Below are 64,024 nucleotides of genomic sequence, written 5' to 3'. Positions count from 1 at the left end.
TCGACAGCATAATTAAAAGATCAGTGAATCACACATTGACAAACATGTGAAAAATAAAGCGCGTTTTTTTAAAAAAAGTACACGTTGAAGCAAAAAAATGTTTTTTCCAAAATTTTCAACATTTTTATATCCTTAAATAAAACATATAATAAAAGCAAAAATCATATATGTATGTAAATGGGAGAAATAGAATGTCAAATATCATCCTTCTTAAATAACAATAATAAATATCCTATTCAATGCAAGACATAAATAAAACAATTTCAATAATGTTTAAATCTATTCTGAGGAATTTAAAAGGGTCATGTTCACGAAATCTTCTTAAAAGCTGAAGGTATCACGATTTCCTAACAAATTTCTGTTAATATGTTTATTTGGGTATACGCATTTTCATTGGAAAAATTGCATTTCAAAAAAATATAAAATAGCGCGAATATAGAAGTCTCTTTAAGCAATGAAACTGAACTAGCATAAAGTACATACAATCGCTGTCATCTCACAGATTACAACTGTAGTTCATGCGGTTGCGCACTCACTTTATGAAACATGGGGCACGCGGTTCAAACCCGGTTGGCGATTTTTACCTAATTTTTTTTATTTTTTTTTATAAAAAGGGAAGGCTAATTTTTATTGGTGTGGGTATTTCTTTACAAAATTTTAGACACATTTATTGCGATTTATGAATGCAAACAGAAAAAGTCATAAAAATATCTTCATTCGAAAAATTCTTTGACATTTTATTGCAAAGTATTGTAAAACTCATAATGTGTCAATAGTACACCAAAAAACAGGTACCAAAAACGTTCTGTGGATTTGAATGACTTCTGAAGATAAAATGATACAATTTTTACCTGTTTTACAGAAATTTTACAATATAAATAAAATAAAAAAATATACGAAACTGATTTCGGATATAAATTATACATATTCAGAAAAAAAATTGGAAAAATTTTCAATATCCGAAATTGATTTCGGATATAAACTATATATACTCTGAAAGCCCATGGACTGACCTTTCCATCGTGTGTATTCGCTTAGTCCCAGGTTTTGAAATTTTCGGACAGTGGGCCTAACAGTTAGACCATATCAATTACCAGAAAATTTACAATTTAAATAAAGTCAAACAATTTATTATATCCGAAATTGATTTCGGATACAAACTATATATTTTCTGAAAGCCCAAGGAGTGATCTTTCAATCGCGGGTACTCGCTTAGTCCCAGGTTTTGGAATTTCGGAACAGTGGGCCTAATAGTTGGACCATATCAATTACCAGAGCTACGGTTAAATTGTACAATTTTAAAAAAAGTCGAAAAATTTATTATATCCGAAATTGATTTCGGATATAAACTATATATATTCTGAAAGCCCATGGACTGACCTTTCCATCGTGGGTATTCGCTTAGTCCCAGGTTTTGAAATTTTCGGACAGTGGGCCTAACACTTGGACCATATCAATTACCAGAAAAATTACAATTTAAATAAAGTCAAACAATTTATTATATCCGAAATTGATTTCGGATACAAACTATATATTTTCTGAAAGCCCAAGGAGTGATCTTTCAATCGCGGGTACTCGCTTAGTCCCAGGTTTTGGAATTTCGGGACAGTGGGCCTAATAGTTGGACCATATCAATTACCAGTGCTATGGTTAAATTGTACCATTTTAAAAAAAGTCGAAAAATTATTATATCCGAAATTGATTTCGGATATAAACTATATATATTCTGAAAGCCCATGGACTGACCTTTCCATCGTGGGTATTCGCTTAGTCCCAGGTTTTGAAATTTTCGGACAGTGGGCCTAACAGTTGGACCATATCAGATATCAAAAAATTTACAATTTAAATAAAGTCAAACAATTTATTATATCCGAAATTGATTTCGGATACAAACTATATATTTTCTGAAAGCCCAAGAAGTGATCTTTCAATCGCGGGTACTCGCTTAGTCCCAGGTTTTGGAATTTCGGGACAGTGGGCCTAATAGTTGGACCATATCAATTACCAGAGCTACGGTTAAATTGTACAATTTTAAAAAAAGTCGAAAAATTTATTATATCCGAAATTGATTTCGAATATAAACTATATATATTCTGAAAGCCCATGGACTGACCTTTCCATCGTGGGTATTCGCTTAGTCCCAGGTTTTGAAATTTTCGGACAGTGGGCCTAATTGCAAATACCTACAGTGTTGCTGCATGTGCAGTAATTTTTATGTTTTATTTGAATTGGGGTAGCACATTTGGTAATTTTGTCCTAATCCTACTTATTTTTATTAATTTTAAATAAAAATAATCGTAAAATCTATTAAATTTGATTATTTTTCAATTCTGTTAACCTTTTAAAAGAGCTCTGTTAATGGCTTAACAGAGCTCTGTTAATAACATTACAATTTAACTTTCAACAATTTATCTTCACGCTCATCATACAAACAACATTCATAATCATCATCGACACCCATTAACAATTCTCTCAGTAGGAAGGGAGAGAGGGAGGGAGGCGGAACTGAGGAAAGATGTCAGGCCTCCAATACGAGGGAATTTTTCAACCGCAATGTCAACGAAGTTTTTTTTTTGCTCTATGGCTACTGTCTCGAATATCTGTTTTTTTTTATTTGTACAGTAGTAGTTATAGTGTCAGATACTGAAAGACAGACAGCCAGCCAGTCCGCTGTTGTTGTTGTTGCTAAGGCAACAACAAAAGCCTATCATATGAAATAAGTGCAAAATACGGGCTTAACTGAATTGTAGACAAATGTAAAAAAAAAAATTGAAATAGAAAAAAAAACAACTGTCAACTAAGACTTGACATCTTTACGTCGACTAGACAGACGCTGCGACGCACTTTGTAGACAGCCAGAGTTCAGTTTTTTTATTTTTTTATTTCTCATTCATTTGTAATACAATTAGGCATTTGTATTTGTTGTACATGACATATTTAACACTTTCGTTTAGTGTTTGTTTTTTATTGTTGTTGTGAAATTCTTCAATTATTTATGGAAATTGTGAAATAAAAATGTAAAAACATTTTTTCAAGGCCTCGATTTTTTTAAAAAATATTCTTCTGGAAGGGCCGAAAAGAACTGCGGCTTAAAAAAATATGCCTTTCAAAGGGAAACAGTAGCCTGGATTTTTACAACCTATTTGTAGAGGTAAGTAGGTTGAGGATTTCTAAAAGATATTCGAACCATAATTATGAAAATGTTTTTAATTGCCTTTAAAGAAACTTGGGTTTTATTATTTTTATGGAGTCCTAATAAATATATATATTTTTTGCCTTTTTGCAGGGATTTTTAAAGGAGATTTTTTTCACAACTGTATGAGCCATGAATTAAATAAATACATTTTATTGGGTATACACAATAGTTTCTATTAAAAAACATTTTTTCAGAAACCTACACACACTAGAATCTGTTTTCTTTTATATGAACCTCACAACATTAGATTTTTTAAAAATACTTTTATAAGCTACCTCAACAAATTACATTTAAGAAAATCCTTATTCAGAAATTTCGATTATAAATTGAATATCCAGGGGAGCGTATTCATGACGACAATAGTCATACGCACCAGTGTGCAAAAAAATATTTTACGGATTGAAATGAATGCTCAATTATATATTTAAAAGGGATTATTTTGTTAGGTATTGAAAAAAAATATATTTTGAGGAGACTTTATAAAAGCATGGATTTTTTAAAAAATGTTTTAAGGGCTGCTACTGATTGCACGGATTTTTTGTGAATATTTTTTATGCAGTCACCGAAGGCAAATATTTGTTAAAGAATATAGATCAGACATGAATAAATGCAGGGATTTTTAAAATAATATTTTTTGTTCACGACTGTGTGGGCGAAGAAATGCAAATTATTTTTTAAAAGAAATCCACAGTAGTTTCTATTAAAAAAAATTCAGAAACCCACATAAACTTATATTTGTTTTTAATTTTTTGATGTGCACCTCAAAAAATTAAATTTTGTAAAAATGTTTTCATAAGCTACCTCATCAAATTGTATTTCAGAACAGCCCATTTCAGTACTGGGGTCTAGTACTAGTAGAAAAAAACATGGAGCTGTTAGAAAATAATTTAAAAATATTCATTTCTGAGATGGCAATTATAAATTGGTTTGTTTGGGAACGTATACGTGGCGACAATAGTTATACGCACCAGTGGACAAAGAATGATATTAAAAAAAAACTTGAATCTATTCTACCCTGAATCCCAGGATTGGTAATATGTTCTATAGGAAAAAATCTCAGAATTACTAATGGAGAAATACTAAAGGAAGTGGCACAGGACTGTAAGAACAATAAACCCAGACTAATTAGATGCATCAATGTACAAATGCTACTAATTAATTAAAACACATTTAAGGGTACCAAGTCAATTAATATTTTTTGTATAGAAACAAATTAGCAGTACCCAAAAAATTGCTCATATTTTTATAAAAAATGCGAATCCCAAGAACTGTTAGCCAAAATCCTCAGAACTGTAAGAAAATAATTAAAAAAAAATATATTTCAGAAATTTTAATTATAAATTGATTTTTTAGGTAGCGTATACGTGACGACAATATTTATACGCACCAGTGGACAAAATAATTTTTATCCAACAAATTATATTGAAACTTTATTACTGATAAAAAAAAGTTCCCAGACACTATTTATTCATACTTTCTTGTAGAAATAAAACGAATGAATCCAAAATATTAATCTATTCTACCCTGAATACTAGGATTGGTAACTCACCAAAAGGTCTGGATCTCAAAATTTCTAAAGAGGAATACAAGAGGAAGTGTGACTGTGAGTACAATAAACCCAGACTATAAATCTTTTCTATAGAAAAATGTGTTTCGCCCCAGAACTCATATTTTGTCTACAGACAAAATATGAATATACACCTTTGAATTGCTACTTTTTAAATTAAATATATTTATATATCATTTTTATGAACAACTTTGAGCCTCCATTTATGCCAGAAACATTTCCTTTAAAAATCTACGTCTATTTTGGTTTTTTAACATATTTTTCCATATATCGACGCCTCCGAACCATGGTATGCTAAGTAGACTTAGCATGTTTTAAAATTCTTTATGTTTTTAGATACTACGGTCCTTAATTTAAATTCTCTGAAATTTTGGTAATAATCGGCCAATCCAAACCAAAGTTATAAGCAAAAATGTACTTAGCGTAAAATTTAAGAAATTTCCATACTTTGAGAGCTTCTACTGAAAAACTCAGACTTAGCATACTATGGTTCGAAGGCGTCGATATGGCTTTTGATTTTTTTTTTAAATATTCTGTTGTTGCCTAAAAATATTCTTTGAAAAATCTATGCCTCTATTGAGGCCTCAAAAATATTCTATTAAGCATCCAGGCTTCTATTGACGCCTGAAAAATATTCCTTAATAGTCTATGCCTTGTTAAGTCTTAAAAATATTTTGTAAAAGTATTGCAATTTGTTTCTAATGACAAATATTATTTCACATAAACAATATGAATGAAATCTCCATGGCGTATACGTGACGACCATAGTCATACGCACCAGTGAACAAAAAAGAGTAATACCGCTTTTGGTCTTTGAAAAAATAATCTTTTAACACCCATGCCTTTTTTGGGTTTTTAGAAAATTACTACTTGTATAGCCTTTGAAAAAATATTCTTTAAAAAATCTACGCCTTGTATAGCCTTTGAAAAAATATTCTTTAAAAAATCTACGCCTTGTATAGCCTTTGAAAAAATATTCTTTAAAAAATCTACGCCTTGTATAGCCTTTGAAAAAATATTCTTTAAAAAATCTACGCCTTGTATAGCCTTTGAAAAAATATTCTTTAAAAAATCTACGCCTTGTATAGCCTTTGAAAAAATATTCTTTAAAAAATCTACGCCTTGTATAGCCTTTGAAAAAATATTCTTTAAAAAATCTACGCCTTGTATAGCCTTTGAAAAAATATTCTTTAAAAAATCTACGCCTTGTATAGCCTTTGAAAAAATATTCTTTAAAAAATCTACGCCTTGTATAGCCTTTGAAAAAATATTCTTTAAAAAATCTACGCCTTGTATAGCCTTTGAAAAAATATTCTTTAAAAAATCTACGCCTTGTATAGCCTTTGAAAAAATATTCTTTAAAAAATCTACGCCTTGTATAGCCTTTGAAAAAATATTCTTTAAAAAATCTACGCCTTGTATAGCCTTTGAAAAAATATTCTTTAAAAAATCTACGCCTTGTATAGCCTTTGAAAAAATATTCTTTAAAAAATCTACGCCTTGTATAGCCTTTGAAAAAATATTCTTTAAAAAATCTACGCCTTGTATAGCCTTTGAAAAAATATTCTTTAAAAAATCTACGCCTTGTATAGCCTTTGAAAAAATATTCTTTAAAAAATCTACGCCTTGTATAGCCTTTGAAAAAATATTCTTTAAAAAATCTACGCCTTGTATAGCCTTTGAAAAAATATTCTTAAAAATTCCAAGCCTTGTAAGGCCTTTAACATTTTTTTTTAAATCCACACCTTGTGTAGCCTTTGAAAATCAAATCCATAGGGTGCATAAGTAACGGCAATAGTAATACGCTCTAGTGTACCGGAACACTTTTCTAGTAATTTTTACAGATTATTTATTTGCGTGAAAATCTAAACTCCTCAAACACATCTTTAGTTATGGAGCCCTTGATGATATTATCCCTTAGATATTATGAATTCATTCAATTATAAATCAAATCCTTAGGGCGTATACGTAGCAACAATGGTCATACGCCCAAGTGTTTCAAAATGTTATACTAATTTTCAGTGACTTTTTTTGTATTTAAAAAGTAGATCTCCGAAAAGAAAATGCCTATTTTCTCTAAAGCACTTCTTTAATTATAGAGTTCTTCATGAAATATAAATCAAATCCCTAGGGGCGTATACGTAGTGACAATAGTCATACGCTCAAGGAAACCAAAATACTTGTTTAGTTATTTTTAACGATTATTCGTTTTAATAAAAATCGGATATTCCTATTATTTGACATATAACATTCTAAATTTCCCAAGTTAAAAATAGTAAAGCTAAATAAACGTTCCAACTTACCTTTCTTTTTAAATAATTAATCTCCTGCTGGGCTTTCTGCTGTTCCTTGATCTCCACCTCCTTTAGTTCATCCAAGATTTTTTGATATTTCTCGCGATTCTCGACATCCAATGCCACATGCAAATAGTCATGCCAATTACGCGAATCAAAACCCCAATGGCAAGTGCGATTCTCCACTTTACGATGGACATGGCCAACAAATTTCTGTGGGGAAAACCAACCCTTACACTCGAGACACATAATGCAGGTCGGCTTCTGATATGAATACATATCCGGAGTACAGATACCTTCACATTTACCAAAACAACGATGATAGACCTTAAATGAAATAGCACCCTTGGGTATATCCTCAACATTGATATAACTATTACGATCGGAACGATGGAGGAGAACGGCACAAAGACGTTCAGCATCGGTGCGGGTTATGAGGCCACTAGATTTTACATCGGATGGTAAGATTTTGGCAGCCTTAAATTCCATTAACTGTTCGGGAGTACATTGGGAACAGAAGATGCCGAGATCATCGAAACTGCGATTGATTTGTTCGAGGGTAAATTCGGCCAAGACATTGTTGAGGAATTGTGGCAAACAGAGACGCATTTCCCCACCCATGGAAAAGCAGCCAATGGTTTTACCCTCTAAACGGGTTTCGTACAACTCTCCGGAGCCCGTATCGGCTGAGGAGAGTATGGGCTGGGATACCTCCGGCGGTGGTGGTGGCATAATTTTTATGGAAGGTGTCTGCTGCACTGATGAGGGTGGTGGTGGTGGGCCGACTGCAGTTGCTGTCGCTCCTGATCCCGGCCTCTGGCCAACCAGGGGATTTTCATTTTGGAGATCATGTGATGCTGGTGGTGGTTCAGGTGATGTCATTATTTCTTTTTTTATAAGTGGCAGGGCAGGATTTGCTGCTGTCGCTGTCGTTGTTGTTCCAGTGTGATTCGAATTTTGTTGTTGCTGTTTGCTTGATGCTTTACTAAGCTCACAAGGACTGGTACGCATTGCCACCAATCCATGAATATCTGCTGCAGCTGCTGCGGAAGCTGTTGATAAATTGGCCACACCGCCATTATTATTTAGACTAACATCTAGGGGGCAATGACCGGCGGCTACTATGGGGTTACCTGCTCCTCCAACGACTCCGACTACTGGAGAACACAAATTATTGTTGTTATTGGCAGTTATGGGATGGGTTGGTGGTGCGGCCGCCGTCGACGATGTGGATGTCAGGGGTAGGGCACTGCTACTGTTATTGGCTGTTGCGGCAATATTGGCTAATGAATGACCAGGACCTTGTAGACTTTTGGGAGCACTTGTCTGATATTTTTTCAACACTGTGTGTATGTTGGGTGTAACGTATTCGGTCATGTTGTGAGGGCAACAACACTTTTGTTGGGGAAAATCAAATTTTTTTTCGGTTTTTTGTTCGGCGAGAAATTTTATTTTGTTCGTTTTTTTTTTCTTCAAATTTGGAAGAATTTTAGATTGTTCCTGCAAAAACTTCCGATTTTCCCCAAAGTTTTGTTTGAATTTCTGTTTTTTTATTAATTTGTTTGGTTTAGCAAATTTCCACAAAATTTGTCATATTTTTCTGCTCGATTTTTATTTTCACAAAATATTTTTATTATTGTTGTTGTTTTTTTTTTTTTTTAATTTGGCACTTTTATTTGTTTGGTTTGACTACCCGTCGGCATTTCACAATTTATGATTATTTTTCATTTCAAATTTTTTAGCACCAAATACCACAATTTATTTTTGGCTATTTTGCATTTATTTTTATTTCACAAAATTATTTTTCAATATTTATTTGAAAATTATTTTTCTAGATATTTTTGGCAGAGCACTTTGTTTCAAATATTTTTATTTTCGTTTAAAAATATTTTTTTCTTTTATTTGAAAATTTATTTTATTTCCTCAAAATATTTTTTTATTCACTTTTCTTTAAAAAATATTTTTTTCCTTTAAGAATTACTTTTATTTTTTTTTTCTTATCTCTTTGTCACACTCCGTTTTTCAGCTTTTATCAAATATCATTGCCCATTACACCCATCATAATATAAAGATCGGCTTTATCCATTATTTCATCAGTTGTTATTATTGATTTTTGCAACATTTTTTCTATGAAATACGGCAATTCAGTCATAACTTTCAAATAATTAGGCGTCATACGCGGACGCTTACGTTTTCATTGTAGTTTATTTGTTGTGTTTGATGATTATTGATTGATTTGTTCAATGACAGATTAACTCTTACACTCCTCTCCCTCTCTCTCTGGTTCTTGAATGAATCTAAAAATAAAAGACCATTTTTTATTGTTTAATTAGTTTGTTGTTGTTATTATTATTTGTTGATGATGACGTTGATAAGCATCATATGTCTGTATTCTTCTTCTTCTTTTTCAATTGCTAGGGTATTATGATTTGTTGTTGTTATGATTACTGTTTCTCTCACCACCAACATAAAAAACTATGAAGAGAAAGAGAGCACGAGCCGATAAATAAAGGGCCAATAACGGTTGCCTGCATGCATACGCTTGACGGCTGCTGTGTGTTGGAGTGATGCCAAGTTGTTGTTATTTGGGGGAATAATCACAGCTCTCTCTCTATGATGAAGAGAGGCTTTTATAAAGGGAGTTTAATTTGAATGACAAAATAAATTAAAATTTTGCTTAATTAACATATTAATTTGTTTTTGTTGTTGCTGTTATTAGTTGATGACGTTGAGAAGCATCTTATGTCTCCCGTTTGCTTCTTCTTTTCTAATTGATGGGTCATTCATGATTAGTTGTTGATGCTTCTCTCATCAACATCAAAAAAGTATAGAGAGCACGATATGACAAAAATAAAGACGGTATGTGAATAACGGTTGCCTTGCATAGTGATGCTAACTTTAGAAACATGAAAAAAATCGCCGATATGGATATAAAGGGAGTCTTTTTAAAGGAAGTTTAATTGCCAAGAAAGACGAAGTGGAATATTTTAAATAAACAGATACATTTGTATTTCGATGATGTACTGGCGATGTACTGAAGAAGTACAAAGCCGATATTATTGCCTTACAGGAAATGCGATGGAAAGGAACTGGCGTAAGTAAATCAGACGATTACGCACTGTATTACAGCTGCCATGAAACGAGACATGAATTTGGCTGCGGTTTATGGTTAACAGGAGAATAAAAGACCTTGTCTCCAGATTCACTCCAGTAGATGAGCGATGTGCTATAATCCGCATAAAAGCGAAGTTCTTCTATATCAGTCTTATTTGTGGCAATGCTCCGACGGAAGCCAAAGATGAGCAAACCAAAGACATATTTTACGAGCCCCTAGAAACAGCATACGACCGCTGCCCTGGCTATGGCATTAAAATTCTGCTAAGAGATTAAAATCTCAGAAGGGAAAAATTGGAAGGGAAATTTGTTTGGCCCTTCCAAAGGTAAATTCAGCCTCTATGAAGAAACATGAGACAACGGCTTGAGGTTGACTGACATCGCGGCAGTAAAAAATATGGTAGTGAGCAGCACCAGATTCAAGCATCTCAATATACACAAGGCAACCTGGATTTCTCCCGGTCAAACAACGATAAATCAATTCGATCATTTTGAGATAGACGGAAAGCATTCATCCAGTGTTTTAGATGTTCGATCAATCTGAGGAGCGAAAATCGATTCAAACCATTATCTTGTAGCAGCCAAGGTTCGCACTCGTCTTAATGTAGCAGCAAAGGTGCGATATAATGTAACACGGAACTTCGACGTCGAAAAGCTGCAAACACAACAGGTAGCAAAGGCCTACTCCGCTCAACTTTCCCACCTGCTTGACGAAAGCACTTCTTGTCTCGATAATAGTATAGAAGCACAATGGCAAAGAATTGCCCAAACTGCAGCAAAAGCAACACCTGGGTACCAAAAACCACCACCAAGGAACCCATGATACGATCAGGAGTGTCGTAATGCTACTGATGTAAAAAAACCCAACGTATAGGGCAATCCTGCAGACAGTAGCAACACGTAATGCAATGGAGAATTATCGGGAGAAGAGGAGAGAGGAGAAACGTTCAGAGGTGTTTAGAGCCATGTCTACGTTCGGCATTCCTGCAAAATTAATACGCCTATGCAGGATAACTTTAAGTGGCACAATGCAGTTAAAGTAGGAAAGGACCTATCGGAACCCTTCAATACCGAAAGAGGATTTAGACAAGGTGACAGTTTGTCATGTGACCTGTTTAACACCCTGCTGGAATAGGAGAGGCAAATGTGAACAAAAATGGCCCTCTGTACACCAAACAACACATATAACACGCATACGCCGATGACATCGATATAATGGGTCGAACATTGCGAGCGGTAACATCCACCAAATTGCCAAAATGGTTCTGGCAGTAAATGGCGTGAAGACCAAGCTGATGGTATCAACGAACAAGACGTCCAGTAGACTCGAACCAACTGTGGAACTTGAGCTTCGTGGTAGTTAATGATTTTATATACCTTGGTACCACCCTAAATAAAACTAATGATATCAATTTTGAAATTCGAAGAAGGATAGTATTGGCCAGCAGATGCTACTGTGGTCTAAGAAGCAGTTTACCTCCCGCCACCTCCCGCCAGACTAAACACACACTCTACAAGATGCTGATACTACCCGTGCTGTTATATGGATCTGAAGCATGGATACTTGCGCAGCTCTTGGGTTGTTTGAGAGAAAAATTCTCCGAAAGATCTACGGGCCGATCTGCGTCGACGGTGAATATCGACAATTTATACGAGGACTACCATGGCTAGGCCATGTTGTGCGAATGAATGAGAATGCCCCAGCAAGCCTACTGATAGTTCACTCAGAAGGGAAAGGCCACGTATCAGATGGAAAGACCAAGTAGAAGACATCTTGAAACGTGGTCTTTCAAATTGGAGGAGATGCGCACAAGACCGACGCGCTTGGAAATTTTTTTCAAGCCAGCTAAGTAAGTAAGTAAAGTGTCCCCAAAAGTCTGTAATGCTGCGAAATATTGGTCCTTTTAGTCATCTCGGCTAGCTGAGTCGATCTAGACATGTGTGTCGGTCTGTCCATTATACATGGACCAACCACCACAACATTTTGTATTTAAATGGACCAAAAACTTTATTTTTGTCTATTTTCTGGACGCACTAGAGGCCAAATCAAAACGAATTGTCGATGATGATCAGATAATATTTATTTACGGAATGTCTGATGCTCTAGAACCCACAACTACAAATCCAAACATCACAAATTTTTCTGACGATCTGACCAATCAATTTAAATGGTTGTCATTATTATGAACGGTCAACATTTAGCAAGCCAAATGAGCCGAAACATTTTTTGTGTAAATTAACAAAATTTGAATTTTGTGGAGTAACTTCGAAAAAAAAAAATCGTAAAAGATGACGTAAAGGATCTGTCGACCTCGACTATACTTCTCCGCTCATTGCTTTTTAATAATTTTCATAGGGTTGAATATCGAAATATCCGGAATATATAATTGCCAAGAAATTCTCATTTATCAAGTCTAACTTTACTTGAGCCTTTTTAACATCTTTAATAACATCTAAAACAAAATCGTTCTCCACTAAATGTCATCAAATTAAAAAAAACATCGCAACATTTCCCAAACAACTAATCATTTTTAACTCTTGAGATTTTTTTAACTTTATAAATATGTTTGCTTGTTTTTTTTTTAACACTGTATTTGTATTCACAATTGCCATTAAATATCAAAATTTCCATTTTAAAACAAATTCAATTAAGTTTTGTGCGTATTTTTTCAAATTTATATGCATACGAAAATTCCGGTTATTTAAATGAAATTCCAATGAAAATAAAAAAAATTTAATTCACCAAAAAATTCAACTAAACTTCGGCGATTATTGACCCTGAAAAAATTGGCAACACCGGCGGTATTTTTCATGTGCATGATAAAATGAGAGGGAGATAAATCTTCCTGATGTTACGGTTTTTTTATTTTTGCATGGCCGACAAACCCCTCAACAACATGAATGTGTTATTATTTTTCGATGCTTCGTTTGGGGGATGTTGTTACACAAATGAGAGCAGAGAGTAATGGACACACACCAAAGAAAAAAATTAAATAGAGATTTATGACCCGCTAATGTTTTGTACACCAGAAAACAACAAAAAAACATGAATACACTTGTCTGTCTATTAATATTGATTATTATTTATATTAATTATGATGGGATGCTGCTGCTGTTGTGTTTGGTTGGGATGCTGCTGCTGTCGCCGTTGTTACGGCTGCTGCAGCAGCGGTGTCTGATGTTTATATTATGGCGCGTGTTTTAACTCCCCCTTACTGTAATGCGCTCTCTCTGTGTTATGGCGGCTCTCATTAATTGCATATGGTTTAGTTGTTTTTGTTTCTTTTACTTGTTCTTCATAATGACAATAAACGTCATATTTTTTTTCTTTTGATTGGGGATTTTGTTGTTGTTTCGTTTGTTCCCATTTGCATCTCTTCAATTGATTAGTTGTTGTTTTTTTTTCTTTAGACAACAACAAAAAACTCTCCTAGACAATATGCGAGACATTTTAGAAAAAAAATACCCTCGATGTCAAACACAAACAAAACCCAACAAGAACACAGTATGTCTGCGTGTTCATAAGAACGAAAAAAAACAAATATTCAACTAGCTCAAATCGTTAGCTTTTTTTGTATAAAAATAAATAAAAATAGTCAAATCTGTTGACAAGTATGTACGTAGATATGTATTGTTGTTTGTGTTTTCTGTTTTTTATCAAGCACATGCATGTACGCGTACACACAAACACACACTCTGTGAACAATTTACTGTTGATGGGGATGTCTGGCAGTGTTCGTTGTTGTTGTTGTTGCTGTTCTTGTTTTTTTTATTATATTTAATAATAAAACTCTCACTCGGTGACTGGATGTTTTGGTCGGGTCGGTCGGTCGGGTGGCTCGCTCGCACGTTCATCGGTTTGTTCATGGGGAGACAGACACAGAGCACCGCAAAATAATTACACAAAAATGACGACGACGGCACAACAACGATGTTGTAAAGGAGAGGAGAAGAGACAACTACGCGGCCACCATTGTCTCTTCCTTTTTTTTAGTGGCTGGCTGGCAGACTGGGGCTCTCTCTTGTTGATGTGTGGTGCTTGAACTAAGGCCGCCTTGTCGCCGTCGTCGTCGGCCGTCGTTGGATGTCAAAGTAAATCAGAATGAAAATCCCAACCCATCCACCGAGCACACACACACAAACACTCGCTCATTCACTTCGGTACACAAAACATTAAGAGATGCGACATTGTTGTTAGTTGTTTTTATATTGTGTGCTGGGTTCTTATTGTTGTTGTTATAGCTGTACTCTGGTGCTTTTTTGTAATAGACGTCGGAGAAGAAGAAAATAGTCTCTAGCAGAAAACCACGAAAAATAACTCGGGGGAAAAATCCCAACGCAAAGAATTTTTTTAGATTTGCTGCTATTTATTTTTTGGCTAAATTTAAAACGCACACAAACACACACTCAGCGATGAAATTAAAAAAGGGGTGGGCAAGGGGTTAACAAATTTGTTTTTCAAAAAGAGATGTCGAATGCCGCCACTTAGCAATTTTTTTGCAAATTGCAGCAATCTTCCCCCATTTACTTTTTGTTGTTATTTTTCATTTCAATTTTTTTTTTGTTAATAATAAACTCCCTCTCTTTTTGCTCTCACAACACAGCAGTCGGACAAACACACACAGCGATTTTTTGGCACTCATATTTTTTTTTTTATTATTGTTGTGGATTTTGCTCAATGAATAAATTTTTTGTTGTTGTTTTGTCATATAACAATCTCACAGATACTTTGTATGCAATTTTAGAATATTTCACATATGCTCGTCGCTCTTGTTCTACTTTGACTTTTTATGTTGGTAATACTATTTGTTATTAATTTATTTTAGATTTTGTAATTGTTTTTTTTTTGCAAAAACAACATTTATTTTGCTTATCACCGAAAAACAACACTAAATTATTATTTTTTTTTGTTATCAATAATAGATTTGCACCTACGTTATGTGGTATTGAAACCGCCGCCGCCACTGCTGCTTTACACTTGTTTCGAATATAAAACCAAAAAAAGAGATCAACTCTTCATTTTACACATTATTTGTATTATTTAAGAATTATTTCACTTATTTTACATATAATTTTTTTTATTTTGTTTTATTTTTCAATTCTCACTCTCTCACAAAATGATTTTCATTTTATTAATTTTTTTATTATTTCCATTAATTTCCTTTTTATTACCTTAAAATTATTTAATATTTTTCTTTTATTTTTATTTATATTATTTGTTTTGTTATTATTCAGATATTCTTTTACACAAACACACTCACTTCATTATCATTTCTTATTTATTTTTCTACATTATTTCGCTTTGTTGTTGTTGCTTGTATCTATTCACATCATTCATTCATTCTTTTTCTATTATTTTCATATAGATTCTATTTCTTTTTTTATTTTTGCGTTATTCCTCTCTTGTATTATTTACTATTTCACATAATTTTATTTTTTTTCTATTCTTCTTCTTTTTGTTATGGTGTTGTTGTATTATTTCATTCTTTATTTATTTTTTTCTATAAACACACGCGCTGCGACTTCCGCACGTTGCTTCTTTTATCACGACGGCGTTCGATTAACTATAAATATTGCAAAGCTAAATTTTGCCACTTGCTCCAACAAGCACGATTGGGGAGAGCCGCAGTGTTGGCATAGCAAAAGTACTCTCTCACGAGTATTAAGTACCAAAGGCAAAACAAGAAGAAGGAATGATATTGAAATAATATTTATATATAATATCGTTATAAATAATATTTATTTTATTAAGTTTATTAAAATATTATTTTTTTAATATGTTTTTTATTTAATTTTATTGAAAAAGTTTAATTTATTGCCTCTAACAAATGCCAACACTGTTGAGAGTTTAGCTCCTCTCCCATATGTGACGTTGAAAGCTCTCTTTATTGCCATGCAGTGATGCCCTGGCAAGTTGTCATATGAAAAGTGCTGCCAAGTTATATGAGTACTGATTACCCATTGACGTTTCTAACAGGAAGAGTGCAAGCGATTCGGTGAAAATAACAACAAAACCGTTAATTTAAATAATAGACAATGACATGTATAGTATATTTTTAAAATGATATTAAATTAATTATATGGTGTTACAATAGTAATAAAATATGTATAAATTAGAAATTACCATATGATTAAAGTGACATTGCTGACAAACAGCAATTTGGCAATTGGCTTTGTGGTGGATGATATGGGGAGTATAAGGCATTTTTTCCTTATATTTATATATGGTATGTTCCCGTATTGCAAGAATCTACTCGATTTTACTATTTTCTTCGTTATCATAAAGGAAAATTCGTTATCGTAGTAAAAAGTAGTAGATTCTTGCAGTACGGGAACAGACCAATAGTGTGCAATGAAACTGAAATAACGGTTCATTTTTAATAGTGGTGTTGGCATTTATGAGGTTCTTTTAAAAGAATGGTGGCGCCCAATAATTAAAAATTTGCCGGTCAGAAGCACCACTTTCCGTCTAAAATTGATGAGACATATGCTTCAAAAAATACAAAAATTTTTTGAATCAGATTTTACAAATTAGTTAATTGTAGTGTACTTTAAAAGTACAAATAGTAAGGCGTGGAAAAATTATTGAAGGAGGTTTCATAATGTAATTAAACTCACCAATAGTTTCAAAATTAGTTTCGTTTCGATATAACAAATTTCCATTTTTTATAAATGGTTTAGTTCCAATTTAGATTAGGCGAGTTTACTTGCGGCAAGTTTTTGTTTGCTGGAGGGAGGGGGCAAGGGGAATAGAAATGGAAAAAATTGCTCGTACCGACAATTTTCTGGCAATTCGTTTTGTGTGTGTGTGTGTGTTTTTTTTTTTTTTTGTAGTGTCACTAATTTGAAATACCAATCCACAACATTTTCGAACATAAAAAAACACGCACAAAATATCAAAAAAAAAAAAAATAGTTTTGAAAATTGCCTTGTATAAACGCATGAAACAATTTCAAAAGCAGGGCTTAAAAAAGATTTCCAGCAAATTTTCTAATTAGAAAGACCATGTTCGGAAATGTTGTCTTCCACTTTATCTTTCTTACAATATGGCCTGGCCAACGATACGACTGACAATTCTTTAACAAGAACGCAGATCGCCCCATAGATCTTTCGGAGAATTTTTCTCTCAAACACTCCAACAGTTGCCTCCTCTGCTTGCAGAAGTACCCGTGCTTCAGTTCCATATAACAGCACGGATAGTATCAGCGCCTTGTTTCTTAACTGCATCTGTTGGCCATCACTATCCTTCTCCGAATTTCAAAACTGATGTCATTCGTTTTATTTATGGTGATCCCAAGGTATATAAAATCTTTAACTACCTCGAAGCTGTAGTTCTCAAGTTCCAAAGTTGATCCAAGTCTACTGAACGTCTTGCGCGTTGTTACCATCAGCTTGGTCTTCTCACCGTTTACTGCCAGACTCCTTCTCAATTTGTTCAAAGGTGGATGTTACCGCTCGCAATGTTCGACCCATTATATCGATGTCATCGGCGTAGGCGAGTGTCGCGCGTTGTTTGGTGTGCAGAGTGTCACTTCTGTTCAGATCATACGACAAACTGTCACTTGAATCCTCGTTCGGTTTGGTGTTTTACTCGTTGGAACATTTTCCAGACTTCATTCTGACTCCTGTACATCTCGATTTGTTCCCGCTCACAGTTTTTTGTTCTTTCTTCTATTTTCTGAAAATACGTTTCTTCTTTCCTCCCGATAATTCTCCATCGTATTACGTGTTGCTACTGTCTGCAGTGTAGCCCTATACGCTGCGTTTTTCAACTCAGTAGCATTACGACACTCCTGGTTATACCATGGGTTTCTTGATGGTGAACTTTAGTACCCAATTGTTGCTTTTGCTGAAGTTTGGAGGGAGTGGGCAATTCTTTGCCATTGTTATCGGGACAAGGAGTGAATTCGTCAAGCAAGTGGGAAAGTCGAGCGGACTAGGCTTCTGCTACCTGTTGAGTTTACAGCTTTTCGACTTCGAGTTTCCGTGTTAGATTAGATCGCACCTTTTCTGTTACGTTAAGACGGGAGTGAACCTTGGTTGCCACAAGGTAATGATACGATTGAACGTCAAAAATGTCGATCGATATATCGAACGTCAAAAACACTGGACGAATGCCTTTCGCCTATCACAACATGATAAATTTTCTTTGCTCGCTGCTTGATCAGGAGAAATCCAGGTGGCCTTGTGTATATCAAGATGCTTGAATCAGGTGCTGCTAACTACAATATTTTTTGCTGCCGCGAAGTCAATCAACCTCATGCAGTTCGTCTTTGGACGGCTCACAAGAAAGACGCATTTAAAGAGTTAATCACGCCTACGGGCTTAAAGAAAAGTACAAAATGGCGCTGTGTTAAGCTTTCGCTTAACTTGCCACGTGTTTTATTATCGAACTAAACGAAAAATATAAGAAGATTTCGTTTATCTCGTACATATGGTTTATGGTCTTACACCTTCTATTCTAGTGGACTACTTGGAGGAGGAACTACCTCCAGTTTTTAAAGAGATAAAAAAATCAACATCATGCCGCTGTCGGATGTTTTTTCATGAAGGCTGAATTTTCCGACGGTGGGGACAAATATATTATCCCTTCCGAATTTTGCATTAAAATCTCTTTGCAGAATTTTAATGTCATGGCCAGGGCCGCGGTCATATGATGTTTCAACGCGCTCGTAAAGTATGTCTTTGGTCTGCTCATCTTTGTCTTTCGTCGGAGCATGGGCGCAAATGAGACTGCTGCAATTCGCTCATCTGCACAAGTGCAGATTCGCAGATCGTGGTCCTTTATACGTTAGCGAGGGGGTTTGGTTTTATTTTGCGTTGCTTTTTCGCCTCAACCCATTTTTTATAGTGATGAAAATAGCTACCTCAGGTGACATCACGGGGAGGTCAGTGTCCACAATTGAAATGTTAAAGGGACCAAGATAAACCTGGGTTTTACCATGCTAGAGACAATCAGAGCCGTTGCTTGGTATCTATCATCTCAGCATGGAACTATGTGAGCGAAAAACAAAAAGAGCCATGAAAGAGAGAGTGAGATTCAAAGGAACTATCTAGGAGTCGTACCTATATGATAACACCCAAGTCAATTCCATTGACAACACATTGTTGTGATGAAGCGTGTTAAGGATCTTTGTTTCCTCATTGGAGTTATGAAGAGTCACCCTGTTGCAGTTCTCTAGGCTGACTATTGAACGTTGTGGTACACTAACGTTGGCAGAACACACTGCAGCTGCATAGTTTATTACAAACTGGCCTATCCCTGTATAGGTTGTCAAGATGTTTTCTTTATCAGATCACAAAGTGCTGCCGGCTAGTAACTTCATAACCTTGTTCCTGCTCCTGACCTTATTAGAAATGGGATGTGAACCCTAGAACCTAGAAGCCCTGAAAAATATTCTTTAAAAAACCCACGCCTTATAGAAGCCCTGAAAAAATATGCTTTAAAAAATCCACGCCTTATAGAAGCCCTGAAAAAATATGCTTTAAAAAATCCACAACTTTTAGAAGCCCTGAAAAAATATGCTTTAAAAAATCCACTCCTTATAGAAGCTCTCAAAAAATATGCTTTAAAAATTCCACGCCTTATAGAAGCCTTGAAAAACTATGCTTTAAAAAATCCACGCCTTATAGAAGCCTTGAAATAATATTCTCTAAAAACTTCACGCGTTTGCTAGACCCTGAAAAAATATTCTCTAAAAACTCCACGCCTTTGCTAGACCCTGAAAAAATATTCTTTAAAAGGCACGAAAGTCTTTTTCATAGAAATCCAGAAGATTTTCTTCATAGAAGGCCAGAAGGTCTTCTTCATACAAGCCCTTCAGGTATTCTTCATAGAAGGCCTTATTGGAATTACCAGAATATGAGACAGTTCATACGATTTCATAAAAAACATCATCTGCAAGCAACATTAGCCTGATGTGTGGCCAGCTGTCTAAACTACAAAACATCTGTTTCGATAAATCACATAAATCAAGTAATCGCTTAAATCGATAACATTGATCTTTCAAATGAAACGGCGGCATTTTGTCTTTGTTGTAGTTTTAGGCGCATTTTTCCCGTGTGTGAAATTTTTTTCTATCCATCGTTTAGACCATTTTGGTGGGGGTAACAACAATTGGGTTTTAACTATTGGATTATTGGACAAAATTAATAAAAAAAAGAAAACACAACTCACCAAACATGGATTTAAACGATGCCGTTCTCACCTGTGCCGTAAATCTACAATGGACAAATGCAACGGGGACAGTTGGCCGTAAATTGGCCTATCGTACGGCCACGTTAAGATTGATCCGTAACGATATACGGGAATTGTTCATCGAGTGTACCCCAGAAAAACTGAAACCAATGAAATTCAAAATGCGCGATATTATGGTGCACAAAAAGTTCATGTCTGAGGGTAAGGCTTCGGTGAATTTCAAGGCGGAAAAGTGTGCCATGTATTTATCCAATGCACCACCGGGTACCCTGATGTTTTTCTTGCGAACGATTTTCATAAAAATGAATGGTGGTGAGAATGTGGATGATGCCACGGCCCAGAAGCAGTTGAGAGCCCACATGCTCTCGGGGAAGCCAACTACATTTGAAGAGGTTTCCCCTGTGACAACAGCTGAAATGATTTTGGCCAGGAAGAAGGCAGGTCTATTGGCTTCCAAAGGTACGGCCACAACACCCTCACCCTTGGCAGCTAAAAAGAGACGTTATGACGAAATAAAGGGTGGCAGTGATAAAAGTGGCCTACCCGCACCCAAGAAACTTTATCAAGAATCATCGCCCATGGATACGGAAGAGGGATTGCGATTGTGCCAGGAACAAATGGATGTGCTGAAGGCATGCATCTCAGGGAAAAGTATATTCTTCACCGGCTCTGCGGGTACGGGTAAAAGTTTTTTGTTGAGGAAAATCATTTCCGCTTTGCCACCAGATGGCACCGTGGCAACAGCCTCGACTGGTGTGGCAGCTTGTTTGATAGGTAAGTTTTGGGCATGATGGATGGGGTTTGGAAATTAATTTGTTAATATTTGATTTTGTTTTCAGGTGGTGTAACCTTGCATGCCTTTGCCGGTATTGGAGGTGGCGATGCCACTTTGCAGCGTTGTTATGAATTGGCCTCTCGCCCGGCCAGTGCCCAGGCTTGGAGAAAATGTAAACGTTTAATTATCGATGAAATTTCCATGGTGGATGGCCAGTATTTTGATGTAAGTTTTGTAAATGATGCGCGAACTGATATTAAACATGACTTGAAGTACTAAAGTCCGTATTTCAAGTCAGTTCGCGGATCATTTTGACTTTTTTCAGCACATGTAATTCTAAAGACCTTTAAAAATATATGTGGAGCAAATTTCAAAATGATCCGCGAACTGACATCAAACGCGACTTGAAATACGGACTTTAGTACTTTTAGTCATGTTTAATGTCAGTTCGCGTAAGGCCAACGGAACGCAAAATATCTTTCAATCCTGACAGAATGCCCCTCCTGATGACTACAATAGGGTGTCTTCTCATGACTTCTCATGACCGAACAGTTATGATGCCATCGATACCGTCAACCATGCCGAGCTGTTCGATGACATAGAGAATACAAATCTCCGGCCGAGTTTCGAAACAGGAAGTCCAACCCCGAAGAGAGAAACATGAAGTTCCCTAAGGAGGGGTATTATTACCGTAATTCTTTATACCTTTTTGAAATTCCACAACCACCGGACGGCATAGATATCGTAATGTATGCGAATGATTGTACGGTAATGGCGTCGAATCCCATTATTAATGACATTTGTGAGAGGTTAAATTTCTACATATCTGATCTTGTGAATTTCCTCCATCTGAGGAATATGAAAGAATCTAACACCAAATCAATAGACACACACATGTACGGCTGAAATGAAGCTCCCGCCGAACATAATGGTCGATGGAGAATTGATCCTGACCACAAACTAAACCAAGATACTGGGTGTAACGTTTCAAGTTGACTGCGCAAGCAACTGCTTTATGTGATATGCTGAAAAGTAGGAACAATGTCCTCAAATCGCTAGCCGACAGCACTTGGACGCTGACAAAGAAACCTTGTTGACCTCTTATAAAGAAATAATTGTCTTAATCTAATGAAGAAGACTTTTTGGCCTTCCCCTAAAGAATAATACTATGTAATCTTCATCTAAAGAAGGTCTTTAGTTAAGAAGAAGATGGTATTTGTCTGAAACCTTTTTCCTAATCAGAGACTCAACTGCTTCAATATTGTCATGGTTAAATTTTTGAAGCGGTTCAGGGTCTCGAATACAACCATTTTTTTGGTTCCCGATAAATCTGCTTTCAAATGACAATGATGGAAATTGTATGATCTAAATCAGGAACCCCTAGGACTTCCTGTGTTAAAATAATCCGCAATTGTTCTACAAAAAATGTTTGTAAATAAAAATTGAATTTTCGTTTCTTTTCTCCCTCAGAAAATCGAAGCAGTTGCCCGACACATTCGACGCAATGATCGCCCCTTTGGTGGCATCCAGCTAATACTCTGCGGTGATTTCCTGCAACTACCACCTGTGATAAAACGTGAAGATAACTCCTCCCAAACACCACCACAACGTTTCTGTTTCCAATCGAGTGCTTGGGAAAAATGTATAGAATTCGTTTATGAACTGAAAGAGGTACATCGTCAATCGGATCCTGAATTTGTTAGTATACTCAATCACCTGCGTATTGGCCATATCAATGAGGATATAACCAAACGTCTCAAGGCCACTTCAAAACAAAAAGTCGAAGGCAATGGCATTTTGGCCACTCAGCTATGTTCACACACCAATGATGCCAATTCCATAAATGAATCGAAATTAGAAAATCTCCCAACCGAAAAGGTTCTCTTCAGAGCCGAGGATTCTGATCCAACAATGACCAAACAATTGGATTCCCAAGTCCAGGCACCATCACAACTATACTTGAAAATTGATGCCCAGGTAATGTTATTGAAAAATATCAACATTTCTCAAGGTTTGGTCAACGGGGCACGTGGTGTGGTGGTACGATTTGAAAAGGGTGTACCCGTGGTGAGATTTAAAAATAACACCGAATATTCGTGTAAACATGAGAAATGGATTATTAAGACACCAAATGGTGGTACGGTCACCAGGCGTCAAGTGCCCCTAAAATTGGCATGGGCTTTCTCTATACACAAGTCGCAGGGTCTGACATTGGATTGTGTTGAAATGTCTCTGTCAAAGGTGTTTGAGGCTGGCCAAGCGTATGTTGCCTTGTCCCGTGCCAAATCTTTGGATTCAGTGCGCATTTTAGATTTTGATCCCAAACAGGTTTGGGCCAATCCTCAAGTATTACAGTATTATAAACTATTCCGACGACGCCTGCATGACACCACCATGATTCCGCTGGGTGCCAAAAACAAAGAGGAAAAGAAAAAGACGGGAGAGACTGCCAGTGCTTTGGCTAAAATTAAAAAGAGCCTCATGGCTAAACCTTTGGTCTCAATTAGTTAGTTTTGACAAGAGATTTAGGGAATCGAATAAAAGCATTTCAAAAAACTCACTGCCTTAGAAGCTTTTTTTAAATCATATAATTTTTAGTAACAGAATTTTTTTCTTTATACCATCATCTCGAAATACAGATATGATAATTTAATTATTAATTTAATTTAGCAACAAATTTTTGTATTAGTTTGTAAGTAAGCATAACCAAACAAGAACAACATATTTACCAAGACGTTTTAGAAAAATCATCACTGACATTCTCAAAATATGTAGCATTTAAAATTTTCTTTTGTGTCTCCTTTTTGCCTTTTGTGTTCTGCGTATTTAATTTACATCTCAATCTTTGTAACCTCGTCACAAATTTTACTTTTTAAGGCCTTCTAAGGGTTAATCACTCACATCCATATAATTTTTCTTTATTATTTTTAAGCCTCACTTTTTTTAACTAGCAATACATTTTGCAATTTTTTCTCTAAGACTGCTTTAAAAACATTATTTAGAAATTAAATTATGATTGTAAAATTATTTTAATAAAAATTTAGAACAATTGTATTTTGAAAAAAAAAATAGCTTTTTCCTCTAGATAAGATTAATCCGACCTTCCCTCTTAAGATATTTTGGTCTTCGTCTAAAGAAAGTGCTTTTTTGATCTTCATATAGTGAAGAAAAAAGTCTTTTGGTCTTCCACTAAGAATAATACCTCTTGACCTCCTTTTGAAGAATACCTTTTAGTCTTCCCCTAAAGATGAAGACTAAAAGGTCTATCTTTTGGTATTTCTCTACAGAAGAAATCTTTTTGGTCCACCTCTAAAGAATAAGACCTTTTGGCCTTCTTCTAATGATTATGATCGAACTTTCCTCTAAGGAAAAATAGTTTTTGGCTTACTTCTAAAGAAAAATATATTTTTATCTACCTGTACAGAAGAATGCATCTTTATATTCCTCCAAAGAAAAATGCGTGTTAATCTTCCTCTAAAGGACAAGACCTTTTTGCCTTCTTCTGGAAAAGACGATCCTTTTGACATTCTCTAAAGAAGGCGACCAGTTAGCCTTCCTCCAAAGAAGAATAACTATTGGGCATTTCTATAAAGAAGTATCCCTTTGGGTTCCCTATAAAATAGAACATTTTTTTGTCTTCATCTAAATAAGACCTTTTGATCTTCCTCTACAGAAAAAAACCTTTTGGTCGACTTCAGTCGGTTTCGAAGTCTTCCTGACTACCTCAGTCGTTTTCCGAAGTTTTCATGACAATCTCAGTCGTGACTATAGCAGTCGACTTCTTTTCTATAGCAGTCGACTTCCTGACTATAGCGGTCGACATCCGAAGTCTTCCTGACAATACAAGTCGACTTCCCAAGACTTCCTGATTACCTCAGTCGATTTCCTGAATGTATCAGTCGACATCCAGGTCCTTCTGACGATATCAGTCGCCTTCGAAGTCTTCCCGACTATATTAGTCGACTTCCAAAGTCTTCCTGACTATATCAGTCGACTTCCAGTCTACCTCAGTCGACTTCCGAAGTCTTCCTGATTATATCAGTCGATTTCCGAAGTCTTCCTGACTATATCAGTCGACTTCCGAAGTCTTCCTGACTATATCAATCGACTTCCGAAGTCTTCCTGACTATATCAATCGACTTCCGAAGTCTTCCTGACTATATCAGTCGACTTCCGAAGTATTCCTTACTATATCAGTCGACTTCCGAAGTCTTCCTGACTATATCAGTCGACTTCCGAAGTCTTCCTGACTAAATCAGTCGACTTCCGAAGTCTTCCTGACTATATCAGTCGACTTCCGAAGTCTTCCTGACTGTATCAGTCCATTTCCGAAGTCTTCCTGACTATATCAGTCGACTTCCGAAGTCTTCCTGACTATATCAGTCGACTTCCGAAGTCTTCCTGACTATATCAGTCGACTTCCGAAGTCTTCCTGACTATATCAGTCGACTTCCGAAGTCTTCCTGACTATATCAGTCGACTTCCGAAGTCTTCCTGACTATATCAGTCGACTTCCGAAGTCTTCCTGACTATATCAGTCGACTTTCGAAGTCTTCATGACTATATCAATCGACTTCCGAAGTCTTCCTGACTATATCAGTCGACTTCCGAAGTCTTCCTGACTATCTCAGTCGACTTCTGAAGTCTTCCTGTCTATATCAGCCGTCTTCCGAAGTCTTCCCGACTATATTAGTCGACTTCCAAAGTCTTCCTGACTATATCAGTCGACTTCCAGTCTACCTCAGTCGACTTCCGAAGTCTTCCTAAGTCTTCCTGACTATATCAGTCGACTTCCGAAGTCTTCCTGACTATATCAGTCCATTTCCGAAGTCTTCCTGACTATATCAGTCGACTTCCGAAGTCTTTTTGACTACATTAGTCGACTTCCAAAGTCTTCCTGACTATATTAGTTGACTTCCGAAGTCCTCCTGACTACCTCAGACGACTTTCGAAGTCTTCCTGACTATCTCAGTCGACATTCGAAGTCTTCCTGGCTATTTCAGTTCATTTCCAATGTAACATCATAATTCCGAAATCATCCTGATTATATCAGTCGACTTCCGAGGTCTTCCTGACTATAGCAGTCGATTTCCGAAGTCTTCCTGGCTATATTTGTCGACTTCCAAAGTATCCCTGACTAAATTAGTCGACTTCCGAAGTATTCCTGACTATTTCATTCGACTTCCGAAGTCTTCCTGACTATTTCATTCGTCTTCTGAAGTCTTCCTGACAATCTCAGTCGACATCCGTAGTCTTCCTGACTACCTCGGTAGACTTCCGAAGTTTTTCTGACAAAATCAGTTGATGTCCAAAATCATCCTGATTATATCAGTCAACTTCCGAAGTCTTTCGGACTATATCAGTCGATTTCCAACATCTTCTTGAGTACCTCAGTCTGCTTCCGAAGTCTTCCTAACTACATCAGTCGACTTCCGAAGTCTTTCTGACAAAATCAGTTGATGTCCAAAATCATAGATTATATCATATTTTCCTACATATAAGATTTGTAGAAATATAGAAAATATTTCTACAAGATTTGGTTCTCGAAGACTACCAGCCCTATAGGCGTGAGTTTATAAAGAATATTTCTACAAGAATTTGTATGCCAAATAGGCGTGGGTTAAAAAGGATTTTTCTTCAAGAATTCGTGGGTTTATAAAGAAAAATTTTCCAAAATATTTTTTCAAGAATTAGTCATCAAGGACTGCCAGCCCTATAGGCGTGGGTTTATAAAAAAAATATTTCTACAAGTATTCGTAGGCCAAATATGCGTGCGATTATAATATAATACGGATGAATCTGCGGGTAGTGGTCCATTTTGTCACTTCCATACTAAATAATGCCTGTGGATCCTCTATAAAATGTTTTCGATTTCAATACTTTTGTTTGTTTACCATTTTATTTTAATTGCAATGAAGATATCCTAATAACAATAATTGTTGTTGTATGGTGTGGCCACAAAGATTTTCCATAAAAAACACACCCATTGTAAATGTTAGACATTTTATGAAGGTTTTTGTTACTGTTTTCTTGGAGCAGTATTTTGGTTATATTTTCTGTTTGCTTTCATCTTAGCTATGGCGTGGAAAGTTAAGAGGAAATAATTTAGCTAATAAATGTTCTGGTAGAGAAGATAACTGGCAGCTTGGCAGCTCACACACAACAGATCAATGTTCTTGTTCCTCGCTGGCTTTTTTGGCGCCACTACCAATGGGTCCGTGGCGACGTTCCCAAATCAAACGATGCTTTTGTTTCATGTAGGCAGCTTTGGCATTGGTGTAGGCACCCAAATCACCATCTATAAGAGAGGATATGTTTTAATATTTAAAATTGTCTATTATTTGTATTGACATACATTTAATGAACCAATTTTCGGCAGCCTTTTCGTATTGCTCCAAAACGGGTTTACATTTCTCTATGTGATCGGGAGCCTCATACAGAGTGCAGTCCTCGAAACGTTGACGCAAAATCTGTACAATATCGTTGTCGACCATGCGATCACGACGGAATTGTTGATCAGCCTCGAAGCGGCAGACAACATCATCTGTATAGCATTGATCGATGGTGGGTACACGACGGTATTGTTGATGATACCAGGCATATTTCTTTTGATTGGGTTCAACAATGCTTTCTGCAAAGAAAGAGGAACACTTTTCAATGTTAGAATGTAAACAAATCAAAATAACAACAAATACTGGACAAATGACAGTTGCCGTTGTACGACGATATTGAGGTTATGTCATTATGTAATGGAATCCTCAGAAATATCACCAAATTCCAAATAATTTTGGGATATTATGGATATCCATCACATCCAGAGCCTATTGTACAATGTCGTGAGTTAATTGGCATACCTTTGAACCATGTAACTGGGCCATCAATTACATTATACAAGGCATCAGCAAAAGCTGCCATGGGACTGCGAGCTTCGGGCATTTTGCTTCTTCTCTATTGGCAAAGAATAGAAAAATGTTAATTAATTTAATGTTTTTTATATAAAATATTGTTAAAATTATTAATTTATTTACATTTCTTCACCCAACAAAGAGGAAAATATTAGAAAATACACCAAATTTTTTAGTTTATATTCCGTCTGTCCGGTTTTAAAAACCCGAAAAACTAAATGTTTTTTCTCAGCTGTCAGTTGGGTGCAGAGAAACAGCTGATGATAGCAAATTAATCGATAGTTTTTACTATCGATTAGTTTTATAGGAGAAATGCTTATGGGAGAGAAAGGGGAAGAAACTGTGGTCTGTTTTTCTCAGTTAATATATAAATAAATAAAGTTTTTTTGCAGGAAAATCGGAAAATTCCAAGGCGTCAATTTCCCAAATGCTGTTATAATGAACTGTTGATGCCAAGGGTTGTATTTTGCCATGTAAAGGTTGTGGAATTGACTGCAATAAAGTGGGTTTATGGCAAACGTTATGAAATGCTGTAAAAACGGCCGAATGACATCACGACCGAGATTCAAAACATATGAAAGGTGTCAAGGTGAAGAATCAAAAGCAAATTTACAGGAAATTTGGAAATTAAGAATATTTTGAAAATTAATACGACTAACCTAAGGGAAAATAGAACAGATACATAAGATCACGGGACATTTCTTCAGGAGGAGTACAATAAAAATGAAGGTAAACTTCAATATAAAATTTATAAAGAAGAAATCAAAATAATGTTCGATTAAAGGAAAGGTATGTTCGATGGGAATATTTTATTTAAGAATGATTATTATGTTATGGATATATTAAATTCGAACCATCAGCCCAATAGGCGTGAATTTATAATGAATAGAATTCGTAGGCTAATAGTTGCGGATTTATAAAGAATACTTTTACAAGAATTCGTAGGCCAATAGGCGTGGATATATAAAGAATAGTTCCACAAGGACCGTCAGCCCAATAGACTTGGATTTTTAAAGAATATTTTCCCATCGATTGGCAGACCTCTAGGCGTGGATTTTTTAAAGAATATTTTTTGAAGGTGTGGCAGACCTCTAGGCGTGGATTTTTTAAAGAATATTTTTTGAAGGTGTGGCAGACCTCTAGGCGTGGATTTTTTAAAGAATATTTTTTCATCGATTGACAGACCTCAAGGCGTGGATTTTTTAAAGAATATTTTTTTCAAGGTGTGAAGGTGAATGGCAGACCTCTGGGCGTGGATTTTTTAAAGAATATTATTTCAATGATTGGCAGACCTCTAGGCGTGGATTTTTTAAAGAATATTTTTGGAAGGTGTGGCAGACCTCTAGGCGTGGATTTTTTAAAGAATATTTTTGGAAGGTGTGGCAGACCTCTAGGCGTGGATTTTTTAAAGAATATTTTTGGAAGGTGTGGCAGACCTCTAGGCGTGGATTTTTTAAAGAATATTTTTGGAAGGTGTGGCAGACCTCTAGGCGTGGATTTTTTAAAGAATATTTTTGGAAGGTGTGGCAGACCTCTAGGCGTGGATTTTTTAAAGAATATTTTTGGAAGGTGTGGCAGACCTCTAGGCGTGGATTTTTTAAAGAATATTTTTGGAAGGTGTGGCAGACCTCTAGGCGTGGGATTTTTTAAAGAATATTTTTGGAAGGTGTGGCAGACCTCTAGGCGTGGATTTTTTAAAGAATATTTTTGGAAGGTGTGGCAGACCTCTAGGCGTGGATTTTTTAAAGAATATTTTTGGAAGGTGTGGCAGACCTCTAGGCGTGGATTTTTTAAAGAATATTTTTGGAAGGTGTGGCAGACCTCTAGGCGTGGATTTTTTAAAGAATATTTTTGGAAGGTGTGGCAGACCTCTAGGCGTGGATTTTTTAAAGAATATTTTTGGAAGGTGTGGCAGACCTCTAGGCGTGGATTTTTTAAAGAATATTTTTGGAAGGTGTGGCAGACCTCTAGGCGTGGATTTTTTAAAGAATATTTTTGGAAGGTGTGGCAGACCTCTAGGCGTGGCAGACCTCTAGGTGTGGATTTTTTAAAGAATATTTTTTCAACGATTGGCAGACCTCTAGGCGTGGCAGACCTCTAGGTGTGGATTTTTTAAAGAATAATTTTTCAATGATTGGCAGACCTCTAGGCGTGGATTTTTTAAAGAATATTTTTTCAATGATTGGCAGACCTCTAGGCGTGGCAGACCTCTAGGCGTGGATTTTTTAAAGAATATTTTTTCATCGATTGGCAGACCTCTAGGCGTGGATTTTTTAAAGAATATTTTTTCATCGATTGGCAGACCTCTAGGCGTGGATTTTTTAAAGAATATTATTTCAATGATTGGCAGACCTCTAGGCGTGGATTTTTTAAAGAATATTATTTCAATGATTGGCAGACCTCTAGGCGTGGATTTTTTAAAGAATATTTTTTCATCGATTGGCAGACCTTTTGGAAGGTGTTGCAGACCTTTTGGAAGGTGTTGCAGATTTTTTAAAGAATATTTTTGGAAGGTGTGGCAGACCTCTAGGCGTGGATTTTTTAAAGAATATTTTTGGAAGGTGTGGCAGACCTCTAGGCGTGGATTTTTTAAAGAATATTTTTGGAAGGTGTGGCAGACCTCTAGGCGTGGATTTTTTAAAGAATATTTTTGGAAGGTGTGGCAGACCTCTAGGCGTGGATTTTTTAAAGAATATTTTTGCAAGGTGTGGCAGACCTCTAGGCGTGGATCTTTTAAAGAATATTTTTGGAAGGTGTTGCAGACCTCTAGGCGTGGATTTTTTAAAGAATATTTTTGGAAGGTGTGGCAGACCTCTAGGCGTGGATTTTTTAAAGAATATTTTTTCATCGATTGACAGACCTCAAGGCGTGGATTTTTTAAAGAATATTTTTGGAAGGTGTGGCAGACCTCTAGGCGTGGATTTTTTAAAGAATATTTTTTCATCGATTGACAGACCTCAAGGCGTGGATTTTTTAAAGAATATTTTTGGAAGGTGTGGCAGACCTCTAGGCGTGGATTTTTTAAAGAATATTTTTTCATCGATTGACAGACCTCAAGGCGTGGATTTTTTAAAGAATATTTTTGGAAGGTGTGGCAGACCTCTAGGCGTGGATTTTTTAAAGAATATTTTTGGAAGGTGTGGCAGACCTCTAGGCGTGGATTTTTTAAAGAATATTTTTGGAAGGTGTGGCAGACCTCTAGGCGTGGATTTTTTAAAGAATATTTTTGGAAGGTGTGGCAGACCTCTAGGCGTGGATTTTTTAAAGAATATTTTTGGAAGGTGTGGCAGACCTCTAGGCGTGGATTTTTTAAAGAATATTTTTGGAAGGTGTGGCAGACCTCTAGGCGTGGATTTTTTAAAGAATATTTTTGGAAGGTGTGGCAGACCTCTAGGCGTGGATTTTTTAAAGAATATTTTTGGAAGGTGTGGCAGACCTCTAGGCGTGGATTTTTTAAAGAATATTTTTGGAAGGTGTGGCAGACCTCTAGGCGTGGATTTTTTAAAGAATATTTTTGGAAGGTGTGGCAGACCTCTAGGCGTGGATTTTTTAAAGAATATTTTTGGAAGGTGTGGCAGACCTCTAGGCGTGGATTTTTTAAAGAATATTTTTGGAAGGTGTGGCAGACCTCTAGGCGTGGATTTTTTAAAGAATATTTTTGGAAGGTGTGGCAGACCTCTAGGCGTGGATTTTTTAAAGAATATTTTTGGAAGGTGTGGCAGACCTCTAGGCGTGGATTTTTTAAAGAATATTTTTGGAAGGTGTGGCAGACCTCTAGGCGTGGATTTTTTAAAGAATATTTTTGGAAGGTGTGGCAGACCTCTAGGCGTGGATTTTATTAAGAATATTTTTGGAAGGTGTGGCAGACCTCTAGGCGTGGATTTTATTAAGAATATTTTTGGAAGGTGTGGCAGACCTCTAGGCGTGGATTTTATTAAGAATATTTTTGGAAGGTGTGGCAGACCTCTAGGCGTGGATTTTATTAAGAATATTTTTGGAAGGTGTGGCAGACCTCTAGGCGTGGATTTTTTAAAGAATATTTTTTGTAGGATTGGACCATTTTATAGTTTTTTCGTGAGGTGTAGGGTACCGTCCATTATATTGATGTCACTTGATTTATTCTTGGTAGTGATCTTTTGAGTTCTGTTGTACTTGATGCTGTCCCAAAATTTTGGCAGGCAATGCCAATAAACATCGCGTATAGTTTCTAAGAACCGTGAGAAAGTGCGTCATTTACCTTCAGTGGGAAAACGAGTGCCACACGTCGTCGATGTTTCGTCTTTTTTAATGTGAAACTATTTTTATGTGAAGATGTCAACGAATTTTTTCTAATACGTACATATATCGGTATATGTGTTTAGTTTGTTTGCAAGGTTAAGGCTATAAATTACAGAGGCAAATATTTGAGATTTTAAAATGAATATAAAATTGGGAATAAAATATATATAGCCATAAAAAGGGGATTAAAAATAACAATAAAAATTGGATTAGCAGTTTGAATACAAAATTAATTTTTTTTTTTTTAATTTGGACATTAGTCAAATCTAAAACTGAATTAATTACTTCTTCTTTGGATAATTTGGAATTGTAGAATATTCTAACCGAAAATTTTGACACATTTAAAGCCCTTATGGGTCAACATCTTATATATGGAAAAACCTTGGCTAAGTCAAGGACCTTATATATCCATACCTCACCTGTAAATACATTTGTAGGTACTCATCTTCCTCTATAGGTGATGAATTTATTATACTAATCAGTATAGACCCATAATTGCCCCCATAACAAATTCCCCCACGTGTGTTTTTCGTCTACGATCACAGACCCCTATGGCGGTGTAGAGGTCAATCTTGCCGGTGCAATTTTTATTTGGATGATGAAATCCCCCGATATTTTTACATCAGCCAGCACAATGAAGCACGTTGCAGACACAACAAACAGACAGACAGACAATGTGCATTGTTCTCGTGAGTGTCGTGGCTAGGTTAATGCTTTCCCCAAAGGAAAGGTGATAAATCGAAGCGAATCAATTGAATAGAATAATCGAATTATTGACATATGGCAGATATTTATTCTGGAATATATTGGAAATATTGAAAAAAAAAAATTAATGACCCGATGCGTATACCGATAAACCTTTTTCAGACCTCAAGAGGTTGAATTTAAAAGAATATTGTTTGACCTCTAGGCGTGGATTTTTAAAGAATATTTTTAAAAGGGCTACTTGAGCTCTAGACGTGGATTTTTAAGGAATATTTTTTAAAGGGCTACTTGAGCTCTAGGCGTGGATTTTTAAAAAATATTTTTTGAAGGGCTAGTTGAGCTCTAGGCGTGGATTTTTAAAGAATATTTTTTCAAGGGCTGGTTAAGCTCTAGGCGTGGATTTTTAAAGAATATTTTTTCAAGGGCTGGTTAAGCTCTAGGCGTGGATTTTTAAAGAATATTTTTTCAAGGGCTGGTTAAGCTCTAGGCGTGGATTTTTAAAGAATATTTTTTCAAGGGCTGGTTAAGCTCTAGGCGTGGATTTTTAAAGAATATTTTTTCAAGGGCTGGTTAAGCTCTAGGCGTGGATTTTTAAAGAATATTTTTTCAAGGGCTGGTTAAGCTCTAAAGAATATTTTTTCAAGGGCTGGTTAAGGATTTTTAAAGAATATTTTTTCAAGGGCTGGTTAAGCTCTAGGCGTGGATTTTTAAAGAATATTTTTTCAAGGGCTGGTTAAGCTCTAGGCGTGGATTTTTAAAGAATATTTTTTCAAGGGCTGGTTAAGCTCTAGGCGTGGATTTTTAAAGAATATTTTTTCAAGGGCTGGTTAAGCTCTAGGCGTGGATTTTTAAAGAATATTTTTTCAAGGGCTGGTTAAGCTATAGGCGTGGATTTTTAAAGAATATTTTTTCAAGGGCTGGTTAAGCTCTAGGCGTGGATTTTTAAAGAATATTTTTTAAGGGCTGGTTAAGCTCAGGATTTTTAAAAATATTTTTTCAAGGGCTGGTTAAGCTCTAATGGATTTTTATATTTTTTCAAGGGCTGGTTCAAGGGCTGGTTAAGCTCTAGGCGTGGATTTTTAAAGAATATTTTTTCAAGGGCTGGTTAAGCTCTAGGCGTGGATTTTTAAAGAATATTTTTTCAAGGGCTGGTTAAGCTCTAGGCGTGGGTTTTTAAAGAATATTTTTTCAAGGGCTGGTTAAGCTTTTTTTTCAAGGGCTGGTTAAGCTCTAGGCGTGGATTTTTAAAGAATATTTTTTCAAGGGCTGGTTAAGCTCTAGGCGTAGATTTTTAAAGAATATTTTTTCAAGGGCTGGTTAAGCTCTAGGCGTAGATTTTTAAAGAATATTTTTTGGAGCACCAACTCCACCAACTTTTCCCAAAAATAATTTGGATACGTTTTCGATATAGACCCATTGGAATATTCCATCCATTTGCATGTCCCACATGTGACTCTTCTTCTTACCCCAGGTCGCACCAGACCTGTTTACTTTTTTATGTTTCAGAAAAAAACAGCAACAATAATTTTATTTATTTATTTTTTTGATAAAATAAATTAGTCTGGTTAAGTCCGCATTTTTTTATTACACCCATACAACATGTAAAGACTTCGATGCTTAAAAATATAAACAACAAATAAGTCTATTTTTAGAAAAAAAAAAATTTTACGAAATCTTATCGATAACAGCTAATGTAATCTAAATGCGAAGTAACGGAACATGCACATGGCCTTCAGGTAAAATTATCTTTTAATTTTTTTCGAAATTTATTTCAAAAATTGATAAGAGAAAAAAATAAATTTAAAAAGGTAGGTTAAGACGAAGAATAGGAGAGGAATTTTAAAAAAATATTTTTAAGGCCACCCCAAGAGGCGTGGATTTTTTTAAGAATATTTTTAAGGCCACCCCAAGATGCGTGGATTTTTTAAAGAATATTTTTAAGGGCATCCCAAGAGGCGTGGATTTTTTTAAGAATATTTTTAAGGGCATCCCAAGAGGCGTGGATTTTTTTAAGAATATTTTTAAGGGCATCCCAAGGGGCGTGGATTTTTTTAAGAATATTTTTAAGGGCATCCCAAGAGGCGTGGATTTTTTTAAGAATATTTTTAAGGGCATCCCAAGAGGCGTGGATTTTTTTAAGAATATTTTTAAGGGCATCCCAAGAGGCGTGGATTTTTTTAAGAATATTTTTAAGGGCATCCCAAGAGGCGTGGATTTTTTTAAGAATATTTTTAAGGGCATCCCAAGAGGCGTGGATTTTTTTAAGAATATTTTTAAGGGCATCCCAAGAGGCGTGGATTTTTTTAAGAATATTTTTTGGAAGACCTCTATGGTTTCTCTTGGGTATCATTGTGACACGCAATAAAATTAGAAATTGCGTTCTTTAACAGAAAAAGTAATAAATATTTGTAATTGTTTTTTTTTTTTTGTAATAAAACATTCCCAGACATCCATTCTCTTTCGGTTCGACATATCATCTGTCTAACTAAACAATTCTGAGTAAACTTTTGCTTAGTCGATCAATTGTTTGACTCGTTACAATATTAAGTTTACAACGCAATTTAGACGATATATATACATACAATATATATATATATATATATATCGGTTTGTTATAAAAATAAGCGTTTCAATTTCGTTTCACTTTTTGTTTCATCTTCCCACTGCACTGACGGGCCACACACAACGACTGTGAAAGTATTGCATTTTTGGGGGGCGGCCGAGTATTTATAGCCAGACATTGATGGTGGTGGTCGTATCACCCCCTCTCACATATCTGATTACGTACAGATTTTATAATTTTTGCACAGACACTCAGATGAGATAATGGGATTTGCAATTTTGTTGCGGTCATAATTATGGAAAATTATTTAAGAGTTTTTTTTTTCAATTTTGCCAGGTCAGTATTGTCTAGAACTTATCTCGCGAGACAAAAATTTGGGTCACAGGTCTAAAATGATGACGATATTTGTGATGCAATTTACGTGAGAATTTTCATAATATTGTTATTGTTTTGGAAACACCAATGGGTCTTGAACTTAGGGTGATAAATTATGTTGGGGTTTTTTTGATAGAAAGGCAAATTGGAGCCTGGAAAATTTAAAAAATATTTCGAAGGAAAATGTTTAAAAAAATTAAATGGTCTAAAAGTCTTCTAGGCTTGGATTTTTTAAATAAATGTTGATGAGGACTAAAAGACCTCAAGGCTTGGACTTTTTAAATAAATTTTCATGAGAACTAAAAGACCTCCAGGCGTGGATTTTTTAAACAAATTTTAATGAGGACTAAAAGTCCTCTAGGCGTGGATTTTTTAAATAAATTTTGATGAGGACTAAACGTCCTCCAAGCGTGGATTTTTTAAATAAATTTTGATGAGGACTAAAAGTCCTCCAGGCGTGGATTTTTTAAATAAATTTTGATGAGGACTAAAAGGCGTCCAGGCGTTGATTTTTTAAATAAATTTTGATGAGGACTAAAAGTCCTCCAGGCGTGGATTTTTTAAATAAATTGTTAAGAGGACTAAAAGTCCTCCAGGCGTGGATTTTTTAAATAAATTTTGATGAGGACTAAAAGTCCTCCAGGCGTGGATTTTTTAAATAAATTTTGATGAGGACTAAAAGGCCTCTAGGCGTGGATTTTTTAAATAAATTTTGATGAGGACTAAAAGTCCTCCAGGCGTGGATTTTTTAAATAAATTTTGATGAGGACTAAAAGTCCTCCAGGCGTGGATTTGTTAAATAAATTTTGATGAGGACTAAAAGTCCTCCAGGCGTGGATTTTTAAATAAATTTTGATGAGGACTAGAAGTCATCCAGGTGTGGATTTATTAAATAAATTTTTATGAGGACTAGAAGTCCTCCTGGTGTGGATTTATTAAATAAATTTTTATGAGGACTAGAAGTCCTCCAGGTGTGGATTTATTAAATAAATTTTTATAAATTTTGATGAGGACTAAAAGTCCTCCAGGCGTGGATTTGTTAAATCAATTTTTATGAGGACTAGAAGTCCTCCAGGTGTGGATTTATTAAATCAATTTTTATGAGGACTAGAAGTCCTCCAGGTGTGGATTTATTAAATCAATTTTTATGAGGACTAGAAGTCCTCCAGGTGTGGATTTTTGCAAATACCTTCGGATCTCCAGGTGTGGATTTTTAAAGAATATTTTTTGGAGTTCGCTCCTATAACATTAGAACGATAACACTTCAGTTCAAATTTTCGGTTCGTTGCACTCTAACCATGTTGTTTTGTTTTTGCCATATTTGACACCCTAGTCTGACAAAATTATTTGCAATGATTTTTTTCCATATTATTATCAATGGAAACAATACGGGAGCAACAAACCTCAATATTCCGTTCAATGCCTTTTGCCAATTGTTTTGGGGTATTCACCTCCGCAAAAAAAAAAATGGTATACAGAAGTCGAAAAAAATATTAGATAAACTAATGTCAGAGATAAGGTCCAAAGTTTTTTTTATTGTCACCTTCCAATTCAAAACAATAAAAATCTGAATCATTTATTTTTTCCCGCAAAGGTCGCCTGAGGTGGCCTTGATTAGACAATAACAAAATATTAGTCATAAAAATTCCTATATTTTTTGCAGATGAATTTTTGGAATGTGGTCTGATGTATTATCACACAAGTGTTCTATATACCCTGCAAATACCGGGGAAGGTGTTATGTGTTATTATTTGAACATGGGAGAATCCCTGTTTACATGGTGTGCGGAGTTTGCAATTTTTTTTTTTGGAATTCCACAAGCTATACATTTGCAACGCCATAATTATATTTGTTTAGATGTTTTAAAAAGGGTTGCCATTAAACATATAATATTAGGGCCTGAAAAAATTAAAAATCATGAAAAAATAAAGGCCTGAAAAAAATCCACGCTTCTTAAGATGCCCTGAAAAAATATTCATTAAAAATCCACGCCTAAAAATATTCCCGCTATTTGAGATTGTCTGAAAATTCTTCGAAATATAATCCCCATTGTCCTAAAAATCATCTCGTTGACCTCGATATTTGTGCAAATTCTTTGAATTAACCACACAAGCTAGAACATGAACTGAACGCATGCCAAGTTTTTTATTTCTAGGAGCAATGCCTTTCTGATGAAATATCAACCAATTTAGAGAAATTATGCTCACCCATCGATCGGCACGTACACATATTTTTTTTTTTTTGTCTTATTTTAATTTCTTCACGTTGGGCGCCAGATTAATGTATTGGTGTGTTTGTTTAATTGTTTATATATTTTTTATGTAGATAAATTGTATCAGCACTTATGACACATATCTGTCAATTAATTTTGTGGGGGTTTCCTATGTCTAGGGGTGGGGGTTAGGTTAAAGAGAGTTCCGACCACCTATGATCGTATATTCTAAGAATTTTGCTAATAACAAAAAAACTTCACAACTGAACAATGTAAAAATTCCGATCCGCAACTGTCAAAATATTTACATTTTGGCTCTGATAGAGAGGCACTTGTCCCGACATGTGCATCACTTGAATATTTCAACTATCACAACGTGAAGTCAGTTGACTTTGTTCCGAATAGGGCACGTTTCTTTCTTCGATATAAGGAGACTTATCGGAACTTCTTTGTCTGCTTTTTAGCTTGCGGGAACACCTGTATTCATATCAAAAATATTTATAACTAATGAGTCACACTGCTTTGTTTAGAAATGATAAATAAATATTGGCAAGGGTTCGGAAAACATTTAAAAAAATTAGAAGATCTAATTTTTGAAATTATTTTTGGCGTGGATTTTTTAAAAATTATTTTTGGGTTATCTACACAAGGCGTGGATGACATTAAAATTCTGCTAGGAGATTTTGATGCAAAAATCGGGAGGGAACATATATTTGGCTCCACTGTCGGAAAATTCAGCCTTCATGAAGAAACCTCCGACAACCGCATGAGGTTGATTGACTTCGTGGCAGCAAAAAACATGGTAGGTAGCAGCACCAGATTCAAGCATATCGATATTCACAAGGCCACATGGATTTCTCCTGATCAAGCAACGAGAAATCAAATTGATCATGTTGTGATAGACGGAAGGCATTCATCCAGTGTATTAGATGTTCGATCGATCCGAGGAGCGAATATCGATTCGGATCACTACCTTTTGACCACCAAGAAACCCATAGTACGATCAGGAGGACGCACCGCATAGGCAACCCTGGAGACAGTAGCAACGCGTAATGTGATGGAGAATTATCGGGAGAAAAGGAGAGAGGAGAAACGTGTTTTCAGAAAAAAGAACAAGAAAGACGTGAGCGTGAGCTAATCGAGATGTACAGGAGTCAGAATAAAGTCCGGAAATTTTACCAACAAGTAAAACACCAAACGGAAGGTTTTGGTGCAGGCACATCCTCCTGTAGAGATGAAGAAGGAAACCAAGTGGCAGATACAGACAGCGTGTTGAGGATCGGGAAGTAGCATTTTGAAAAGCTTCTGGTATCAAATAGCGGCGGTGAAGAAGATACCCCAGAACCAATAAGATATGACGGTATATAATGTGTACCACCTAGCAATTAATCGGCTGAAGAACAATAAAGCAGCAGGAGCCGACAGGTTACCAGCCGAACTATTCAAGATACTCGTCAGATGCTGATAAGGAGCATGCACCAGCTGATTAGTACAATTTGGCTAGAGGAATGCATGCCCAATTGGATTGGAACCTCAGCATCCTGTGTCCCGTGTACACAAAAGGAGACAAGACGATATATGCCAACTATAGAGGAATAAGTCTCCTTTCCATCGCATATAAAGTCCTATCCAGTGTGCTGTGTGAACGATTGAATCCAATGGTCAATGACATTATTAACCCATACCAATGCGGCTTCCGACCTGGCAAATCCACCATTGACCAGATTTTCACTCTGCGCCATATCCTGGAAAACCCCACGAAAAACACATCGACACATACCACCTATTCGTCGACTATAAAGCCGCCGCATTCGACAGTCCTATTCGTTCAGAGGTGTTTAAAGCAATGTCTACGTTCGGCATTCTTGCAAAATTAATACGGCTATGCAGGATAAGTGGTACAAGGTCAGCACTTAAAGTCGGAAAGGACCGATCGGAGCCCTTCAATACCGAACGAGGATTCAGACAAGGTGACAGTTTGTCGTGTGATCTTTTTAACATCCTGCTGGAAAAGGTCATACGAGACGCCAAGGTGAACAGAAATGAACTCCCAAATAACACATGTTACTCGCCTACGCCGATGACATCGATATAATGGGTCGAACATTGCGACCGGTAACATCCGCCTTTGAACAAATTGAGAAGGAGTGGGTCAGTAAACAGCGAAAAGAACAAGCTAATTGTAACAACCCGCAAGACTTCCAGTAGACTCGGACCAACTGTGGAAGTTCGAGGTAGTTAAAGATTTTATATACATCGGTACCCCGCCATAAATAAAACGAATGACATTAGTTTTGAAATTCGGAGAAGGATTGTGATGGCCAACAGATGCTACTATGGTCTAAGTAAGCAGTTTAGAAACAAAGTCCAGACCAATCTCACACTTTACAAGACGCTGATACTACCCGTGCTGCTATATGGATCTGAGGCATGGGTACTTGCGCAAGCAGATGAGGCAACTCTTGGTTTGAGTGTTTGAGAGAAAAATTCTCCGAAAGATCTATGGGTTGATCTGCGTTGACGGTGAATAGCGTCGTCGAATGAACCATGAGTTGTACCAGCTATTCTCGGACATCGACATTGTTAGACGTATTGAGCTGCAGGGAGTACGGTGGATAGGCTATGTTGTGCGAATGAATCAGAATGTCCCAGCTCAAAAGGCATATAAAAGCGAGCCTACTTATAGTTCCCGTAGAAGGGGAAGGCCACGAATTAGATGGAAATATCAAGTAGAAAACAGCATCTCGGAAAATGGTATTTCAAATTGAAAAAACTGCGCAAAAGACCGACGCGCCTGGAAATCTTTTCTAAGCTCGGCTTTTGGAACGAAAGTTCTGTCACAAGCCAGTTTAAGTAAGTAAGAGGCGTGGATTTTTTAAAAATTATTTCTGTTGATATTCAAAAGGCGTGAATTTTTTAAAAATTATTTCTGTTGATATTCAAAAGGCGTGAATTTTTTAAAAATTATTTTTACCTGGCTAACTCAATATTTATTTTGAAATCAATACCACTGTATGTAAAGGTCAATTGCATAATTAGCCATTGAAAATGTCCAAACAAATTATACACAAACACGAACTTCTCTATGAGATGAAGAACCCCTTACGATAGTTGTTTGTTGGCTGTGTCGTCTTCGTTACATTCATGGTCCATTGGCTGACCATCATTACGAAAACTTTGTTTCCAAATACAACAACACAAATTGAAATGTTTACACCTCATCAGCACAATATTGATTTTTGTTACATTTTCAATATTTGTTTGCATTTTCCACTAAAAATAAATTTACATACCTATTATTAGACCACGAGGTGAAGAAAAAAGCTGCTACCTCAAATCGGATTTTACTTCCAGTTGTAGAGATTCATATTTTATATAAATCATTAGGAAAATAGTATAAGTCCCATAGTTTGAATTTTTATATAATTTTTTAAAGTTCCGTACTTTATTTTGACACTCACTGTACAATTGTTTTCTAGAATAAATATTTAAATCGTATTAGCATGAATTGTTTTTCAAGTGGCTAAACAAAACAAAAATGCTATGCAAACTCTTTCGATATATTCAATTGCCATAATTTCGGTAATGAGGAAATTTGAAATGCCCATATGTATGTATATATGTCAGTATATGGAGGAAGGGCAATAGCATCTTGAAGTGTGTGTGAAAATGTAGCCACGTGAAACAATTAGGTATTTTTGAATACATATTGCCATAAAACAAATAATTAGGTTAAGGACTTGAGTGGAAAAAACGTAAAACAAACAATAATAAATAAATTAATAACAGGTAAACAAAAATGGGGTAATTAGAAAATATGAATACGAATATAACACAGAACGATAACCTCAACATCTGATGCCAGTATGATGGGGAATTCTTATTGTCGATGATGAAAAATAATTTTTTCTTGGTATTAAAAAATAATTTTTAAAAAATCCCCGCCAATTGTTGGTCATGAAAATAATTAAAAAACCAGTAAGGAAAGTAGTAAAGTCGGACGGGGCCGACTATATGATACCCTTCACCACTATGGGTATATTAAACAGGACTATTATCATGAAATTGTATGAAATAAAATATGTGATATTTATCTAAATGTGAAACGACCTAGATCTATCCATAAACATGTCATTCGTTTGTTACAATGGAACAAATGTATGTAAATCGACTTCAAACTAATATCAATAGGTCATCCGTTGGGCTGGATCTGTACTTCTAGAAAACCCAACTACGTTATTCTATGCTCAATTTTGTAAGTTGTGCAAAATTTGATGTCAATCTAATAAATATGAGGAGTTTGATGCACAATTTACTTATATATGGATGTTATATCCAAATATGAACCGATTTCAACAAAACTTGTCACAGGTTATGTTATACTAATTTCAGTACGTTTTGTTCCTATCAGCCATATATTGGTTTCTTGGATTACTTAAAATCAATCTATAATATAAGGGAGCTATATCTAAATCTCAACCGATTTTCACTAAACTTAGCACACATTATTCTGGATTAAACTCAAAACGCTATGCAACATAAGAACTTGGTACATTATTTAGATTAAATTGGACGAAAATATATATATCTAGATCTGAATCGATTTCACGAAACTCAGCACACATCATTCCAGCATCAATTCAGAACGCTATGCCAAATTTTGTGCAAATCGAAGGATACATTTGGTGCACCATTTACATTAAATCGGACGAAAATATATATGGGTGCTATATCTAAGTCTTGGCCGATTTTCACGAAACGTGGCACACATCATTATGGATTAAATTCAAAACGCTATGCAACATAAGAACTTGGTACATTATTTAGATTAAATCGGACGAAAATATATACATATATATCTAGATCTGAATCGATTTTCACGAAACTCAGCCCACATCAATTCAGTACGTTATGCCAAATTTCGTGCAAATCGAAAGATATATGGGACTTTGGTGCACCATTTACATGAAGTCGGACGAAACTGTATATATGAACTTTGGTGCTCAATTTACATGAAATCGGACGAAACTATATATGGGAGCTATATCTAAATCTGGACCGATTTTCACGAAACTTGGCAGACATCACTCTAGGCTCATTTCAGTACGTTATGTCAAATCACTCTAGGCTCAATTCAGTACGTTATGCGAAATTTCGTGCAAATCGAAAGATATATATAGGCTTTTGTGCTCAATTTACATGAAATCGGACGAAACTATATATGGGGGCTATGTCTAAATCTGGGCCGATGTTCACGAAACATGACAGACATCACTCTAGGCTCAATTCAGCACGTTATGCCAAATTTCGTGCAAATCGAAAGATATATACACCTAATTCTGTTTTTACACGAATTATTTTTACACGAATTTGAAATAACACGAGTAAATACGAAAAAATATTTCTATTTTTACACGACATAATTTGAAATAACACGAATACAAAAAAAAAACGAAATTACTTTTTTACATGAACTATTTATTTATTTATTGAAGAAAATTCTGGAATGCTTTTGCTCAAACATCCCTGCCTTAATTAGAGTAACAACCCTGCATGGCATGAATTTCTGATATGGCAACATTTTATATAATTCTGGTGTGTGTTCTGAGTAACGCTGATCTTGCTGATATAATAACAATGGCCAATGCAATCGGTGGGGATGGATTCGATGACTTATCGTTAGCAGATGTAGAAGAATTGTTGGTAGATGAAAGCTTGAGCGAAAATGAAATTATAGATCTCACCCTTGAGACTCGTTATGATAAAGAACATAGTGACAGTGACGAAAGAGATCGTCCAATTTTGAAAGCATCTCTATTTAAAGAAGGTCTTGATCTCGCTGCAAAATTAGGTAGTCATTTTGAACAACATGATCATGACGAGGAACGAGCTGCCAAATTTCAACGTGAACTGAAATCATTAATGGTATCTTACAGGGAAGTTTATAATGGGTTAACGCGAAATAAAACTCAATCTAAGATAACTGATTTCGTTCAAAAATCTACTGATGTTCAACACAGTCGGCTAGAAATGATAATGATCAACAAAATCAAAAATCAAAATCAAAATAAATTCTAATTTATTTTATTATAATTTAGTTTAGTTAATAAATTAAAACGAAAATAAATTCTTAAAATAACTATAACAAGATTTTTTTTTATATTATTTAAGCCAAATTTAATTTTTTTTTGAGGTCTAGAACCAATCTATTATTTTTGTACTTGGCCAGTATCTTTTTTACACGATTTTTTTACACGAATTTCTCGGGAACCATTCTATCGTGTAAAAACAGAATTAGGTGTATAGGCTTTTGTGCTCATTTTACATGAAATCGGATGAAACTATATATAGGAGCTATATCTAAATCTGAACCGATTTTTTTCAATTTCAATAGAGTTCGTCCTTGGGCCAAACAAATGAGCTGTGCCAAATTTCGGACATGCTTAAATCGACTTAAAAAGTGATTCTATGCATATTCTCAAAAGGAACCATGGGTCTATCTCGTTTCCTTTTGCCTGTTACAAACATATGCACAAAGACATAATACCCTGTACCACAGTGTGGTGAACGGTATAAAAATCCACGCCTATTGTTGGCCACGAAAAATAATTGTTGAAAAAATCCTCCCCTATTGTTAGTCATTTTACATTAAACCATATGTGGGTATCTTGGCATCTGTAGTCGAAGATATAGCTGCAAGTACTCAGCCTTCGGGCAACACCAACTCGAAGTTAAGGAACCACAGGGGAAGAGCAATCTCGACCCAGACTCCACAGACATGAAGGGGACTCAACTTCCAACTCTGAGTCTGATCATGATAATCAGACAAACATAACTGTCTTGGAGAGCCGGAAGAGAGATGAGGCTGACAAGATGATACAGGAGGTGAGTAAAAATATCGCCAAACTCACAACCACGAAGAAGCAGTTGTCTGGGGCACAAAGGCGGAAGTTGGCCAGAATAAACCGGATGAACAAAAAGAGGGAGATACAGGCAGAGGCTCAAAAGGATAAGCCTGACCTTCCCTTCACTTCTGCGGAAGCGGCGAAGAGGATAAGGTCTCCGGAAGAGCAGGCGACTGTCAAATCCGCCATAAAGAAAAAGAGCTTCCCGTCAACCGAAAATAAGAGAAAGCTGAGTCAAGCCAGCGTCAAAGGAGACTGCCACGAGAATCCACTGACGATGGCAGACAAAGCTGAGTCGGAATCCTCCGCAAAGACCGGGAATCCCAAAATGACCAACCGGAAGTTGCGAAAGAGGAAGGTGACAGCAACAGATGGTAAGTAGCCGCCGTCTTATGCCAATGTTGCCAGGAGCGAGACGAGCCCTGCTATGCAGTGATCGACGGGAATAGCGCGTCCGGTAGGCTAAAGAAGGAGACCCATAAGGAAGTGTTAAATGCGGTCAACACCAAGATTATGGAGTACCTACGAAAAGGAGGGGACTCTATTGAACTGGATAGCTGCGCTTTCAAAGCGGACTATCTAATGTTGGAATTTAAAAATCCAAAAAGCATAGAAGCCCTGAGAAAGGTCGTGGCAAGCATTGGACCCATAGATGGAACAATGAAACTCAAGCTGGTGAGGAAAAAAGGCATTCCTCAACTCCAAAGGCTACAGTCTTCGTTCATAGGTGCCCATCAGTATACTTTAAAGTAGCTGCCTACTCACACGCATTTTTATGCTCTTTCAGTCAGTCGTTGTTTGACAGGCAACGAATGAACACATGCTAGGGTGCGCGCACGACGTCGTGTCCGCAGAACTAGAAAATCAACGAAATAACACTTAGGGATAAAAGTGTTTCAGTATATTTAGATTTTTATTTAATTATTCAAAATGCGTTTTGTATGTTTAAAAAATTTAAAAACAACAGAACAATTTCTGTTTTTTTTTAAAGAATTAAATATTTGATAATTATCGTAGTATTTAATATTATAATATGATTATTATCTCGGTATATGCTAGTTTATAAACTTTATTATTATTAAACTTATTATGACATATACACTTTGTAATTCATATAAAAACATTTTTAATAACGCTTTTATTTTATATAATAACAAAAATTGAATTCATCAATAATGTTTTCGACCACAAAAATGTACACACAATTTTGTTCAGTACTATTCTGTTTTCTCTCACACATACTAACGCATTTTAATTTTGGGCACCTATGGTCTTCGTTAGAGGTTGGGGCAACGATTTCGACACGGAACGCATGTTCGAGGTCTTTAGCCTACAAAACAAGACACTGCACGTGAAGAAATGGGAAGTCTTTCACAGGGAGGAGATGGAGGAAGGGTCTCTCCTTGTGTTAGGCTTGGGCAGGTCTTCAATGGCAAGTCTGGCTATGACCAAGGGCAAGGCGCACTACGTGTCCAATGCCGTGTACTTCAAAATCGGCAAGGCAAGGATTGGAGACGATGAAGCCAAGGAAAACAGCGAGGTGAAAACACCCAGCAACAAAGAGGAAGAAGCCGATGTGAAGATTACAGACTCCCAAGAAAGCCGGTTACTGGAGAACAACTGATAGAAGTCATCCAGATAAACCTCCATCGGTTCGAGACGGCAAACCTGGCTCTGATGGATAAAATTATAAAAGGTAAAATACACATCGGACTGATCCAGGAACATTGGACAATTAAAAACAGGGTCTCTGGATTAGGACATAAAAATTACCAACTCTTTTATGCAAATACGGGGTCTCGTCCGAGAACCTGTATAATATGTCACAAAAATTTATGCTCTTTCTTCTAGCCAGAGTTGTCAACATCGGATGCCACTGTGCTGAAGCAGGGGAGTGGTAACATTCAACTGGCTTCGGTGTATCTCCTGTTCGACTCGCCGATACCTCCACCAACGGCGGAGCTGCAGCGACTGGTGAAGAAAGCACAGGAAACAGTTAACGAAGTACTAATTGGTTGTGATGCTAACTCACATCATATTGCGTGGGGCAGTACAAGTACTAACAAAAGGGGCCAGGCTCTTCTAGATTATTTGAATACTAACGATCTGATAACATTTAACATTTTAATGATTTCTCACAACAAGGACCTGTACAATTATATAGGTACGGGTCACCAAGGAATCATAGACAAAGAGATAGCAAATCAACTAGCTAGGAGTGCCACTGCACTACCCACAATAGATGTGAATATCGCCAAACCCTTTAGAGAAACACGCCAAGAAATGAGGGAATGGGCGAATGAGACCCACAAAACCCTTTGGGATAATGAGGGGACAGGAAAAATCATCAAAATCTTATGGGGCGACCCAAGTGAAGACAAAACTAAGCAAATCCTAACGCTAAACAAAAAAGGAATAAGCCGACTGATGGGACACCTTGGCCTGAAGGCACATCTACTCAAGATTGGATGCGAAGGTAGTAGCATGTGCAGAGCGTGTGGGGAAGACAGTGAAACGCTGGAACATTTCCTGTGCCATTGCCCAGCATTTACACTCTTTACGGACTAAGCGATCTGAGGGGGTGTGAATGGAGAAGATTGAAGGAGTTCGCAAAAAACACGGAATTCCTAGGGAAATCAAACCCAAATGTTTTTTTAATATAAACATTCACAAATTCTAGACTTGACTTCCTCCGCATTTCTAGAGTGCACAACAGGCCTCAAATGGCTTATGTGTATGTCCTTCTCATGTTGGACATTTGGTGGTATCATCCACTACGTCTTTTCAACCTAACCTAACCCTAATGGTTGGTTATGAAAAATAATTTTTAAAAAGTCAACGCCTATTGTAGTTGCTTGAAAATAATTTAAAACCAGTGAGCGGGGCAGTATAGTCGGACGGGGCCGACCATATGATACCCTACACAACTATCACAGAACTCTAACTTTTGCGTATGTTTATTTCGAGCCTGATCAATATTTCGTGATATTTGCACTCTCTTGGCGGATTAGAGATCAACTGCACCTCTTCCTTGCATTGACATATTTTCCGAATATCCCAATATTCTGTACAGCCCTTCTAATTGCTTGTCCAGATTCACTTCATTGTGATTTTCGGTTTTGTAGCCTATTGATCGACTCGAAAAAATACAAAAAATTTAGTTTTGGGTTCCACTTCATCCCAAAATTTTAATCTGATCATCACAGAAATTATAGACGTTGTCCTTGACCATACCTGGATCCTCAAGGAAAATTTCAAAGCGATGAGCGCTATATTTCCCCCCTCTATTGTGGCAATATGTTACTAAATAATATATGAATACGTAAGCTTCTGAAAATATGTACGTGTAACTCCCACATCCGAGTACATGCGACCATATAATTGGTATCAATTTAAAGGTGAACCAGTCCTCTTGGATATACTATCAACTTCTTGGGTCTATGTCTTCAGGAGTAAATATATACGCTATAGAATACAAATTTTGTAATTTTTCACACAAAAGTCAGGGTCCATTTGACCCGCTAAATATTGACCGATCTTTATCAAAACAGGCATGCTTATTCTTTGGCCCGATCACCTTTTCCGTGCAAAAATTCGCGATGTTTGGGCCATAATTGCGGCCTCTGGAGTGACCAGAAAAACCGACAAAAAATTAGTATTTGGTCCACTTTATCCAGTAAATATTAACCGATCTTTACCAAAAACAATAGGGATCCTCATTAGGCAAACCCCATCCTACATGCAAAATTTCGTGAAGATTGGTCCATAACTGTGGCCTGTATCGTGTTTACAAATTATAATGGACAGACGGACGGACGGACACACATGTCTAGATCGACTCAGCTAGTCGAGATATGACGATCGGTATACTTAAAGGTGGGTCTAGGACCAATATTTCGCGGTGTTACAAACTCTTGGGGCTGCACAAAGCTATAATACCTCGACAACATAGTTGTGTAGGGTATAAAAAAATCTTTCTTTGATGTTGAAAAATATTTAATATTTAAATATTTTACACATAAAATCCCAATGCAATATTAAACCGGAAATTTATTCTAATTATCAAATTTCAAAACCATATACCGACCACAAACATTCATCATGTGTTTTCGATTTCTTGGCAGATGTGAAACCATATCCCCTCTCATTTACCCTCCTCCACAAACCATTTGAATATTGCCCCAGATTGAAAGTCAAGACATGTGGCATTTCAAGTGGTTCCAGCAATTTATTTTCAGATCATCGGATGCCATCATGGTGAAGGAGGGGTTGTAAATGAAAGAAAATTGTATTGTATTTTGTATTTATTTTAAACAAAATTTTATGGAGGAAATGGAAAAGTGATTATCCAAAAAAATGTGTTAGAAAATTTTGGAAAATAAAAACTTGTTTTCCAAAAGAAATATTTAATTTGACACCATAGTGTCAAAAGTAATTTCGAAGTGATCTCTTCATGGTGGATTATAAACCATCACAATTTAAATAAATTGTGGAAATTACGACGCTTTTTTTCGAAACAATTTTGATTGGTTTACAAGTGTTTTCATTTTGCAAGGAGAAAGATAAGACAGATAGACAGCCAGGCGGGTGGATCTTAAGTATTGCCATCAAGTATTGCCTTGATAAACAATACCCCCAACCCATTGTCTTCGCTGTTTTGGTTAAGAATTATACCCTGAAAAAAAAAATTATGTGAAGTGTAAATAAAAAAAATTATTGTAAACAAACCCCTACGAGAATTGTTATCAATTTGAATTCGATAAGAATTCAAATCAATCTTGAAAAAATTTAATAACTTTACGACACTTTGAGACCTCCATATCGCCAATTTTTTTATTTATCTGCCCCAGCCGATCTATTTTTTTGACAAAGTATTTTTTTTTTAATAAATTTTAGTCATTTTTTATTCAACGGAATTCCTTGTCCACATTTTTGTTGTTGTCTTTTTATTAATCATAATTTTCGAAATAATATTTTGTTGTTGGTGTTTCGAAGAACTGATGCAATATCTGTTGGCTGTGTTTTTTTATTGCAAGTACGTTTCAATATTTTTTTCGAAAATAGAACAACATTATGTGGCGTGATTGTGGTTCTCATTATTTTGTTTTTAGTTTTTTATCTTAAGACAAAAATAATAACAAATAGTTATAACTTGTTGTTATTGTGCACATTGTTGATAAACAATTAAAAACGGAAAGAAAAATAATAACAAACATTACATAAGTTGTTTATAACTTTGTTGTTTACCAATAAAAAAACATTTTTTTTTTTTAATAGTTTTTGAAAAATAGTCACAAATAATTATTAATTTTAATTTTTCCAATTTGAAAGACCTTTCGGAGAATTTTTCTTTCAAACACCCCAAGAGCTGCCTCATCTGCTTGCGCAAGTACCCATGCATCAGATCCATATAACAGCACGGATAGTATCAGCGTCTTGTAAAGTGTGAGTTTGGTCTGGCGGACCATAGTAGCATCTGTTGGCCATCACAATCGTTCTCCGAATTTCAAAACTAATGTCATTCGTTTTATTTATGGCTGGGTACCGAGGTATGTAAAATCTTTAACTACCTCGAAGCTGTAGTTCTCAAGTTCTACAGTTGTTCCGAGTCTACTGGACGTCTTGCGCGTTGATACCACCAGCTTGGTCTTCTCGCCGTTTACTGCCAGGCTCACTTTGGCAGACTCCTTGTCAATTCGTTCAAAGGTAGCTGTGTGTAGATAACCTAAAAATAAATTTTTAAAAAATCCACGCCTTGTGTACTTACTTAACTGACTTGTTAAAGAACGGTTGTTCTATAAGCCGAGCTTAAAAAAGATTTTCAAACGCATCGGTCTTGTGCGCATTTCTCCAATTTGAAGGATCATGTCCCAAGATGTTGTACCATTAGTAGGCTCGCTTTATATGCCTTTTGAGCTGGGGTATTCTCATTCATTCGCCGCCAACATGGCCTAGCCACCGTAGTCCCTGCAGCTCAATACAACTGACTATGTGCATGTCCGCGTATAAATTATAAAGCTCGTGGTTCATTCGACGCCGATAGTCATCGTCAACGCAGATCGGCCCGTAGATCTTTCGGAGAAATTTTCTTTCAAACACCCCAAGAGCTGCCTCATCTGCTTGGGTAAGTACCCATGCATCAGATCCATATAACAGCACGGATAGTATCAGCGTCTTGTAGAGTGTGAGTTTGGTCTGGCGGAAGGTGGCCTTGTTTCTAAACTGCTTACTCAGACTATAGTGGCATTTGTTGGCCATCACAATCCTTCTCGGAATTTCAAAACTAATGTCATTCGTTTTATTTATGGCTGGGTACCGAGGTATATAAAATCTTTAACTACCTCGAAGCTGTTGTTCTCAAGTTCCACAGTTGGTCCGAGTCTATTGGACGTCTTGCGCTTTGATGCCATCAGCTTTGTCTTCTCGCCATTTACTGCCAGACCCACTATGGCAGACTCCTTCTCAATTTGTTCAAAAGGTGGCTGTTACCGCTCGCAGTGTTCGACACATTATATCGATGTCATCGGGGTAGGTGAGTAACGTGTGTTGTTTTGTGCACAGAGTGTTATTTCTGGTCACCTTTGCCTCTCGTATGACCTTTCCCAGCAGGATGTTAAAAAGATCACACGACAAACTGTCACCTTGTCTGAATCCTCGTTATAAACGCTCCGAGAGATCATTTCCGTCTTTAACTGCTGACCTTGTGCCACTTAAAGTTATCCTGCATAGCCGTATTAATTTAGCAGGAATGCCGAACTTAGGCATGGCTTTAAACACCTCTGAACGGATAGGACTGTCGAATGCGGCGGCTTTATAGTCGACGAATAGATGGTATGTGTCGATGTGTTTTTCGTGGTTCTTTTCCAGGATTTGGCGCAGAGTGAAAATCTGGTCAGTGGTGGATTTGTCAGGTCTGAAGCCGCATAGGTATGGTCCAATAATGTCATTGACCATTGGCTTCAATCGTTCACACAGCACGCTGGAAAGCACTTTATATGCGATGGGAAGAAGGCTAATTCCTCTATAGTTGGCACATATCGTCTTGTCTTATTTTTTGTGCACCGGACACAGGATGCTGAGGTTCCAATCCAATTTGGCATGCATTCTCCTAGCCAAATTGTACTAATCAGCTGGTACATGCTTCTGACCAGCATCTGACCACCAGTCATGAATAGTTTGGCTGGTAACCCATCGACTTCTGCTCCTTTATTTTTCTTCAGCCGATTAACTGCTTTTATGACCTCATCTTGTCTAGGTGTTATACACTCTATACCATCATCTCTTATTGGTTCTGGTGTATCTTCTTCACCGCCACTATTTGATACTATAAGCTTTTCAAAATGTTCCTTCCAGATCCTCAACACGCTGTCTGTACCACTGTAACCAGGTTTCCTTCTTCATCTCCACAGGAGGATGTGTCTGCACCAAAACTTTCGGTTTGGTGTTTTACTCGTTGGTGAAATTTCCGGACTTCATTCTGACTCCTGTACATCTCGATTTGCTCACGCTCACGTCTTTCTTGTTCTTTTTTTCTGAAAACACGTTTCTCCTTTTCTCCCGATAATTCTCCATCACATTACGTGTTGCTACTGTCTGTAGGGTAGCCCTATACGCTGCGTTTTTCACATCGGTTGCATTACGATCGTACCACGGGTATTTTGATGGTGGTCTTTAGTACCCAAGTGTTGTTTTTGCTGCAGTTTGTAGGGAGTGGGCAATTCTTTGCCATTGTGCTTCTATATTGTTATCGGGACAAGGGGTGCTTTCGTCTAGCAGTTGGGTAATTTGAGCGGAGTAGGCCTCGGCTACCTGTTGTTTTTGCAGCTTTTCGAGGACGAGTTTCCGTGTTATGTTAGATCTCATCTTTGCTGCAACATTAAGACGAGTGCGAACCTTGGCTGCCACAAGGTAATGGTCCGAATCGATATTCGCTCCTCGCATCGATGGAACATCAAATACACTGGATGAATGCCTACCGTCTATCACACAACATGATCAATTTTATTCCTCGTTGCTTGATCAGAAGTAATCCAGGTGGCCTTGTGTATATCGAGATACTTGAATATGGTGCTGTTAACTACCATATTTTGCCGCGAAGTCAATTAACCTCATGCCGTTGTCGGATGTTTCTTCGTGAAGGCCGAATTTTCCGATGGTGGGGCCATCGGAAAATTCCTTCCGATTTTTGCATTAAAATCTCATAGCAAAATTTTAATGTCATGGCCAGGGCATCGATCATATGCTGTTGATCATAGGCGCTTGTAAAATATGTCTTTGGTCTGCTCATAAATAAAACGAATAACATCAGTTTTGAAATTCGGAGAAGGATTGTGATGGCCAACAGATGCTACTATGGTCTAAGTAAGCAGTTTAGAAACAACCGCCAGACCAAACTAACACTTTACAAGACGCTGATACTACCCGTGCTGTTGTATGGATCTGAAGCATGAGACATCTCTTGAAGTGTTTAAAAAAATTTCCGAAAGATCTACGGGCCGATCTGCGTCGACGATGAATATCGGCGTCGAATGAACCACGGGCTTTACAATGTATACGCGGACATCGACATAGTCAGTCGTATTGAGCTGCAGCGACTACAATGGCTAGGCCATGTTCTACGAATGAATGAGAATGCCCAGGCATATAAAAGTGAGCCTACTGATGGTTCCCGTAGAAGGGGAAGGCCTCGAATCAGACGAAAAGACCAAGTAGAAAACAACATCTTGGAACGTGGTCTTTCAAATTGAGGAGATGCACACAAGACTCGGCTTATGGAACAACGGTTCTGTAACAAGTCCGCTAAGTAAGTCTGCTCATCTTTGTCTTAGGTCGGAGCATGGGCGCAAATAAGACTGATGGAGAAGAACTTCGCTTTTATGCGGATTATAGCAATTCGCTCATTTACTGGAGTGAATCTAGAGACGAGGCCTTTTAGTCTCCTGTTAACCATAAGTCCGCAGGCAAATTTATATCTCGTTTCATGGCATCTATAATACAGGGCGTAATCGTCTGATTTACTTATGCCAGTGCCTTTCCATCGCATTTCCTGTAAGGCAATAATGTCGGCTTTGCACTTCCTAAGTGAGTACATCCGCCAAAGCGAAAACTGCGCCTGTTCTGTACAAGGTGCGCACATTCCAAGTGCAGATTCGCAGATCATGGTCCATTATACGTTTGCGGGGGTCGTCAACATTATGGGGGTTGGGTTTTCTGTTTCTTTGCTTTTTGGTTGTAGGAGGGATTTTCCGAGTGTGGGCAACTAACCCGACGCACAGTGGGTTAGAATACCCTGTTTCCTTGGATTAATTAAAAAATTAAATTTTAAGTATCGTTAAAATTTTTTGCACACGGTTAAAGTATATAAAATTCTACATCATTTGTCGTTGAAATTAATGTCAAAAGTGGACTGGTGTTTTTGTAGTGAAACTTCAAAGTCAAACTTCATACAAATTTTTGTGCCAAAAAAGGCTGAAAAAAGTGAAAACGTTCCCGTAGAAAATTTTATTTATTTTAAAAAGTATTGTAAAAGTTAAACATTTTTCAACGGAACCATGAAGTTTAGGTTATTTTGCAAATACTTCGTTATCATTTGAGTATGAAATTGTGTTTGGAAGTGATTAAGATTTAGTTATTTATATTGAAAATGCCAAAAAAATTAATATTTTTATATTTTAAATGGATAAATAGTTATTATTCGTCCACATTCGTGTCATAATTTTTGGTTTATATTAAAGAGGACATAAATCTGTGTTATATTGCAAAATTTTACGCTGCCCTTTTGTGCCTTTTAGAAGCTATGCGTTGTTTAATACAAGTGTTGTAGCAGTCAAATTAGCTAAAAGTCACATTGATCTCGTGGCTGGTGCTGTTGTTGAGTGTTGTGTTTTCTTGTTTTTCATGTTATTTTTTCTAATTATTTTATTGTTGTTATTTTTGTTTCTTTTAATGATATTCTTTGTTACAATAATATTTTGTTTTTGTTTATTTTAATAATATTCATTGTTTTAACAAATAGTGATTGTGTTGTGCAGTTTCAAGTAGTCGGGTAAAAGCGTTCTTTATTAGCATTTTTTATAGGTACAAGTTCGAACGTTGTTGTTTATAATCGTCGAAGCTTATGATGAATTCGAGCGCTCAAACAATGAATGACAAGATGACATTTTTAGCTAAAGAAATCAAAAAAAAACGCACCAAAACGCTAGAAAAATCTGCCGAAATAACAAAAATATATGTTAATTTAATAAAAATGCACGTGTCGGTTATAGCTGTATCCAGTGGCCATGAGATTAATAATGAAAAATTTCAAATATATGCACACAATACAGGACGACTTTTTGTTGAAACGTATCCTTTGTATAATATGCCTACCACTTTGCACAAGTTTTTTATTCACGGACCCGAAATTGTGTCAAATGCCCTTTTACATATTGAGCAATTATCAGAAGTTGGTGATGCTGCGGACAGAGGTGGCCTGTGAGAAACAGTGACGTAAATGACATACACCCACTCAAAACCATTATGTTTTTTATAAAATGGCTATTAACATTTATCGAGTTGGAAATAACGTATGCTTTACTCAAATTCATATCGAATATCAAAATTTTTTTCTTAAAAAAAATTCGGAATTTTTTATCAGTTCTAGTAAAGAATAGCCAGATATACAGTAAAAATAATATATGTTCTTGAAAATGACTGTATATGGTGATAATATTGAAATAAATGACGTTTACTACATTTTATACACGTATGTGTCGTTTTCGACGTTTACACCTTTTTGTCAGTCGAAAACCTGAAAATTCGTCATACGGACCATCCCCGGCTGCGGATGATGACGATGTGGATGATTAACTTTAAGATGTATAAAATTCAATGTTTAAGTTATCATATTGTACTCCTTGCACTATATATCTACACTGATATTTGGCACTACTTAATAAAATTATACTCAAATATACTTAGAAAACATTTTTTTTAACTTATTTAAATGGTATTAACTGAAAAATAAAGAAAAAATATTCTAACATAGCTTCCCTGATTTGATCCAAGAAAACATGGTACTCTAACCCACTGTGCGACGCCTCAACTCATATTTTTTGTAGTTCTTATGGGTGAACTCGCTGCACATATTAGCTCACTATTTCAACGGGTGATGAAAATTGCTACCCCAGGTGACACCGCGGGGAGGTCAGTGTCCACAATCGAGATGAAAGAGAGACCAAGATAAGCCTGGACTTCGCCATGTTAAAGTCAATCAGAGCCGTAGCTTGGTATCTATAATCTCCTACGCCACCCCCACGCCTTATATGGTTATCCAAAAATATTTTTTTTTAAAAAATCCACGCCTATTGTAGGTGCCCAAAAATATTTTTCGAAAATGTTTTAAACGTTCTTGAACTGTTCAACATTTTCAGAGGGATGCTAACATAATTATTTTAAATGTCCAACTTGTTTACATATTACAAGAATAACAACAACCACTACTAAGACACTTCCGTTTACATTAAAATTTTTCATAAATTATGTTAACCAAAACAAAAGTGTCACATGTTGTCGGACAGATAGATTTGGGTGGTTCATCTTCACCATATATACAAACATAGATATGTAAGTATCTGAAAAAGCAACAACATCAAGGGGAAGCCATCAACAACAATCATCTACGCAATTAATAAGAAAAACAACCACTGTCGTCGTCATCGTTGTTATGGCCAGCCTTGCTCACACGATGTAGTTTTCCATGGGGTAGTCCGGATTGCCTACCCAGTTGAACAAATTTTCGTCTTCGTTGTCGTCACATGTAAATCGTCACGTAGGCCCATAAAGAAGAAGCATTATTTTTTATATCGCTCACAATGTAAAACAACATGGGCCATGGTCGCGTAACTTGCAGTACAACATCTGTACGATTCGTACACGCACTTTATTCTCATGAGAGAATCGAATGATTCTCTCATATAAAATAACTCAGATACTTTACGTATTTGGGGAGTTTCTTTACAATGCATTTTTCTTAATGAATCATCCCCTTATCCATTGTTGTTGCTTTAGAGATGAGAATAACAAAAAAGCGCAACATGTTAATTTATGTGAGAACGAATGTTTTGTGATTACTTGCACAGTGGGTCGGTAGAGAAACAATTTAATAACTTTTTTATTTTTTTATTTAAGGCGTGGATTTTTTAAAAATTATTTTTGGGTATCTATCATCCCCTACGCCTTACATAGATAGCCTAAAAATAATTTTTAAAAAATCCACGCCTTATATAGATACCCAGAACGTTCTGATTGGCTTTAACATGGCGAAGTCCAGGCTTATCTTTGTCCCTCTTTCATCTCAATTGTGGACACTGACCTCTCTGCGGTGTCACCTGGGATAGCTATTTGCATCACCCGTTGAAATAGTGAGCTAATATGTGCGCGAGTTCACCCATAAGAACTATAAAAAAATGGGTTGATGCGTCGGGTTAGTTGCCACACTCGGAAAACCCTCCTACTAGGAATAAATAAAGAAAAAGAAAATCCAACCCCCCTAATGTTGACGCACCCCGTAAACGCATAAAGTACCACGATCTGCGAATCTGCACTTTGAATGTGCGCACGTTGTACAGAACAGGCGCAGTTTTCGCTTTGGCGGATGTACTCAAGAAGTACAAAGCCGATATTATTACCTTACAGGAAATGCGATGGAAAGGGACGGGCGTAAGTAAATCAGATGAAAACGCTCTGTATTATAGCTGACATGAAATGAGACATGCATTTGGCTGCGAATTTATGGTTAATAGGAGAATAAAAGACCTCGTCTCCTCGATTCACTCCAGTAGATGAACGAATTGCTGTACTTAGCTGGCTTGTGACAGAACTTTCGTTCCATAAGCCGTGCTTAAAAAGATTTCCAGGCGCGTCGCTCTTTTGCGCAGTTTTTCCAATTTGAAAGGCCATATTCGGCAATGTTATCCTTCACTTGATCTTTCCATCCTATTCGTGGCCTTCCCTTCTGCGTGAACCATCAGCTGGTTCATTTTTATATGCCTTCTGGGATGGGGCATCTTGATCCATTTTCACAATATGACCTAGCCAACGTAGTCGCTGCAGCTCAATACGTCTAACAATATCGATGTCTGAGAATATCTGTTACAACTCATGGTTCATTCGACGGCGATATTCACCATCAATACAGGTCGGCCCATATATCTTTGGGAGAATTTTTCTCTCAAACACTCCTCATCCCCATGCTTCAGATCCACATAACAGATCCAACTATCAGCGTCTTGTAGAGTGTGGGTTTGATCTGGCGGGAGGTGGCCTTGTTTCTAAACTGCTTACTTAGACCATAGTAGCATTGGTTGGCCATCACAATCCTTCTCCGAATTTTAAAACTGATGTCATTCGTTTTATTTATGGCAGTACCAAGGTATATAAAATCTTTGATTACCTCGAAGCGTTAGTCCTCAAGTTCCACAGTTGGTCCGAGTCTACTGGATGTCTTGCGCGTTGATACCATCAGCTTGGTCTTCTAGCCGGTCTTTTAGCGAATTGCTATAATCCGTATAAAAGCGAAGTTCTTATACATCAGTGTTATTTGCGTCCATGCTCCGACCGAAGACGAAGATGAGCAGACCAAAGACATATTTTATGAGCGCCTAGAAACAGCATATGATCGCTGCTCTGGCCATGACATTAAAATTCTGCTAAGAGATTTTAATACAAAAATCGGAAGAGAAAATATTTTTGGTCCTACCGTCGGAAAATTCAGCCTCCACGAAGAAACATCCGACAACGGCATGATGTTGATTGACTTCGCGGCAGCAAAAAATATGGTAGTTAGCAGCAACAGATTCAAGCATCCCGATATACACAAGGCCACCTGGAATTCTCCTGATCAATCAACGAGAAATCAAATTGATCATGTTGTGATAGGTGGAAGGCATTCGTCCAGTGTTTTAGACGTTTGATCGATACGAGGAGCAAATATCGATTCGGACCACTACCTTGTAGCAGCCAAGGTACGCACTCGTCTTAATGTTGCAGAAAAGGTGCGATCTAACACAACATGGAAACTCGACGTCGAAAAGCTGCAAACATAACAGATAGCCGAGGTCTACACCGCTCAACATACCCAACTGCTTGACGAAAGCACTTCTTGTCCCGATAACAGTATAGAACCACAATGGCAAAGGATTGCCCACTCCCTACAAACTGCAGCAAAAGCAACACTTGGGTACCAAAAACCACCACCTAGAAACCCATCATGGCATGATCAGGAGTGTCGTAATGCTACTGACGTGAAAAATGCAGCGTATAGGGCAACCCTGTAGAGAGTAGCAACACGACATATGAGGGTGAATTATCGGGAGAAATGGAGAAAGGAGAAACGTATTTTCAGAAAAAAGAAGAAAGAACAAGAAGAACGTGAGCGTAAGCAAATCGAGATGTACAGGAGTCACAATGAAGTGCGGAAATCTTACAACGAGTAAAACACCAAACCGAAGGTTTTGGTGCAGGCACATCCTCCGGTAGAGATGAAGAAGGAAACCTTGTGACAGATACAGACAGCGTGTTAAGGATCTGGAAGGAGATACCTTCAAACCAATAAGATAAGATGGTATAGTGTGTATACCACCTATCCAAGATAAGGTCAGATTAACAATGAATCGGCTCACGAACAATAAAGCAGCAGGAGTCGACGCAGGTTACCAGCCGAACTATTCCAGACTGGTGGTCATATACTGGTCAGGAGCATGTACCAGTTGATTAGTACAATTTGGCTAGAGGAATGCGTACCCAATGATTGGAACCTTAGCACAAAAACCTCCCGTGCACAAAAAACGATTAAAGACAATGGTCAATGACATTATCGGACCATACCAATGCGGCTTCAGACCTGACCATTGACCAGATTTTCAATCTGCGCCAAATCCTGGAAAAGACCTACGAAAAACACATCGACGCATACCACCTATTCGTCGACTATAAAGCCGCATTCGACAGCCCTATCCGTTCAGAGGTGTTTAAAGCCATGTATACGTTCGGCATTCCTGCAAAATTAATAGGGCTATGCAGGATAACTTAAAGTGGCACATGGTCAGCAGTTAAAGTCGGAAAGAACCTATCGGAGCCCTCCAATACCGAACGAGGATTCAAACAAGGTGACAGTTTGCCGTGTGATCTTTTTAACATCCTGCTGGAAATGGTCATACGAGACACAAAAGTGGACAGAAATGGCACTCTGTACACCAAACAACACATGTTACTCACCTACACCGATGCCATCGATATAATGTGTCGAACATTGATAGCGGTAACAGCCACCTTTGAACAAATTGAGAAGGAGTCTGCCAAAGTGGGCCTGGCAGTAAACGGCGAGTAGTGCAAGCTGATGGTATCAACGCGCAAGACGTCCAGTAGACTCGGACCAACTGTGGAACTTGAGAACTACAGCTTCGATGTAGTTAAAAATGTTATATACCTTGGTACTCCGCCAAAAATAAAACGAATGACATCAGTTTTGAAATTCGGAGAAGGATAGTGATGGCCAACCGATGCTACAATGGTCTAAGTAAGCAGTTTAGAAACAAAGGCCACCTCCCGCCAGATCAAACTCACACTTTATAAGACACTGATACTACCCGTGCTGTTATATGGAGCTGAATCATGGGTACTTGCGCAAGCAGATGAGGCAGCTCTTGGGGTGTTTGAAAGAAAAATGATCCACATCCAAGGCCACCTCCCGCCAGACCAAGCTCACACTTTACAAGACGCTGATACTACCCGTGTTGTTATATGAATCTGAATCATGGGTACTTGCGCAAGCAGATGAGGCAGCTCTTTGAGTGTTTGAGAGAAAAATTATCCGAAAGATCTACGGGCCGATCTGCGTTGACGGTGAATATCGGCGTCGAATGAACCATGAGCTGTACCAGCTGTTCTCGAACATCGGTATTGTTAGACGTATTGTGCTGCAGTGACTACGTTGGCTAGTTCATGTTGTGAGAATGGATGAAGATGCCCCAGCCCAAACGGCAAATAAAAACGAACCAGCTGACGGTTCACGCAGATGGGGAAGGACACGAATTAAATGGAATGATCAAGTGGAAGACAACATGGCCAAATATGATCTTTCAAACTGGAAAAACTGGTCAAAACTCAATCTAATTTCAATAAAATCGCGAGTCCGAGTCCGGACTCCCCAACTCTCATTCGTTTAGCGAACACTTAAGATCATTACCCACGCTTGCCCAGGTTGATGGACTCAGATCATAACCTAGAAGTAGTTCCTAAACAAGGAGTAAACACATTATTTTAAATCTTGTTGTTTCGGAGAAAGCCAAACCATACCAGCTCCGCACACGAGGTTCTTCACTGGCGCCCAACGTGGGGCCTGCTCCATTGAAACCCAAAGTGAAGCCTTCTTTAGGCACCTATAATATTCCTAATTTTTTAAAACCTATTTTTTTCTAATTTTAAACCACTGTGTCACCAACCCAAGATCCAAATTATGCTACTAGGTTATAAGATAAGAAAAAACAAAAACAATTAGTTTCCTGATCTCCCTTTAAGGGGAGGTTATTGACAATCATAAACCATAAAAAGAAGAAGAATAAGAACACGAAGTAGAACACAGCCGTAAACACCGCTTGGGAAACCCCTGTCTGGTGTAGCCATTCTCAATGGGAACTTATTATCTATTGACTATGGATTTGTTGGTTTTTTTTTGAAATGGTGGTTGTTATTGTTGTCGTCGTTTATGCCGTAGCGTCAGTATACCTGCATTTTATAGAATTTTGAGAAATTGCGTTTTACAAAAATTCCAAAGTGGTTGTTTGTTATTGTTTTTTTGGAAAGAATTTCCTTTCCGAACAATTGTTGATATGGGTTTATGGTTGTGTAATTTTTCTTGTTGTTCTTCTTCTTCTCATTCGAATAGCGGCGATTATGATTGAATTATTTTATTTCGTTTATGGTGGGTATAATAAAATATGCGTTTCTTAAAATTTTTGACGCACAAGATTCCAATCAACCATCCCGGCAGTCGTCATACATCATTTGTGAACCACGAAGTGACTAAGGTTATCACCAATTAGAGCTGAAGATGTGTTCCCAAAATTATAAACCATTTGTTGAATGGGATGGGGGTAGGGGTGAAGGTTGGTTTTGTAGCAACATGTGATGTACAGTTTCATATTTTTTATTAGACGGAATAAATAAGAAGGGGACCTCTACCCTGGAAAGTTTGAAAGTAATTTTTATGATGACCGTTTGACTAAAATATTTCCATTTTTCCCTAACCTACCTGTCAGCAGGTATCCTGATCCTTTGACAATTCACAATACCATGAAATGTTGACATGCAACAACAAAGTGCATGTGCTATCCTGTTTACGAAACCTTTTCTGCCCACACACAACCTGTCTGTGAGCACGTAGTCCAGTCTTGTTTCCTGTCTAACAACAAAAAAGCTTTGAACATTTGTCCTTCATGACCCAGAAAATGTAGGAGACATTGTGTGTCTCAGTGTTAGTGTGTCCTGATTTAAGGATTATTGTTTTGAAACAGTTATGAGCAGTATCCCTTTTTTTGGTAAATAGAACTAACCTACATGAATGGAGGCTACGTGCCGATTATCACGTTAGCAAATTTGAGCAAAAATAATTAAATATTCAATAAACGTTATTTGTTGTTGTTATTTTTTGTCTGGAGATTTTATGATAAGAGATGAGCATAGCTTCTTAATTGAGAATACAAAGTAGTATGTTTTCTTTGAGATCGAAAAAAGAAGAGGATTAAAGAAACAATTCTTGATTTTTTTTTTTAAATTGAAATTTTCAAGGCGTGGTTTTATAAAAACATTTTTTAAGGCGCGGATTTATAAAAAAATTTAGAGCGTGGATTTATAACAATTATTTTAAGGCGTGGTTTTATAAAAAAAAATTTCAAGGCGTGTATTTATAACAAAAATTTAGAGCGTGGACTTATAAAAATATATTTCAAGGCGTTGTTTAATAAAAAAATATTTCGAGGCGTTTATCAAAAAAAAAAAAAATATTTCAAGGCGTGGTTTTATAAAAAATATTTCTAGGCGTGGTGTCTTAAAAAAGATATTTCTAGGCGTGGTTTTATAAAAAATATTTCTAGGCGTGGTTTTATAAAAAAAAGATTTCTAGGCGTGGTTTTATAAAAAAAAGATTTATAGGCGTGGTTTTATAAAAAAAAGATTTATAGGCGTGGTTTTATAAAAAAAATCTGGTTTTATAAAAAAAAAATCTAGGCGTGGTTTTATAAAAAAAAATTCTAGGCGTGGTTTTATAAAAAAAAAATTCTAGGCGTGGTTTTATAAAAAAAAATTCTAGGCGTGGTTTTATAAAAAAAAAATTCTAGGCGTGGTTTTATAAAAAAAAAGATTTCTAGGCGTGGTTTTATAAAAAAAAGATTTCTAGGTGTGGTTTTATAAAAAAAAAGTTTTCTAGGCGTGATTTTATAAAAAAAAATTTCTAGGCGTGATTTTATAAAAAAAAATTCTAGGCGTGGTTTTATAAAAAAAAAATTCTAGGCGTGGTTTTATAAAAAAAAAATTCTAGGCGTGGTTTTATAAAAAAAAAATTCTAGGCGTGGTTTTATAAAAAAAAAGATTTCTAGGCGTGGTTTTATAAAAAAAGGTTTCTAGGCGTGGTTTTATAAAAAAAAAATTCTAGGCGTGGTTTTATAAAAAAAAAAGATTTCTAGGCGTGGTTTTATAAAAAAAAAAGATTTCTAGGCGTGGTTTTATAAAAAAAAAAGATTTCTAGGCGTGGTTTTATAAAAAAAAATTCTAGGCGTGGTTTTATAAAAAAAAATTCTAGGCGTGGTTTTATAAAAAAAAATTCTAGGCGTGGTTTTATAAAAAAAAAAATTCTAGGCGTGGTTTTATAAAAAAAAAAATTTCTAGGCGTGGTTTTATAAAA

At 36.5% G+C, this 64,024-nt stretch overlaps 3 protein-coding genes across 3 annotated transcripts; 1 reads left to right on the top strand and 2 right to left on the bottom strand.

Annotated features, from left to right (window-relative positions):
• Positions 1 to 7,015: 7,015 nt before the first annotated feature.
• Positions 7,016 to 8,468, bottom strand: LOC133335395 (ski oncogene-like). Its single transcript, XM_061543669.1, has one exon. It carries the CDS (start codon positions 8,432 to 8,434, stop codon positions 7,016 to 7,018), a length of 1,419 nt encoding a protein of 472 aa, XP_061399653.1. The 5' UTR covers positions 8,435 to 8,468.
• An 11,856-nt stretch (positions 8,469 to 20,324) lies between these two features.
• On the top strand, positions 20,325 to 23,655 carry LOC133335392 (ATP-dependent DNA helicase PIF1). Its single transcript, XM_061543667.1, has 3 exons — positions 20,325 to 21,143; positions 21,209 to 21,369; positions 22,615 to 23,655. The coding sequence occupies exons 1-3, from the start codon at positions 20,354 to 20,356 to the stop codon at positions 23,653 to 23,655; spliced, it is 1,992 nt and encodes a 663-aa protein (XP_061399651.1). The 5' UTR covers positions 20,325 to 20,353.
• A 3,656-nt stretch (positions 23,656 to 27,311) lies between these two features.
• On the bottom strand, positions 27,312 to 28,290 carry LOC133335394 (NADH dehydrogenase [ubiquinone] 1 beta subcomplex subunit 10). The gene is made up of 4 exons (XM_061543668.1): positions 28,173 to 28,290; positions 27,999 to 28,092; positions 27,500 to 27,775; positions 27,312 to 27,442 (listed from the first exon to the last, which is right to left on the bottom strand). Exons 2-4 carry the CDS (start codon positions 28,078 to 28,080, stop codon positions 27,312 to 27,314), a joined length of 489 nt encoding a protein of 162 aa, XP_061399652.1. The 5' UTR covers positions 28,081 to 28,092; positions 28,173 to 28,290.
• Positions 28,291 to 64,024: the final 35,734 nt, after the last annotated feature.

The sequence above is a fragment of the Musca vetustissima genome, unplaced genomic scaffold (genome assembly GCF_032173495.1).
Source record: "Musca vetustissima isolate MV318-11 ecotype Yass unplaced genomic scaffold, APGP_CSIRO_Mvet_v1 utg9160, whole genome shotgun sequence".
Taxonomy (NCBI): Eukaryota; Metazoa; Arthropoda; class Insecta; order Diptera; family Muscidae; genus Musca; species Musca vetustissima.
Note: the sequence above shows the minus strand (reverse complement) of the source record. Positions and strands in the feature narration are given on the sequence as shown.

Excerpts from the sequence above, each read along its gene's own strand:
- LOC133335395 (XM_061543669.1), bottom strand. The coding sequence starts at position 8,434 with ATGACCGAATACGTTACACCCAACATACACACAGTGTTGAAAAAATAT.
- LOC133335392 (XM_061543667.1), top strand. The coding sequence starts at position 20,354 with ATGGATTTAAACGATGCCGTTCTCACCTGTGCCGTAAATCTACAATGG. Across the intron at positions 21,144-21,208 it reads TGTGGCAGCTTGTTTGATAG|GTGGTGTAACCTTGCATGCC; the intron begins GTAAGTTTTGGG and ends TTTTGTTTTCAG. Across the intron at positions 21,370-22,614 it reads TGGATGGCCAGTATTTTGAT|AAAATCGAAGCAGTTGCCCG; the intron begins GTAAGTTTTGTA and ends TTTCTCCCTCAG.
- LOC133335394 (XM_061543668.1), bottom strand. The coding sequence starts at position 28,080 with ATGCCCGAAGCTCGCAGTCCCATGGCAGCTTTTGCTGATGCCTTGTAT. Across the intron at positions 27,776-27,998 it reads CCCAGTTACATGGTTCAAAG|AAAGCATTGTTGAACCCAAT; the intron begins GTATGCCAATTA and ends CTTTCTTTGCAG. Across the intron at positions 27,443-27,499 it reads CGAAAATTGGTTCATTAAAT|ATGGTGATTTGGGTGCCTAC; the intron begins GTATGTCAATAC and ends CCTCTCTTATAG.